This window comes from Vigna radiata, chromosome 6, assembly GCF_000741045.1.
Source record: "Vigna radiata var. radiata cultivar VC1973A chromosome 6, Vradiata_ver6, whole genome shotgun sequence".
In the NCBI taxonomy this organism is placed as follows: Eukaryota; Viridiplantae; Streptophyta; class Magnoliopsida; order Fabales; family Fabaceae; genus Vigna; species Vigna radiata.
Window position 1 is genome coordinate 16192273 of NC_028356.1, and position 56224 is coordinate 16248496.

Below are 56224 nucleotides of genomic sequence, written 5' to 3' on the forward strand. Positions count from 1 at the left end.
TGAGCAATTTCCACAATTTGCATATTGAAGGCTTAATACATTGCTAAATTATAATGTCATAATGGTAAGAAATCCTTTTAGACAACATGAATATTTTACCAACAACATAGCATTTGACAGAGTAACAATAATAACAGTTAAAGAAAAATAATACATGTAGTGTCACTGTTCATATATATCTACAGGAACTTTCATCAAGCAAAATCATCTTGAACTCTCAACTGACACCGATATTTCAAAAAACGAACCAAACTCTCGATTGTCACAATGTCCCTGAACACTTCACACAGATCAACAATAGTTTTGTATATTCAATCCTATCAAAGCCTAATCGAAGACAGACAGCCAACAGTATCATTCACTCAACGGAAAGTAAAAGAACCAGAAATCTTCAATTCTATCAAAGTCTAATCGAAAATCGTTCAAAAGAAATAAGAGAATTATTAATAATCAAATAAGTTCATCAATTACTGGATTTTACTATTCCTTGAAAACCTTAACCTAGGTTAGCCGCTGCAAACCTAGAAGATAGCAAAGAAACTTAACAGGATTCATTGTCCCTGTACAGATCACTTTTGCGAGCAATCACAAAATTCACAAAATAAACCGACAGAAAATGGAGAGCGAATAGGTATAAAACCTACAGCTGTTGCAGACAGGAATCAGAGGACAAAACTATTCGTCTGGCTGACTTCGCAGAAATTATGTTGTTTCGAATCGAAACCCTACGGATTAGGGTTTAAGAGGAATTCCAACTACTCAAACTGTAAGAGTAAACAATTTTGAGGAAGGCGAATATAACAAAAATGAATAAAAACTACGTTATATGTTTACTTTTATATATGTTAATCTTAATTTATACTCAGCTTGGTATCTATAATTTATTATTATAATATGATATTTTAACAAACTTTTCAGTAAGTGTGCACTCTCCAGTTTCAGTTTCCATTTCGAGCATAGTGCTGTGCTATAAACCAAAAGCCCTCATTTTCCTCATCGCATTAGAAAAATATGCAATCAGAGAGGCTCAACGACATGGTTTTCAAGTAAAAATAATAACAGAAAAAAAAATAAAATAACACATGTGGAATGCTGCTCGTGTATATCTACAGGAACTTTCCTGATGCAAAAATCATCTCGAACTCTCAACTGACACTGGAATTTCAAAAAACGAAACAAACTCTCGAATATTACAATGTCCCTGAACATTTCGCACAGATCAATCACGCTAGGCAAATAGTTTTGTATCTTGAATCCTATCATAGCCCAATCGAAGACAGCCAATAATATCATTCATCCAAAGGAAATAATATCAGAAATCTTCAATTCTATCAAAGTCTAACAGAAAAAAATAAACGACGGATGAAAAACTTACAGCTGTTGCAGACGGGAATCAAAGCTCGAAGCTACTCGTCTGGCTGACTTTGCAGAGATATTTTGTTGTCGTTCCGAACCGAAACCCTATGAATTAGGGTTTAAGAGAAATTGGAAAGACTCAGCAACATAACTGGGAAAACCACAGTAAGAGTAAACAATTTTCAGGAAGGGGAATGTAATAAAAATAAAGACTACGACGGCTGACTCTGTTGGCGGTGGAGGACGTCGGACCTGGTGACCGTCGGTGACACTAGCGGTGATTGGTGACGCTGACGGCGCTCATCTCGCGGTTAACGGCAGACAGTTTGGCAGAGGCGGTGGCTCACGCATGGAAGGAGAAATTAAACTATATTTTTCTCTTTAGATTTTTACTTTTCAGGAGAAATTAAACATTTTCAAAACCACATCTTTATTCGTGTAGGGTGTTAATACCTTCCCTACACGTAACCGACTCCCGAACCAGAATCTGGTTTTTTGTAGACCAAGCCTTATCCCTTTTACGGTTTTTCTATAGTTTTCCAAAATAAACTATAGTGGCGACTCCAAATTTTTTTTTTCAAAATCGTCTCTCTTTTTGGATCGTCGTCCCGTCGCGATTTCCGGTTGCGACACTATCCTTGTATATTTTCTCTTTTGCGATGATCACCTAATTGGTGTGAGCTTAGGGAGACAGTTGTTTCAGTTACTTCAGCGATATGTGATCGAGAGGATTTAGTAGAGAAGTCGGATGAATATACCAATGTAAATTTTTTTTTTCGTAGGTTTGTTTCTTATATTATTCAATTTATCATATATGTAATATTCATTTTAGTAGTATTTTACTATTAAAATTGGGATGTTACATCAGTTCAACATATGATCAGCTAAATATGCATTTCCAACATTTTTTTTTTTGCTTTAAGCAATAAAGAAAATAAAATAGGGAAGATTTATGGATTTCAATTATTTGGAACATATGGAACCATATGAATAGAATTGTATTTAAACAATGGAAATTGGATCCAGAGAAAATATTTACTTTTGGCAAAATTAAATGTTCGGGCATGGATGAAATACAAAGTCCCAACTGTCCACTTTTTTTAGGTTTAATCATTTTTTACATCCTTATTTATGTAGGGTTGTCTCAATTTGGTCCCTGTATTTCTAAACCTCTCGATTTGGTTCTTAATTTTGTAAATTTAACTCAATTGAGGGCTTGTCGTTAAGTTGGCTGGACGGTGTTAAGAATTTGCATGAATGGACTTGCTGACAAGGAAAATTTTAATGACATGGTAGTTTTTAATGACGTGGCAGTATGATGGAATTTATTTTATTTGAAGTTTTAAATAAAAGTTAATTATGGATCATGTTACCCCTCTCTCTCGTGCAACTGTTACCTCTCTCCTTCGGTGCCATGGATGAGTGTCATTAGCAGTTGCCTTCACTTCGAAAATCCCCTCTTCGATGGTTAATATGGAAACATCAAAGGTTCCATGGCCCCTTCGTCTTTCATGGCTTGCCTTTGCGAGTTTGTTGAAATAAGCAGGGACTGTAATAACAGTGTTCTTCACGAAATCATGGTGTTCTGCGGAGTCATAGTAACTTGGCTCTTGTCAGCGTTGGGAATTAGGGTTTTTTGGAATTTTTGGGGTTTTGAAATCTGTTCATGCAATTTTGGATTTTCTGAGTTGTTTTTCAATTATGGTTGGTTATTGTTTCTCATGGTACGATTTGGAGCTTAGGGATTTGAATGTTTCTGTGTGTCTCGTGATGTTGGGTCTGACGGTGGTAGAAAGAGTTTCCAATTTCGACAACCACCGGTGACGGTGAACTCGAGTCCACAACGGTGGATGCAAACGGTAAAGCTAGGATGTGAACAATAAATGGGACTGACCTTATTAACAAGATAATCTACAAGTGTGGTTGCATTGTCTTTTGTATTCTTTCTCGATTGAAGGAAATATTGAGAGCAAATTCTGCTGATACCTCAAGCATCCCCAAAATAGTTTTCACGCTGTCAAATACTGGTTCTTTGTCTTCCTACTTCCACAAAGGAACTTTTTTTAGCGAATCCCAGACAAAAAAAAAAAAAAACACAAATAAAATGAATGAACTAAAGAACAAACCATGAAAGAAAACATGCAATTCAAGAAAAGTTACAATTTTTTTTTTTTTACTTTTTAGCTACCTGCAAATCATGGTTGTAAGCATGAGGAAAACCATCTAAGCAAAAAGGGAAAAAAGCAGAAGCAGGCCAACAAGAAAATCATATTGTGGTGCCTTGAAATTAGAAAACTAAAAACCTTAGCAAAAAAAAAAACGACGCTTACTTGTTTGCAAAAAACTCACAAAATCATCACACTAACGGGGTTTCCTTCAAATCAACGCCAAAATCATTCGAATCACATTCTCAAAAACAGCTTTGGCATAAGGTTCGATTGGGGTTTTTGATACTCCTTTTTGGGTATTTTTGAGAATGAGTGTCAAGGTTCCGAAGTCAATGCTTTTGGAGGACCAGGAGTACTAGTTTTTGGAGAGCTAGGAGTGTTGGTTCCAGAATTTAGTGGGTGTTACTGGATTTATCACAATGGGGATTTTGGGAGACAAAACTTTAATTTAATTTTTTTATTTTTTTTATCCATGCAATAAATATAGTGTTATCAGTGACTTTTGATGTTTCCATATTGATCATCGAAGAAAGGATTTTCGAAGTAAAGACAACTGCTTGTGACACTCATCCATGGCACCGAAGGAGGAAGAGGTAACATTTGCACGAGAGAGGAGTAAGAGGAACCATAATTAACTTTTATTTAAAACTTAAAATAAAATAAATTTCATCACACTGCCACGTCATTAAAAATTACCACGTCATTAAAATTTTCCTTTCAGCAAGTCTATACATGCAAATTCTTAACACCGTCCAGCCAACTTAACGACAAACCTTCAATTGATTTAAATTTACAAAATTAAGAATCAAATCGAGAGGTTTAGAAATACAGAAATCAAATTGAGACAATCCTACATAAATAGGGATGTCGAAAATGATTAAACCTTTTTTTTATAATGATTGGAATATATATCCTATTGAGCGCGTCAAATAAGTAACATAGAAGCCTCTAAACAAAATATGATGTGGAGGAAACATGTGTTCTAAACCACTCAGACTGTTAAGTCTAGAGGTCTCATTAGTCTTATGTAGATAGTTTTACGGGAAAGTCCTTACTGAGGTGTAGTGTTCTACTGAATGCACAACACTTTGTTGTTTTAATTCTGAGTAATAGTGCTAGGGAGCAAAATGTTACACACATGCTTATTTGCTCAACATGAAGTTCTCAACATAGCCTATAAACAAATTTAAATCTAGCATTGGACTAATGAGATTGAATCAAATAACTGCCAGTGATTACCAATTTGAAAAAGTACCTACAAGTGAAAATTCTTAAAGAGATACTTTTAATTTAGTTACACTTTGAATATGTAAGGATCGTTGCTCACTTTTAAATTTTTTGCTATACACACTGTTAGCATGAAATTGGTTTATCTAGAACTTCAATGTAAAATCATGATTTTTTATATAAAGGTTGAGACATTCCTAAAATGTCTCTATATATTTATATTTTTTGTTGATAAAAAAAACATAACATAACAATAAACAATGAAGTAAAGTTTTCTATAATTTGCAAGAACTTGTGAATAACAAAAAAAATATAAAACATGAAGAAAACAAGAAAAACAAAAATATAAAAGTCTGATTTCTTGAACAAATTTTGAACCATAATTAAAAAATCATCAATCTAGAAAGTATGCAAATTCATAATAGTTTTTCCTCTTTTTTCTTTGTTTGGTACCATATTTTTTGTAATCAATCTCTTATAACATTCCGAGTCTTGTCCCTCTCTACTTAAAACTGAGTTTTACACATAAATTAGGAGAATTAATTCTAATGTTATCCTAGAATGAACATTATTTTACTATTTAAAAATCTCCATAATTTTAACTTTTGAATTACAAAAATATCTTATAAGAGATTGACATATAAGTATAAGTATGAAGCAGTAACGTTCTAACAAAGTTAACCAGTTCAACAATAATTTGTAGTATGTGAAAGAAGTAGATTTACTAGAAGCACGGTACATGATTCCTCCGGAACCTGCCATTAGTTGCTATGTCAACATTTCGTACACCTTCAAGGAACCATATATGACAGCCATTGAACATTAGTTAACGAGAATACTATCATTTGTTCCATTCTTACAATCACCGGCGGCTCAAACTTTTCATTGCATGTACAACAGAGGTTAGGCTGAAAGGCAGACCAAATCATTTTCCATCTGTGGCTCCCCTATCAACCTCACATTAGATTATTAATATGTGTGTGAATCGTGTAGCTTCTTGAAACAAATTAGAGGTTATCATAACATATATTATTGTAAACAAGTTTATTTTGTACACTACTATTATGTTATGATTAATCAAAACACATTCTTCGCTTTCTTATACTTTTAATATTTTTCCAACTTTTTTCACGATTTTCCTTTGATAGATGGGGATTCCTTTGAAAAGGCGCTTCATAAATGGTACACAATAATTTGAAAGATATTAAGCAGTTTAATTCATTATAAGTGTAAAATACCTTTGTATACATGGATAGAACCTCTCTATTTTGATCTATTTAGTTTTTTTTTTTTATTCTTGCTGTCAGAAACATCATTTAATAGTTTAATTTTGATGTTTTTATATTCTCAGCTATTTAGAAATCAACAATGTAGCTATATATAATAATAATCTAGAATTAAATGATGGTAAATAATTCTGTAAACCATCATTGTACTTTTATTAAATGATTTTTTATAACTAATCCTTTGAAGTTTAGATTAAACTAGATAGATGTCACAAGTCTGATCTGTTACAATTTAATGTTTATTAATTGTAATTATAACATCTTTCACTTCAGCTCATACTTTAAGTTGAAAAGAAAAAAAAAAAATAGAACATCAAATTGTAGATTAGATAACTGATGGCTGAAAAATCCTAAATGGGTCAAAACTCAAGTAAACTCCTTATTGCCGAACACAATGTCATCCTCTCTGTTTTTTTTTTTTTTTAACAGAAAAAGGAATAATATTTACAAACTATGCCAGTGCAAGTGATCCATATCATGAAAATATTGGCGAAGTGTCGTTTTTCATTTCTAATTCTAATTAGAAAACCCTCTACAGGCACTTCCAATAGAGACGGATGCTATATACAACAACCCAGCAAACAACTGCAATTGTTTGAAAACAAATTATATGGGAAACTAAATCTTGTCAAATGACTTTTTTGACCAGATATCTATTATTCTATCATCAGCAGCTGTAGATCCAACCAGCAGAAATAACCGGGAAGTCTACATATCTGTCAACTTCAATAATACTAAGAAACTATGATAGCATGGCTAAATTTCAACCCATCTTGTCTATTTTCCAGGTTCAATAAAATTGTATGTTCATCCATAACTTTTATGTCACAATGGCAATGAAGAAAACAGCAGTCCATGCCCAACTGAAAATCATAACGCAATCATAAGTAAACAGGGACGATCATTGAAGAAGACTATATTCGTATGAGAACCAAAAGAAAGCCTAGATTCTTCATGCATTAGCAAATTTTCCCGAAATCGACATTTGAAGATGTGATTTTGCATAATGCGACACAAAAATGTAATTGCTCCTAGAATATCAGTCTTTTAAAAAATGTCTTGCTTAATGATTAATTAATCGTGTGGTTATTCAAGGTCATATAGGACACAGAATGCATGTTTCAGCAGATATACTGTCATCAAATATCCAATATCATTCTATGTTTCTGGGAAACAGAAAGTGTAACAGATAAAGAACAAAAGGGACCAAACCAAGTAACAGTGGGTTGATATTACTTGAATTCAAGGTATTTATTCCCTGACAGGATATAGCTGAGTCTGAGATAAAATATAAAATTTTCAGGTAACAGTTTTTGTTAAGCAATAGCAAGGACTCTCTTAATTTTAGATATATAAAAGGACCGCATCACCGAGACAGAATTAGGAAGTTCTGAAAAGGCTCCAGTGCTTTTTTCATAACTTCTAGTAGGAGGAAGCATCATATTTTTCAAAGGAAATAAAATTAGGATTCTAGTAAGTCAGTAACTGATCGTAAATACCTCTAATCAAATGCGTAGGGATCATCAGCATAGGGATTAAGAGACCCTTCTGAAAACAAATCACCTATATTTGAAGGATTAGTATGTCCTCCTCCTTTGATGCTCTGCATTAATGATATGTAAAAGGAAAAATCATATATTACTACAGCATACCATGATATGTCACCATAAATAAAAGTAAGTACAAGGATCATTATTCTATCAGTTTGTTTTATATTCTTTTAGAAACAAAAGGGTGAAAATAAACTTTCATCACAAACCCTCCGTCCTTTTGCTTTTAGTTATACTATATCAGTAGAATTTGATGAACTAACTCCGATGTTGCAGAAAAACAATTGGACCTAGAGAAGCAAAAGATTCTTACACAGAACTAATTACAAATCTAGCAATTTACTGATAAAAGATTAATAGTTTCCATATTAGATAATCACCATGGAAAACACTAAAACTTATATAATAAAAACTAAAGTAAATATAAAAAAAAAAGAAAAAACTTTAAACTAACAAGAACATATTAGCTCTTAGCATTATCAATTCTGGTATCATCGGGATAGTGTAATAATGAAGATAAAGTGAATGTATGAATGTGATTATGTAAAAATTAATTGTGGTTAAGTTTTAGTTTGAAATAACTTAAGTTTTTTTGTATAACAACGTGTATGGATTTTTGCGAACAATATTGTTTAAGTACTTTAACTAAAAATTGATTTTGATTATGTACTTAGCAAAATGGATTTTAAAAGTTCACGTATATATTCAACTCTAATTAGCTACTTTGACACATACATTAAAAATAATTAAAATAGACTTTTAATTGTAATATTTTCTCATTTCATGTTAATATTAAAATTAAACATAAAATATATTCATAATATTTTAGAAAACTAAATAAGTTATGAGTAAAGAGATTCTTTTCAACCACTCCAAGAAATGCTTCTCCACAAGCTACCAATAGAGTTTTATTTTTTTAACCACGCCAATAAAAAGTGAAGGACGAAAGATAAGGGATGTATGTAGATATCACATCCTCCGCAATGAAGGGGATTCATCATGAGCTTACTACAAAACCAAACATATAATAAAATGTTCAAGTTTGATAACTTTGCTCCTTGATATTTTAAGGAAATAGAGCTAAGGGCAAGCTATGCATGACAAACTAATAAAAAAGAAGTTTTATCTGAGTTGGTTACCTTAACAACACTTCCAGGAGTATTTACTTTTGGTGTGTTTATCTTTCGATTTCTAGGATCCTGACAATAACAAGAGATTCCATATTAACAGAGACGTAAGAAGTCCGCACTCCGAAGCCATGAGATCTGGTGTGTTAGTGTTAAGCTCATGCGAGTAGTCATATTCACACACGCACACCCATATATATAGATGGTTAATAGAATTTAGAGAAAAACAAATACATGCCTCAAACATAACAGTACTTCTTGTTTTCCTTTTCTTTGTGATTGTTCTTCCGTTAGAAGTCTCAACTTCATATTCATGGCGAGTTACCTGCTAATTCAGTTAAGTAGCCAAGGTAATTGCCAAATATCATAAGTTATTTACTCTTACTATCTTTCCAGGTCACGAATGAAGATCCCTAAAATACTAATCTCTTGCTTAGTAATTGCTGCAAAATAAGCCTCCTCTTGGCCGTTAATTCATAGTAAGGAAAGTCACCTTTCTATGACGCTTAGGTATGCTCACTGCACTTCCTGTTTTAATGTTGTCCACTTTTGTCAACAACTTTGGCACTGGTGTTTGTGTTGCTTCAAAGTAAGGAGAGTCCTTGCAAAGTAATGAAAGACCAAGGATATTAGGTGACTTAGTGAGAACATAACAATAACCTATTATGAAGGAAGGAAAAAATAAAATTTATTTTCTAGAATTTCGATCTTACTAAGCCACGCTGCAGATTTCTTTTGCCACCACAAGAACTCCTTCTCTTAATTGATGAAATGGAGTAATCCTATCATGTAAAAAGCATTACGCTAATTTTGAGAATTCAACTGAAATTCATAACAAAGGTTGATGACATTCACTAGGCTAACGTATTCTAACACTTACCTACCAGATTACCATGATATTCATACGTTCATGTCTTTTCTCACGAATAGAATTGCTTTAGTATCTTAATCACTCATAAATTTTAGGAGAACTATTAAGAACATACGATATCAGAATAAAAATAAATAAATTGCAATTGGAATGGCCTTACACTCACGAAACCACTAAACAGTAAGTATGTTGGTACCTTCCATAATGTTCCTCTTTAAGAGAGTTAGGAGCTTGAAATGATGCATGATTGCAATAAAATATACCATAACCAAACCAATGTCTATAATCTAAAATCACCCACACATAATTTCTGCTCTAACTACATGAAGCCTTTAGAGCTTTGTCTTCTCTTCCCTTTCTGAAGTGCAAAATCATCAATAAAATCTTTTTAACTCCAATTTTAAAACATCTATTGATAGAGTATTAAGGGTGTATGAAAGAAGGAAGAGAAAATGAGAGGACGGTTAGGAGGTTAGAGGGTGGGAAAGGCAGTTAGACAATTAGATTAGACAATTAGTTCTGAAGGGGGAAAACCTTATAAAGAAGGTTGTATGTGTTGTAGAGGGTTGGTTAATTCTTTTGTATTCTTGGGTATAGATAGGATATCTTTTGATAGGCCTGAGAAGGATAAACAGGGGTGGATTGTATATGAGAGGAGAAATAAGAAGGCGGGTTAGATGGGTTAGATGTTAGCACTTAACATTCGCACAGTTAAGTGGATTTGAGGAGGTGTTAGTATAAATAGGAGTCATTTAGTTGGGAGATACACTTTTTGACAGTTAGTTGGTTGACAGGTTAAGTCCTGTGGAGGGGTTTAAGCCTCTTGTATCATTGCTACTTACTCAATTCTTTGTGAATAATACACGATACAATTCTTTTTCTCTGCTGTGTTTCCCTGTTGCGTGTGTGAGGAGTGTTCTTGATTAGGTTTTGCTATTGGAAACCTATCATCTTTTCCTGTGGAAGGAGAGTGCTCCCTAATGGTGTGGGTGTGTACATTGTTCATAGTTTTCAGAAGCAATACATAGAGTATTCTGTTAGGATATAGGATGATATAATAGATGGGTTTAGGAGTTAAGGGTCTGGAGGTGTGGTTGTAAAGGGGGAAGCGGTCAGAGTGGATATAAATAGAGTTCTTTTNCTGTGTAGGGGNATATCTGAGTATTTTGTGNTAGAGTCAAACATATTGTTTGCANAGAGGGGTTATGCCCTCATCCAGGGAGGTTATGCTCCCATTGTAAAATAGTTTTTCTTTCACGGTGAATAATACAGAAACTCATTCTTTACCCAATATTTCTATCTTTTTGATTGAGTTCTTGTTAGGTTCCAAACCCAGGAACCTAACAATTGGTCCGACCTGCTGGATCCTATTGTTGGGGGTGCTGCGACAGAGAGATGGAGAAAGTGACGGAGGCACGACTCGAAGCGATTGAAATAAAGGTGGAGGGATTGAAGGCGGAGTCTGCGGCGGTACGTCGAGATTTACAACAAATTATGAAGATTTTGGAAAAAAAAAAGGAAATCAAACGGAGAGTAGTTCGGATGATAGTACCGTGAATGATAATAGACATAGAGGGAATGGGGAGACCGAAGGTGGTGGAAGCGGTGAAAGAAGTGGAGAGCAAAAACCTTGGAGGAAGAGGGTTGAGTTACCAACCTTTGACGAAGACGAACCACTCAGTTGGCTCAATCGGGCAGAAAGGTTCTTTGATATTCAGAAGGTGAACGGTGACGAAGAAAAGGTAGAGCTGATTTATGTCAGTATGGAGGGAAGTGCAGCGTACTGGTTCAAAGTCTGGAAAGAGAAGGCCAAGAACCGTTCTTGGGAGGGCCTTAAGACCGCCTTGATCAACCGCTTTGGAGGAGGTTTCAAGGGCAAGGTGTTCGAGAGACTGGCGACATTGCGCCAAGAAGGAACGGTGGAGGAGTTCGTTCGCGAGTTTGAGACTTTGATGGGACAGACCAAGGGCGTACCTGAAGAACAGGTCTTGGACTATTTCCTCGCCGGATTACGCGAGGACATTAAGGAACTAGTGAGGATTCAAGATCCCCAAGAATTGATGATGGCAATGCGAGTCGCACGTGACGTGGAGGATGCGATGTTACGAGCGAGAGGGGGCAATGGGAATGGGTCCGAGATTAACCCATCTGGATCGCGATCGAAGGGGGTAGTGGTGCGATCAGAACCTACTAGACCCACGGTGAACCAGTCCGGAAGAGCGGAGAGTCTAGGGTCGGCGCGGAGCGAAGGAGTCATAACTCGTTCGACGGCAGAGGTGAGCACCATGGGGGGAGGAAACGACAACAGAGGCAGTATGGTGAGGAACCGTCCTTACCCAGAATTTCTGAAAAGACGGGGAGAAGGCCGCTGTTCCCGATGTGGGGAGCCTTTCGTTTCCGGTCACCGCTGTTCGGAGAGGAGTTTACATGTTATGCTTCTGGCGGAGGATGAAGAAGATGACGCATGTGCGTGCTCAGCGGAGGGGTTGATTCAGCCCAAAACTATGAAGTTACCCATAGGCAACACACCCCGTTATCATGTGAGCTTGGGGGAGGGGCAGAGAAAGATGACAAGGGCATGCTGTGAGAAGGTCGAAATCTTTCCGGCAGAGACGAAGGTCGAAGAAAGATACCATTTTTTCGAACTGGACAGTGTTGATATCATCCTAGGGGTTGACTGGTTAGTCAAGATGGGAGAGATGATGATAAATTGGAAAGAAGGGACCGTGGGGTATAATCTGGGGGGTAAGAAGATGATGAAACAAGATGACCCAGCTTTATCCCAATAGCTGGGTGAACCACAGGTTTTACTAAAGTTAACAGATGCTGAATCATGGGATTTTGTGTGGAATGTGGACGTAGTGGAGCAGGAGGCATGCAGTGAGTGGATTGGTGAGTGGACCGGTGAGTGGGTTGGTGAGTGGACGGGTGATTGGACTGGTGAGCTGACAGAGAGGCAAAAAGTGGGACTAAGAGCATTGCTGCAGACGCACTACCTTCTGTTCCGGGAGAGAGAAAATTTGACTCCACTTTGTGAGAAAGTGGAATTATGGTCAGTGTTGCAGACCCACTACCTTGGGTTCCAGCAAAGAGAAAATTTGCCACAAAACATCATTACAGAAAAAAAGTTTTGGAGTTGGAAGAAGAGAAAAAAATTGTTAACTAATGGATTCTCTTTAGGTGAAAACAAAATGATGAAGAAGAGCCAAGCGACCCAGTTTTTTTTCCAACCTTGAGGACAAGGTTGTTTGGAAGGGGGTGTAATGTTAGGATATAGGATGATATAATAGATGGGTTTAGGAGTTAAGGGTCTGGAGGTGTCGGTTGTAAAGGGGGAAGCGGTCAGAGTGGATATAAATAGAGTTCTTTTACTGTGTAGGGGAATATCTGAGTATTTTGTGGTAGAGTCAAACATATTGTTTGCAAAGAGGGGTTATGCCCTCATCCAAGGAGGTTATGCTCCCATTGTAAAATAGTTTTTCTTTCACGGTGAATAATACAGAAACTCATTCTTTCCCCAATATTTCTATCTTTTTGATTGAGTTCTTGTTAGGTTCCAAACCCAGGAACCTAACATATTCTTTCTTTCTTTTGTGCGTGTGAGTGCTACTTAGGGGGTTGATTGACTTCTTGACAAAAGAAGTCTATCAAGTTTGGTCTGACATGTTGGATTACAAAGGTTGCGAAGAGCGATGGAGGGTAAAATGAATGCTTCGGAGGGGAGAATAGATGGAAGACTGGATGCACTGGAAGGGTGTTTCGATGCTATGGAGACGACGATGGAAGAATTCAAAGTCCAGATGAGAGGGGTGCACCAAGAACTCCAAGAACTCGTGTGCGTACTGGGAAGGAGAACGAGGAACCAAGAGAGGAGCTCGGAGGGAATTCGTGATTTAGTGAACGAAGGTCGAGAGAGAAGAAAAGAGAGTTCGGAGGACGAAATGGAGGACGACAGAGGAATGTTTCAGAGGAGTTGGATGAAGCGAGTGGAATTACCCAAGTTCGAGGGCCTGGACATAATGGGCTAGATCTCGAAGGCAGAGAAATTCTTTAACCTCCAAAATATCTCAGAGATGGAGAAGATCAAGCTTGCGTATATTTGCATGGAAGGGGGGGCGAGTTACTGGTTTCGGTTTTGGAGGAAGAAAACCAAGAACCCTCCTTGGGAAGCTTTGACGGAGGCATTGTTGAGGAGGTTTGGTGGAAGGAACAGAGGGACAATCTTTGAGAAACTAGCCGCCATGAGATAAAGGGGGAAAGTGGAGGAGTATGTCCAAGAATTTGAAATCTAGTGGTGCAAGCAACGGGGTGACAGAAGAACAACTCTTGGACTATTTTTTCGTGGGTTTGCAAGGAGGCCTCAAGAAGCAGATCAGGCCCCATAATTTGAGGGACCTAGTAACGACCATGGAAGTGGCCTGCGATGTGGAGGAACCAGGGGTTATCCCTGGAACGAATGGCGGAACGAAAAGAAAAAGTGGCCAAACATGGGGAAGGTATCAGGGGAGCTCTGGGACAATTGCTAGAACTGAGACGTATAAGGGAAACCAGGATGGGCTGAGGGCCACGAGTGGGGGAAATGTGTCGAAGAAGGAGGGAACTACTAGCACGCTGAGTTCCAATGTGGGGAGTAATGCAGGAGGGGAGATGGGCAACCAGGGGTGAGGACTTTACCCTATCCCTAGTATGTAAAAGGGAGGGAGGACGGAAGATGCTTCCATTGTGGAGGGCCCTATAGCCCAGGGCACAGGTGTGCTAAGAGGAGTATGAGGTGATGATAATGGTGGAAGGGGATGAAGGAGAGGAAGATGAGAAAGGCAAGGAAGTGGAACAGAGGTGCATGGAGTTGCCTGTGTTCTAAGCAGGAGGTCTAACCTAGACCAACACCATGAAATTGCAAGGTTGGATATAGGGGAAGAAAATATTGGTCCTGATTGACAGTGGAGCAAGTCATAAAACTTCATCTCGATGAGGCTGTTGGAGGAATTGGGATTAGAAGTGGAAGAAACACCTCCTTATAAGGTGTTTTTGGGAGATGAGCAGAAGAAGGCTACACAAGGGTGCTGTAACGGGGTCCCTTTGACTTGGAAGAAGTGGAGATCAAGGAAAGATTCTATCTTTTTGAGTTAGAAGGAATGGACATTATATTAGGGTTGGCTTGGCTGGCAACTTCGGGTGAGATGAAGATTAACTGGGGAAAACTTACTATGAGATTCGACCGGGAGGAGGAGGAGGTGTTGATCAAGGGGGACCCGAATCTAACCTGAAAGTTAGTAACCCCAAAGGCGTTATTGAAGGAAACAAGGATATAGACCATGACACTGGTTTGGGGTCTGAGTTAGACTGAATTAGAAGAGGAGGAGAAGAGGCGGTTGACACATAGTCAGGAGAAGGGGCTGGAGCAGATTCTAGGAGAGTTTGATCAAATTTTCAGGGAACCCAGGGGTTGCCCCTGTTAGATTTGTAGACCACAAAATACTCATTAAAGAGGGCACTAAACCTGTCAATGTGAGGCCCTATCACTATTCAGACTTGATGAAGACAGAGATAGAAAAACAGTGGCAAGAATGCTAGAGTTGGGTATCATCAAACCCAACAACAGCCCATAGTCAAGCCTAATTATTCTAATGAATAAAAGGGATGGAAGTTTGAGGATTTCTATAGATTACAGGGCTCTCAACAGGGCTACAATACCAGAAAAATGTCCTATTCTTGTTATTGTGGAGTTGCTAGATGAACTCCAAGGTGTAGCCTATTTTTCAAAGGTGGACTTGAGAGCAGGGTATCACCAGATTAGGATGAGGGAGGAAGACATTCAAAAGATGGCCTTTAGGACTCACTAGAGTCACTACAAGTTCCTAGTGATGGCTTTTGGATTGTCAAATGCCCCTGCAACTTTTCAGTGTATGATAAACACCCTTTTGAGGCCTTTTTTGAGGAAATGTTTGTTGTTCTTCTTTGACGACATCTTGATCTATAGCAAAACGTAGGAGGAACATGAGCGACATCTCACACAGGTGCTGGAGAGGTTGGCTCAGCAACAACTCTTTGCAAACAAGAAAAAGTGAGTTTGGGAGAAGGCATATTAGGTATCTAGGTCATATGATCTCCGAGACAGGGGTGGAAATGGATGGAGAGAAGGTGTCAATGGTGGTGGAATGGCCTGAACCTAGAAACATCAAGGAGTTGAGGGGATTTTGGGGGCTTACAAGATACTACCAGAGGTTCATAAGAGACTATGCAAAAATGGCAAGGCCACTTACTGATATGTTGAAGAATGGAAAATTTGAGTGGTTAGAGTTAGGGGCAGCTGTTATGAGAGATCTAAAGGAGGCAGTGACCACAACACCGGTGCTTGCTTTACCGAACTTTTCACAAACATTCCATGTGGAATGCGATGCATCAAGGAAAGGAGTAAGGGTTGTTCTGCCCCGGAACAAAATGCCAATTGCCTATTTCAACAAGGCTTTGTCAAAATCATCTCTCACCAAATTCATTTATGAGAAAGAGTTGATGGCTTTAGCACTAGCCATACAACATTGTCGCCCTTACCTCTTGGGCTAGAGGTTTGTATTTTACATTGATCAGAGGAGTCTTAAGTATTTGCTGAATCAACGAATCACAACTCAGGATTAGTAGAATTGGCTAGCCAAGCTGCTGGGGTATGAATTTGATATCGTTTACCAGACCGAGGCGTCAAACAGAGTAGCAGATGGCCTATCTAGAAAAGGGGAGGAGATAGAGGAAGCCGACAAGAAATTTAAGATAATCACCAGGCCCTATTAGCAAGAGTTTCAAGAGGTGTTAGAGGAGGTAGAGGAGGATTGGAGTCTACAGAAGATCATTGGGGAAGTAAAAGTAGATCCAAATTCTCACCCCCACGTATACATTGGAGAATGGTAGGCTACATTACAAGGGGCGTTTAGTGCTCTCGGCTAAGTCAGAGTGGATTCCAACGTTGCTGGCAAACTTCCATATTACTACCACAGGGGGGCATTCGGGGGTGTACTGGATGTATAGGAGGATTGCTCAATCACTTTACTGGATTAGCATGAAGAAGACGGCGACCGATTTTGTGGCAGCCTGTTTAGTTTTCCAATAACACATATTTAGCGTCATCCTCGCAAGGTCTCCTTCAACCGCTGCCCATTCCTAAGGCCATATGGAAAGAAGTCAGCATGGATTTTATGGTGCGACTACCCAAGTCTCAGGGTTACGATGTTGTGTTAGTGGTGGTGGACAGGTTGAGTAAGTATGGTCATTTCATACCCATTAAGCAACCTTACACAACTAAATCCATAGCTGAAATCTTTGTGAGAGAGGTGGTCCGACTTTATGGAATACCAGTGTCGATTTTGAGTGATAGGGATCCAACATTCTTGAGTGTTTTTTGGAAAGAGCTGTTCAAATTGCAGGGAACGCAGCTCTACATGAGCATGGCTTACCACCCAGAATCGGATGGGCAAACCGAGGTGATCAACAAGATATTGGAGACATATTTACGTTACTTCAGTTCAGAACAGCCTAAGATGTGGAGCTCGGTTTTGCCCTAGGCGGAATACTGTTACAATACCAGTTACCAGAGGGCTATTAAATGTACCCCTTTTGAAATAGTATATGGGAGACATCTTCCTACTTTAACAAGGTTTATACCCGGGGAAACGGAGGTAGAAGCAATAGCCTAAGAATTGCAAACCAGAGATGAAACATTGAAGCAGTTGAGGTATCATCTGGCCAAGGCATGGGACCAGATTACTCAGTATGCGAACAAGAAAAGCAGGGCAGTTACTATAAAGGAAGGGGACTGGGTTTTCTTAAAGATCAGGCCTCATAGGCAAGCATCCATGCCTACGAGATTACATCCTAAGTTGTCTGCACATTACAATGGAAGGGGAGCTACTAGAAGAATAACAAGTGGAAAGGTCACTTTGTTGGCCATTAAAAGTGCTGCAAAGACATAGCAAGCAATAGCAGCAGGGGAAGTTGATACCTCAAGTGCTGGTTCAGTGGTAGGAAGGGGGCACAAGGGAGCCAGGTGTGAGGATGAGCTTACCATCAAAGAGCAATTCTCAGAATTCAACCTTGAGGACAAGGTTGATTTTGTGGAGGCAGCTAATGATAAAGTATTAAGGGTGTATTAAAGAAGGAAGAGAAAATGAGAGGGCAGTTAGGAGGTTAGAGAGTGGGAAAGATAGTTAGACAGTTGGTTTAAACAGTTAGTTTTGAAGGGGGGAAACCTTATAAACAAGGTTGTGTGTGTTGTACAGTGTTTGGTTAATTCTTTTGTATTCTTGGGTATAGACAGGATATCTTTTCCTGTGGAGGGAAAGTGCTCCCTAGTGGTGTGAGTGTGTACATTGTTCATACTTTTCAGAAGCAATATACAGAGTATTCTTTCTTTCTTTTGTTCATGTTAGTGCTACTCAGGGGGTTGATCGACTTCTTGACAAAAGAAGTCTATCAACTATCCTACGAGAAACTGTGCCAATCAAATCTATATAAAAGTGTGTCAGTAAGAGTCATTACAAAATAGTTATGCTTTATGTAACAAGATTATGCCGATTCTATAAGTGGTAATATTTCAATAAGAAAATGCATGTGAACCAACGGGTGTTTATTTCCATCAACCTGTGGTGCATCTAAGTTCACAATTCGCATGCTTGGGTTGAAAGAATATTAAGGAAGAAATTTTAGGTTAAATGTTATAGCAGGAATGTTTTCTCACTCCCAATTATGCCTACAGAAGGATAAATCTAATGCCAAACCAATGGTGTCCAAACATGAAAACTAACAAATATGGCATCTATTTGGACAGGGACACACAGAGAGAGACTGAAACACAAATCAACCTGTTTTGAATTCACTTCTTGGTCCTCTTTGGGTTTGTCACTCATCACTTTCCATTGCAACTGCAACAAAGCCCTTTGTCTGTCTTCCTGCAATATACCCCAAATAATATTAATAAAATTATGTGATGAAATAAATTTATTGTATAAAGTATTCCATACTTTGGATTTTTGAAGATGCAACTCCTCTTCTAGCTTCCGACATTCATCTTCAAGTTCACATCTCAATGCTTTAATCTGAGCTTCATGATCATTCCTCATAAAGATTGTTTTCTACATTAACGTATCAATAGGTGAAGAATTTTGTATACAAATCTTGGCTCTGACAAACGAGTGTGGGTGTGTGGTACCTCTCGCAGTTCATTTTCAGCTAGCAGTTGGGTACGCTTTAGCTGTTCATTGTGCTCAGATATGAGGCTTAGTTGCTTCTTGTCGTGCTCCTGCTGCATTTGATTAACCTGTAAATTGAGCAGGAAATCAAGTGACCGATTGCCTGGAATTTTTTCAACTTTAAATTAATCAAATTTCATAAAAGAGGAAAGTAATGATGCAACAACATTCCCAAAATTCACAAGAGATACATACCCGTTTAAATAAAGGCATAAGTTAGACCACTTTAAATTTTCACTAGAAAAACTTGATACCTTTACATAACAGATTTCACGTTACCATCACTACTATTATGGACCAATTATTTAAAAAGCAATGTTCTTATGTGAAGATACATGAATGATTTTGTTTTGAGTGAATATCCAAATTGGTCATCCAAAGTTGTCCCATTAGTCTTTGGAAGTAAAAAAGAAATTAAAAGAAGTACCTATGTTGTTGTGTCACTTTAGTTCCTAAATTTAACTTAATTTTACTTTAGTCCTTGAAAATTTGTTAAATTATCGTTTGGGTCACGAATGTTTGAAATTCGCCTCATAATTTTATGGATCAATTTAAGTATTCACCTATTGTACTTTATATATTTCACATTCCCCCGTTTGGCCTTTAAGTGTGGATAATGCCCGACTCCTCCTATGACCTACCTTAGGATGAAATTCAATTCAACCTTTAATAAGAAGGATAAGAATAGAAAAGATTCAACTCCAGACCCACTAAGTCGTAGAGACTTTCGTACCATGCCATGAACTAACTATCTGAAAAGCTTAATATATTGCATATCTAAATTATCAACCACATAATAACACTTAAAAAGAATTCAATTGTACGAGATAAAAGATCTTAATGAATAAAAGAAACAGTACATAAGCATTATATATAGACAACTCTATCCTAAAAGTAGCAATTACAAAGAGATATCAACTATCGTACTATATTTCACATGTAATGATTAGAATATCCTTTAGTAACTTAACAAGATATTTTCTCCTCATTCATAAGAAGCCGAAATGGGACATAACAAGTGGTGATAAAGTCACTATCTAACTTTTCTTCAATAACGTATCAGTTTATTTTCATGTGCTCGGTCCTATCATATTGGTCTAAATTATGAGAAATGGTAATAGCTTTATTTACTATGATAATAAAGAGTTATGGGATCTCCGCATGCAACTTTCATATAATATTTCTGAACCATAACAATTCACACATCATATATGTCAGCTTGAAATCAGTCTTTGCACTAGACTGAGCAACAACATTTTAGTTTTTACTTTTCCTAGTCATTAAATTTCTATCCAAGAACAAAATATCTTGAGATGAATCTCTTAATTGTAATAGGCCTTACATAATTTCCATCAGTATACACCTCAAATTTTAATTAATCATTCTTCTTGAATAACAATTCTCTTCCTGGACATGTCTTCAAATATTGAAGGATTTTGTTTACACTGTAAATGTCACTCCCTTGGATCATGCATAAACTGACTATGATTCGATTAGTTAATGATAAACTGACTATGATAAGTTGTCAGGTCTTACATTAGTTTATGTGATTAGTAAATGAGCTTCCCTACAAGTCTCTAATATTAGTCCTTATTCATAGTAGAAATACCTTTCTCACATCAAATTCTATGATGTTGTTCTAAGGGAGCTCTAGTGGTCTTTCAATCAATCTTACATGTTTATTTGAGAAAATCAAGAACATACTTTCTCTAAGAGATAAAAATGTATTTCTTTGAGTAAAATACTTCTATCCTAAGAAGTACTTTAATTTTCCTAAACCCTTTATCTTGAACTAAGTATCAAGCTTTTCTTTTGAATTTTGTTTCGCCTATTCATCACCCCCTACAACAATTATGTCATCCGCATTGATCAAGAGTCAAATAAGTTTCCCTTCTAAGGAGTTTTTGATGAACTATGGCCACCTACACTCTATCAATGCCCCATCATAACCTAAGTGAGTACACCAAACCAAGCATGACAGTTTACATACACAAGGCTTTCTTCAACATGCACACTTCATTCTCCTCTTTAATAGATATCAAACATGAAGAAATTTCATCTAGACTTCTTCTACATGTCCATGTAAGAAAGTCTTTTTCTCATCAAATTATTACAATTCCCAACCAAATTAAGTTGTTAATAAGAGAATGATTCTAACAACATTCATCTTTGTCATTTGAGTAAATGTCTTCTCATAATCAACACCATAAGTTTGAGTAGTCCCTTTAGAAACTAATACTGCTTTGTAGCAATCCTACATGTCATCAAATCTATACTTTACATTATAGATTTATATGCATCCTATTGCCATTTTATCTTGTGGTTTGTTAACAATCTCCTATGTCTAGTTCTTTTCTGATGCACTCATCTTCATTCGTGGTTGATAATAATAATGTGGTTACAAAAAGAGAAACGACATACTCATCTCTTCATTCATGGTTTGACAATAGTAATTTGGTTACAAAAAGAGAAACATATGATACTAAAATAGGTGAATGAGGAGTAATATTGTTTGTAGCACAAGGGTCTAGAACTCAAGAGTCCTAACATAAAGTTCTAGAAACATTAAAAGAGGAATTGGACCTCCAACTTAGTGGACTCGAGTTGACCTTTGGCCCTGACCTACTCGGCTTTGATATTTTGTATTGGGTCTACTTGACTTAACCATTTAGCCAAGGCCGATTGACATTTCTCGATCTTTGGCCTAGACAAACACATGTTGACCTTCGGCCTGAGCTGACTCTACTTACCCTTCAGCCAAGATTGACTCGTTTCGATTTTCCAACAGGGCTAACTCTGCTCGACTTTCAGACCTAGGTCGATTTGGCTTGACCATCATCTTGGGCTGACTCAACTCAATGGATGGCCTGAACCAACTCTACTTGACCTTAGACCAAAGCCTACTTGGTTCAACCTGATCCTCAATTGCCTTGGCTCGACTTAGATGCACTTTGATTTTGGATTTTCAAAATTCTAAACCATGATCAAATCTAAATCTGGTCCAAATCCATTTAAGTAGATTGGATTTAAAATCTAAAAATATGGATAAGGATTTGGGATAAATCCATTTAAATGGACTTAAAACAATATAAATTTTAGTTTATTATAAATTGGATCTAAAAATCTGAGTTTTTTGCCCACCCTTACCTTTAGTTTTGCCAAAGGAATGAGAGTCTTCTCCTTTCCATGTTACCTAAAGTAAGTCTGCTTGGTGCGACCAAATTTCTCGCAATGAATGAATTAACAATCTTCCTTAACTTTTGAGTTGAATTTCATGTTCCCAAGATTTGAGATCTCAGGTTTGGAAGCTTTCAAGAGAACATGGCAGCTTCATTAGTCAAGAGCTTATTCATCATGACCATGCGACAAGTTTCCTCACCCAAACAGTGTAGGGAAGAGGTTTTCTTTCCAAGAATTTGTATTCTAGTAGGGTCATATTTAAAATTCAAAACTAAACAAGAGAGGCAACATCTATGCTATTTTCAGACATCAAATTTTGATACTAGTCCAATTAAATCCATAGACCCTTTAGTATTCCAGTGTATTTTGCGACACAGAGGACACCCTATATAGGACTGAAGATCTTGTTTTCTAACTCATAACAAAACGTGTTATAATAAGAAATAAGTAATTTCAAGGTCTTCTAAATTTCACATGGACAGGAGTAAAACATATAATTTATGTAATCATGGATCCCCATAGCCAGATGATAATCTGAGTCAACTGTCCCAAACTATTGAATATGATAGAACTTGCCCTTGAATGTGCACCTAATAAATTAAGCCCAGTCGAAATAATTTCGACCATCAAAATAGATCATCATCAAGAAAATGTGAAAAATAAGCATTACTTAGTGGAATCGACATACCAAAGAAGTGATTCCTTAAAACCCTTTTTTTTTTAGAGAAAATTATGAACAATGCCCTTTACAAAGGAGAGATACGAAACCCGAGGCCGATGTTCTTAACAAGGACAGGTCTATAACAGTCATCTCAACGGTTAGAAAATGGGTGGTGTGTCAAACCCTCACACACTCAGAGAAGGGGAACAGGCATGTGGACGCGTGGCTGCTCCAATGGCGGCACAACTCCAGGAGCTGTCAGATCGGAGAATGGCGAATCCCTTGGTGTGGTTGTCGGTCAAGTTGGTGTCTATGGCAGTGGTAACGACGATGACGGTGACAATGACAATACTCATGAAACACAAACTAGGTGCACTTTAGACAAACCAGATAAACAAAATAAATAGGAGCACAAAATAACACCAAAAAGTTAAAATTGCAACTAAGACGGCAAAGGGAAAAGTACAGAAGTTTATATCCCAAGATCAGAAGTTGTAATACCAACTTTAAAAGAATTCAGCTATATGAGAGAAAAGATTTTATTGAATTGAATAAATGAAACAGCACATAAACGTCCATACATAGCGATTACAAAGAGATCTCTAGTATTTTACAATAGCACACTTGTGACGATTGCAATATCCTTTTGTAACTTAAATAAATATTTTCTCCGGACTCAACAATAAGTTTATTTTAAAAATGGATTTTTAACTAATTAGAACATAAAGTAATTAAAAGTGTAACTAAAGCCGAATCAGACCACTTAGAATCGCATGTAATAGAAAATGCTATGCCAGATTACTTCTAAGTAGCCAATAATTTAAAATTCAACACTTTTTCCTATGCTTACCAGCAACGTGTTTTCTTCCTGAATACGCATCAACTGCTGCCTTGATTCTTCGTTGCATTCTGCAATTTTTTTATCACATCTTCCCTCAATTTCGGCAATAGTTTTGTCTGTCTGAAGGTTAAAATTGGTTAGAAACAAGGTAATGGAAATAACATCTCAGATGCCAGGATATAATATCAAACCTTGTCCTTTTCCATATTCACAATTTCCATCTTCTCCAATTCATACTTCCTTTTAATGTCATTGATAGCCTGTTCAAATAATGAAGATTTCACGCGAAGTTAGGGCTCTATTTCTCCAGAACCAATAGTAGGTAGCCAGCTATATGTACAAGACCTGATCATTTCTCTGAGATATTTCTTTCAAATGCCTTGATAGTTCTAACTGTTTATTCTCTACCATTTGATCATATTGCTTCCTAGCTTCTGAAAGTTTGCTTTCAACAGCAGTCAACAATGATGTGTTCTGCAAAGTCATAAAAAAAAAAACTTAAATAATACACAAAAAACCAGTCAGGAACAGGCAATTTGCACTATATGTTTGCTCCAAAACCTCTGTGATTTGATCTTGTAGCTTCTTTTCCTGTTCCTTACAGTGTAAAACACACTGTTCTTTTTCCTCCAGGGCATTATGAAGCTGGATTACTTCTTGACCAAGAGAATCAGCATGCTTCTCTAGTTTTATTCTCTCCTTTTGCAAAGTATCTATTTCCTCTGATTTCTTCAATATCTCTGCCTGTAGTCTTTCGGTATTTTCTTTGCTTTCAGTCTCTAGTGCTGAAACCTTCAGCAGCAAGTCTTGCTGCAAAGCATTAGATACCTCAATAAAGAACTCGACAATATATGTCGATAGGAAATTAACTAAACCAGATTAACTTTCATACCACGTGGTTGTCTGATGATCTAGAACTTTCTAATAGAAGTTCAACTTTCTCTTCTAATTTGGAAATTAATACCTCTGCTTCTTTCTTTTTTGAGACTAAAGTCTCAGTTTCTGACACCAAACTTTGAATTCTCTCAGCAGCCAATCGAGAGTCCTCTGTAAGTTGGGCTACGGTAGATTCTTGAACTTTCCGAAGTTCATCCACAGTTTTGTTTAACTCGTAATTTTTCATTTGAGTTGCGTTCTTTTCTAATTCCAGGACTACAAATTTGTTATTTAGCTCACTATACTGGTATTGAGCATGTTTTGAGAAAGTTTCTCTCTCCTTCTGAACCAACTGGAAGCAAGAAGCATAGAGTAAATTCATTTCATCAAACTTGCTCAAAAGATTCAGGCTTTCTTTGTCTAAATTTGACAAATCTGCAGCCAAAGACTGAAGTGTTTCTTTAAGGTTTTCAATTTCCTGAAGTGACATCTCATGCTTTTCTGCAAGCCCAGCATTCAGCAATTGAAGATCACTCTTTTCTTTCTCCAATTTCTCTTGACTGGTTATGTGACGCATAATTTCATCTTCTTTAACTTTTAACTGAACGTGAACCTCTTCCAAAGTTGAGTTCAAATTCTCTGTAGCCAATCTACTAGATGCTAAGATTTCTTCTAAATTCCTTATCATATTATCTGCAAACAAAATGAATTTCCATACAACAATTCAAATCAGTAGCAAGTTAAGATACAGGATATCTAGTCTGTTGAGAATTATAAGGATTTAGGTACGAAAAGGAAACAAATTGAAACCTAATAACCTTGAAATTGCATGAATGTGATGTGACATGTGAAATAGGAAAAAGATTAGGAGAAATCTCCCTTATGTATCTTTGCATACACATGGGGTAATGTATTTATAATAATAAGAATGTGGGCTAAGCCCAAATACAAATGAATATGTAAAAATATCATAATAAACATAGGGACTATGTTTCCCTAATTAACATAAACACACAACTAATATCTAACATGATACAAAAGACAAAGTACTAGCCCATGTATAACGTGAGAAGAAAGCTACTCAGTTATCTCGAATGACACAATCTTCCATGACAAATCAAATAATGTTATTTTAAACATTCTCATCAGTATCTTCTCAGTCAAACAGAAACAGAACTTAGTTTTATATATTCATTTATCATTTTAGTTTGAAAAGCATTGGAAGGTTCCATCTTGACAGGCTATTAAGATATATAATATAGAAGCTGTTGAGTACACATTTTGCATTAAGTAATTAGTTACTTGGGGCCAGTGGTAGATCCAGATAACGTCTGATGTAGGGGTTGAAAGTAAATAAACTTTGACCAATAATTATGGATGTAACACAGGATATGAATAGATACGACATTGGACATGATATGACCTTACCTTAAATAAACATGCCCAAATGCTTTTTATTACCCTGACATACCACCACACCTTGGTTTGAAATGTGGTCAAATGAAAGATTATTACAAGTTCTACCATAAGAGTTGAAAAGGAACCTTAGATTAGCTACATAAGTGCCATATCATTTCCAAGAAATCAAGATCATTAAAGACGAGAGCCAAGAACAAATGCCAAATAAGATTAAAGAATAAACTATGCAAACCAAGAAGACAATTTATTGATACTTTTCAGTATGCGATTTTTCAATTTCAAAATCTGACCTAAATAACACACAACAAACAAAAGCAGATACATAAACTGAACAAATGACCCTCGAGGACCAAAATACGTTTAGTAATGACCCACCTCATCCGAAATCCTTTCAATATAATGCATCAATTCTACATCCCAAGAGATATAACATTATACATAGCCGGATATATACTAAACAATTGCAATTTGCAACATAATCCTCACCTTTCTCTTCTATAACATTGGCAACTCTGCAGTGTTCATCTCTGTGAAATTTCTCCTTTTCTTCTGAAGCAAATTTGAGCTTCTCTAGTTCGTTATCACCTATAATAGGGATAACCATATGTTACCTATGGGAGCATTATGGATATTAAATATCGGAACATCACAATTACAACATGTCAAACCAAGCTATGTTTCAATTCAATTTTTTTTTTACCGAAGTTTTAAACTGAAAAGAACTTACGGGTTCTAATTGTTTCCTGTGCAGAATCTAGCTTCAAAGACAAACCATCCATCTGTTTACTCAAGCTATCAAGAGTTTTTGAACTTGCTGACAGTTTATTTTCCAATGTCTCCTTATCTTTTTCGGCTATATCAGCAAGATGAACCAGTAGACTAGTTAAAAGAAAAATCAAATGAAAAAAATAAAAGATAAAAAAACAAAAAGTAAACAGAGGGAACTTGAATATTCATACCATCCTGAACCAGACCAGCCAACTTCTGTAAAGTTTCCGTAAGTTGATCACATAAAGTCTTAGTAGAAGAGAACTTAGACTCCAATCCCTTCCACAGTTTCTCATCTTCCTTCTGCTTGACCTGGAGTTTGGCATTTTCGTTTAAAGCATTCTGCAATTTTTCTTCCAATGCGCGCACACACTCCTGCGACTTCTTAAGCTTAGCATTCTGCCGAGGAACAGCAATAGAGTAACAACATCTCAATAAAACAACAAATACGAAATCCTAAGCATCATACACTTTAATTCACGTGCGTGCAATCCTCGCCTCACAGCGCAAGCTCAAAGGAAAGTATCATCATACCGCATTTTCAAGGTCAGTCTTCGCCGAAGCTTGCTCTTTCACCAATTTCTCTGCACATGAATAAATCGAAGAACCATGGTCACGTTACGATAAGAATTTCCAACATAATCTTTGTTCTCGAATAAGGAGGAAAATATACCGAAAAGAACATAATTGAAAGGAAATTGCGTTCAAAACCTGCGGTGAGCTTCAGGTTTGCAAAACTCCCCGAAGAAACGGTATCCACAGAAGGACGCGAAGATAATGGCTTGGAAGCTCCCGAAATGGAACCGTACAACGATTTGAATTGGTCCAGGCTCTTGGAGACTGGGAATGCTAGCTTCTTCTGCATAGCGAAGATCGAAATGGAACCCTAGAAAATGTGAGTGGAGTTTTCAAGCGTTTCTCTTGTCTGCCACACTGCGCTGCGCTGCAAGGGGCGGTTCTCTTCTCTGCCCGCTCAAAGGGACGTTTCAGTTGAGTGTGAAATTGAAATTTTGTTAGGCGCCACGGTGACGCAATATTTATACTCTCGTGTGAGCGGGATTTTTCTTCGTCGTAGACCGTTAACTTCCTTCCACACAAAAAGCTTTCTTTTTATTATTTTTACAGTAATTAAATTAAATATTTTTAATTTATAATTAATTGTGAAAAAACAATTATGGAAAGGAGTTTTTTTTAGTATCAAAAGAATTTTTTTTCCAAAATTACATAAATAAACTAGTTGTATTTAAAAGAACATAATTTATTAACTTTAAGTGTTTTTAAATTATGAACTTTTATGATAAAACAAAGCACAAATTCTTAAAAGAAAATCATTTTATAAATAAAAAATATTTAAAATATTTCTATTGTTTAACAAGAGTGTTTTTTCAAACTTAATTTGAGTTATTATCGTCATAAAATTGTGGTCATCTTCAATTATTTAAAACATGAAGTTGTAAATACATTCAATTACTAATATCCTGTTAAAAAACAAAAGTCAAATACGAACATATCTAATTATGTTAACATAAAATTGTGGTTACATGTATTTTTTATGCTAATATTTAATTTTTATGCATAAAGGAATTTATTTTGTATCATATGAGTATTATTGGCTACTTACGTCTAGATATGTTTGGTCCTTATAATATCATTCAACATTATGACGATTTCGTCGGGTACATGTCGGTCAAATGAAACTGACATATACAAAATATTGATTCGGTCAAATGAAACTAACATCTATAAAACATTGATTGAGTTGATTTAATATTAGCATAAAAAATACATACCATTTATTACTACTAGATACGATTCGATATACTTATTGGAATCTTAACACTAGAGAGAGCCAAAGCATACCCAATTTCCATGATACTTACCATTAAAAACTCCTAGATCTCGTGTGTTAGAGGAAGCATTACAAACGAACCTCATACCACCACCTAAAAAGTCTCAAATGTTGAGATTGTTGACAACACAAAACTCTATATCAAACTAGTTTTTGATGATGATAACACACTGCTTAATAACAGTACATAAGTTCCAATGTTACATGTTCAGCTGATATACTATACTGTTTTGAACAATGTTTTTTTTTAACATGTTTTGCTGATTTGCTTGTATGTTCCCTTGATTGATTATGTGCTACATGTTTGGAACATGCTTGTATTGAAATGTGTGATAAAATGATTTTGATTACTTCTGGATATTTATGAAGAAAAACTCACAAGCACTTTTATGAACTTATACTTGTTGTGACAAAGATCTAGTTCAGTCGAATACACTGGAAATGGATTCGACTAAGCTAAAATCTCAATACAGATTTTGTGAACATGTGCTTGATGAGATTTTGAGTTGAAAAAGATTTCAAAGTGTTTTTCACGTGTCAGTCGACATGGTGGAACATCTATTCGACCGTGTTGCTGTTATTTTTGGAATTCTGTTATGCCTACTTGCTCCAACGGCTATATTTTCAAAAGTTAGTTAGGATTGACTGACTGGGTCAACTGTAATGAATGTGCATTGAATTGGTTGGCTGAGGAGCCTCTATGTTGACTGTCTGTTATAATTGTTTTAATACAGTTGACTGGATTAGTAGGTTATTCGACTGAGAATGACATGAAAACTATAAATAGAACAGAACACGATTTGTTCTGTATGACTTTGTGATCTAACATTTTCATTGTCCTGTTTCAGAGTTATTTCTCAATTTTGGAAGCTCCAAGAATTCTCCAAGAAGATGGTGGTGATCTTTCTTGAGAGAGATTCAGATTGAGGAGTCAATTGCGCATATTGTTTGATCAACATCTACACAAAGAAGGTGTTTCTGGTTTGATCTTGAAGGCTTGGCATCCTGTGAAGACTGTTGTATTTGATTGAAGGCTTGGCAACCTGGGAAGTGTGTTGTGATAGGCTTGGCAACCTGTGAAGCGTGCTGTGATAGGCTTGGCATCCTGTGAAGAGTGCTGGTTACACGTTGAGGATTGTTCAGCGTAGGTTCAGATTGCAGAAGAGGGGATTCTTGCTGCAATTCTGGTTTTGTGTGTGCCACTATATTTGAGAGCATATATTGTTGTTTACTTGCTATTTCTTCTATGTTATAATTCTGTTTTTTTTGTGATGATGTAATCTTTATTTTCATAAATAAAATGATCTCTTAATTATATGCATAATTTGCTTAATTGAGGGGGAGATCATATTTAGGGGGAGCTCTTTACATTAATTTTTTTGCTTATGATAAAAAAGGGGGAGAAGAAAACTATAAGGGGAGAAGTATTTGATAATACAAATTGATACAGGTACTGCTAACTTTGTTGTTTTCTGTTAGCTTATATGTGTTGCAGGAAAGCCAAAGTTGCTTTTAAAATTGAATTTTTGATCATCATCAAAAAGGGGGAGATTGTTACCAATAAGGAGTATTGTAAATCTTGAAGAATTGTTTTGATGATGCTGCAAGAAGTGTTATTTAAAGAGGACATTAGAATTATTTAAAAAGCAACTTGTAGAAATTGGATGTAGTAGGAAAATCTTAAATAAATTGTAAACCTTGTATTTTTCACTGGAATAATCGATTATGGACAAGCAATAATCGATTATCACTTGAATTTTCTACTAGAATAATCGATTATCATGAAGCAATAATCGATTATCACAAGTCATTCAGGAATAATCGATTATCACTTCATATAATCGATTATCACTTTTTGAAAAACCTGTAACCGACTTGAATAATCGATTATCACTTACAATAATCGATTATTTATGGCAGTTGGGACCTGACCTTTGGCATTCACTGCAATTGGCTATATATTTGGCTTCTGTAAATTTCAGAGGCAACGTTTTTGAACTGATAGCTAAGTAGAACACTGTTTGTCAGAGGAAAGTTCTCAGAAGCTTTGCTCAAAGTTCCCTTGCTTGGTCTCGTGAATAGGAGAGGCTCGTGAATCGTTGGTCGATTGCCGGAGCAAGCTCTCTTCGAGTTAGCAAGGTGCTTTGCCTGGTCTCGTGAATAGGAGAAGCTCGCGAATCGTTGGTCGATTGTCGGAGCGGTTCTCTTCGAGTTGGCAGAGTGTTCTTCTTCCGGTTCGTTCGTCAAAGGAAGGTTTATTTATCTGTCTTTCATTCACTATAATTGTAATATGAGAAACATCTTTTTAGTGGAACTGTTAATCACTATTTATAGTGATTAACGACTGGACGTAGATTCTTCTGAATCGAACCAGTATAAAAATTACTTGTGTGATTATTCTATTCCCTATATTGTTTACAGTTTTACTCATATCAACTGTTCGATAAATTTTCTGAAAGAAAATTGTTTTTCGAAAAAGGACCAACTTCTTTTAAAAAGTGACTGAACACGCTTATATGCTACTCTTAGTTTTATTCCGCTGCGTTATACTCTTCGAATCATACCCCCCTGGTACCGACATGTGGCACCTTCCTAATGTCCTCAGAACTGTTCACTGTTTTGCGTCTTGATTTTGCCCAAGAGTGCAAAAGACTAAGTGTGGTTTATTTTGATGAGTCGATATTTTATTGATTTCACTTAGTTTATTATGCTAGAATTAATCAGGGAATTGTGCTTAATTGTCCGGTATGTTCCCGTTTTTCCTAATTATGCTTAATTTGACCGGAAATTCTAATTTTAATTAATTTGAATTTTCTGAGCTAATTATTTGCATTATTATTGCAAGAAAATTTTGGAGATACATTTTGGAGCATTAGGATGGAGGCAAAATAATTCAAGACTCTTCACTTGGACATTTCAAATTTTAATTAAATTATAACTTAGTTTTCTAGAAACTTTAATTAAGCTTATGTGCAATGAGCCCTTTTAGTGGCAAAAATGTAAAGGCCCAATTTTGTAGGACACATGGCCTAGGGTTTTATTTTTTTAGGGTGGACCCCACCCCTTTTTTTTAGACATATGGTCCTAGGGATTGTGACCAGCCGTCACTTAATTTGAAGAGATTTTGGAACAATGACGGTGATGGACTTTGGATAAACCTTGGGAACACTTGGCAATTTTTTTGTTTTGAATCAAAGAGGGCTCATTCTCGGCAGATTTTGCACTTGGCTGGAACGTTATTTTGGAGTGTGCTTTGAACCAAGGTGCAGTAGCCAACACTTGATTCATTTTGGTCTCAAGAAGTTGGGAGAATGCGCTGCAACAACTTTGATATTCTTCACGGTGCACTCATTTCTTTTCTTTGAATGGAATAGCAAGCAACTCATCTTCATTATAAGCAACAGAGATGGACGGTGATGTCCATATGCACTGTTGTCACAATAAAAATGGAGTCTTTGTTTTTATCTTCATGAACTAGAATTTCAGTTTTATATTTTATAAATTAGAATGTTGTTTTGCCTTTTCATTTATGTGCACACGGTCATTTGTATTTTCTTGGATTGAAGATTTAAATCATTGCAAGCTGCACACACTGCTGGGATTTTGGAGATCGCTTTTAATTGGAAAATTTGGATGCACCGTTGGTGTGACCGTGAGCTATGGAGGAGAGCTCGGTGATTTAATTTGGAAGAAAATAGCACGCTTATTTTAAGATTGACAAAAAAGAGGTGCAACTGCCACGTTCAGCATATGATTTAAATTCTTCATTCTCGGTCACGGTTTTCAAGTTTTGCCTCATTTCACTATTGTATTTAAAATGTTTAGTTCAACATTGCATCTTAAATGGGTTCACACACTTTTGCCTTGAATTTATATTCCAGCTGCACGGTAACTAATATTTTGGGAGAAAAGAATTCATTTTCATTTCTTTAGGAAGTTACGGTCAAGGGTGAATAGGTGGTGATTTTGTTTTGCAATTTTCAAGCTTTATTTAATTATGCATTTTATTTTTAGTTCAAGTGTTGCATTTTAATAGCTTTAATTATGTCTGGATATTTGTCTCTTGCAGTGTTAGGTTTGGCATTTTCTTTTACTTTAATGTTGTCTAGTATTTTTGGTCTTTTCACTTTAATTGTCATGATAGCTTAAATTAGTTTGGTTGGTCATTAGTGATATTCCTTTGCTTCCTTGAGATTTATCGGATTGTCTTTATGTTTATTCTGCTTTGCCTGACACTCAATGAAATCTGACTGTGTTCTTGCAACGGGTATACGCTTAGTTGCCTAGTTGGTGATCGCATCTTCGCTTAGTTGATCAATCTCTATAAAACACAGTGGATGGAATTTGTGCATTGCATTCGCTTAGTCTGTAATTTTGAAGACCGAATTAGCCTTCGCTTAGTTGGTTGATTCGTTTCGGATTTGGATTAGAGTAGTGTGTACTTGTCGTTGATCTGGGATAGGAAGCATAGTAATTGAGTTAATGACCAACCGTTTTCAGTCTGTCTTGGAAACCATTTTTAGATCTGTGTTTGCATTTCTGTCTGCTTCAGTGTTTTGATTTTATTCATCCGCATTCACCACAAACCTTTCATAAAACCCCCCCCCACTTTGTGTTTACCTAGTTCTCGAACCACAGTTTGGTCCTTGAGAAACGACCTAGGAGTCACTTCCTAGTCTATACTGCATTCTTTTATGCACATTAAATTTTGCATGGGGTGCGACACCCATCAAAATTTTGGCGTCATTGCTTGGATGATTTCTTGAGTATTTGTTTTCCTTGACTCTGTGTGGGATTCTGTCCACTTTCTTTCATTGTCCAGGTTTCTTGAGAATTGTGCAACTCTGTGTTTGTCCTTGTGAGTCGTAGTTTTCTGTATGTTGAGTCTGTCACCTCCCTGATGTCCTCTGAGTTGTTTCTTGATTTGCGTCTTGATTTTGTCAAGGAGTGCAAAAGACTAAGTGTGGTCTATTTTGATGAGTTGATATTTTCTTGACTGTATTTAGTTTATTGCACTTAAATAAATTAGGGAATTGTGTTTAATTGTCCGTTATTTCCCCGTTTTTCCTAATTCTGCTTAATTTGGTCGGAAATTCGTATTTTCACTAATATGAATTTTCTGAGCTGATTAATTGCATTTTTGGTTGCAGGGAAATTTTGGGAAACATCATTTGGAGCATTAGGATGGTGGCGTGCACATTAAAGACTCAACATTTAGTCATTTCAATTTTAATTAAGTTGTAACTTAGTTTTCTAGAAACTTTAATTCGGATTTTGTGCATTGGGTCCTTTTTTTGGCAAATTTGTAGAAGCCCAATGTTGTGGGACACTTGGCAAAAACCTTAGGGTTTCTTTAGTGGTGGACCCCACCATTTTAGGGCAATGTTCGGTCATGAAAGTGTGGAGACCGTCCACACACATTTCTAAGACTCCTTACTTTCATTTTGCATGGTCTTCATGAACTCTCTCTTGGGAGCTTGTAGGGTTTCGGTTTTTTGAGCTATGGAATGACCAAGAATGCATTTTTCTTCTTCTCTTGCTTGCAACTTTACTTATTCTTGCTTAAGGGAAGGGAGATCTATCACTCTTCTTCATGCATTTTCCATTTGAATATTGAAAGCTTGAGCTTGGAGGTGGTTCTTTGCATTTTCATGGTGGTTTTTCTTTAGTTTGAATGAAGAGCTACTTCCGTTTTCCTTCTCCTTTGCTGCAGTACTCACGGTTTTCCATTTAGTTTTCTTGGTTGAATCATGAAAATGAAGTTCTTGATGGGTTTTGGAGTTTAGGAAGCTTGAGTTGGTGTATGGGTGTTTGAGGTTTGGACCATTTTCTTCTTGTGCTTTTGTTTGATGGTTGGAAGCAATATTTTGAGCTGGAACATTGTGTTTCTTGATGAGGGATGGACGGTTTTGGAAGGGGTCTAGGGATTCCATTTTGTTTTTAGCAAAAGTTTGAAGAAAAGTGAGTGTTGGGTTGGTTTGTAGTAGTAGAACTTGGCTTTGTTGATCTTGTATTGCTTTGCAAATGGAACCTTGGTTTTNTTAGTGCATTCACGNTCAAGATANGTGAAGAAAAGGTTTTGAAAGTTTGTCTTGGTGGAGAAACCGAAAAGGAGCAATGGAATGGAGAGAGAAGGTGCATTTAATTTTTTACCACTTTTGGGCCAACACATGAGATGCTTATTTTCACTCAAAGAATGTTCCATTTTGAGCTTTGTCTCTAGCTTGTATTCTGCCAAGAATTGCACATGAGAATGGAGGTTTATGGTGTTTATTTTCATTTGACTTTGCTTACATGGCACATTGGGTAAAGCACTCAAGGTATCTTTCAATAGCACTTTGGTTTTTGGAGCACATTTTACACAAAGGGTGAAGGTGGTTCGACAATTTGTGCCTTAGTGTGTTGGAGTCCGAATTTTTGCTGCATGAAAGAGAGAATGTCACGGTTTTATGGTGTGTGGAAGGCACATGTTTATTGTCTTGGAGAATGATGCACATGGGACAAGAAGTCAACACATTTTGTGCCTTATTGAAGGTGGAATTTAAAGTTTGACTTGGTGGAGCATAACTCACGGCCAAGAGGTTTCCTTAGGCCATTTGGACTTTTAATTTATTTGTTAATTGCACCTTGGTTCACGTAAATTACTAGAAGCAAAATAGGCTTGTTAATTTCTCTTGTTTTCACTTAGTTTAATTAGTAGGTTGAGTTGTTTTTATGTGTTTGAGTTAGTGTTGCATTTAATTATTTTTAACTACGTTAGATAATTTGTTTGTAAAAGTGTTGATGTCCAGTAATTGTGGTATGATTGTCATGGTAGCTTAAATTAATTTAGTTGGTCATTAGCTATATTGTAATGTTTCCCTGAGATTTCTGTACTGTAACTATGTTTGCTATTCTGACCTTTGTTAATGTGATATCTGTATTTTCACCTGCAATTGGGTATACGCTTAGTTGCCCAATTGGTGTGACGTGTTCGCTTAGTTGACGAAACTACATGGTGCAAATCAGATTTGACATCGACACTGCGTTTGCTTAGTTCGCTTTTATGAAAATAGGATTAACCGTCGCTTAGTCGGTTAACTCTGTTAGATTAGAGGTTTGAGTAACGACTTTGTTTTGTTGATCTGTGACTGGAAACATTGTAATTAAGTTAATGACCAATCGTTTCCATTCTGTTTTTGAAACCATTTTTATATTTGTGTTTAATTATCTGTTTATGTCAGCGTTTTTGATTTAATCCATCTGCATTGACAAACTTTTGACAACCCTCCCCCCCACTTCGTGTCTGACCTAATTCTCGAACCACATTTGGTCCTTGAGAGACGACCTAGGAGTCACTTCCTAGTCTATACTGCATTCTTTTATGCATATTAAATTTTGCATGGGATGCAACACTCATTAATGAGCCTAGTCTAAAATGGCCAAAAATGGCCCAAAACCTAAATTTGCCAAAAAAAAAAACCTAAAAACGAAATTACAAATGAATTTAAACTACAATGGTGATGTGGATGGACAAAAATGATGTGGCAAATGACGTGGCCTCTCCTTGATGTCCCAAAATAATATTCCAAAAATTTCCCTACAATTAATAATGAAAAAAATTAGCTTTAGATAATTCAAATTAATTAAAATAAGAATTTCTGGTTAAATTAAGCACAATTAGCAAAATTGGGGAAATAATGGACATTCAAGCACAATTCCCTAATTAAATCTAGTACAATAAACCTAGTGAAGTCGAGAAAATATTGATTCATCAGGCGTGATGACAAAGGAGTCTCATGTGCTGGGTACCATATGTATGATGACCACAGAGAAGGTCAAAAAGACTAGGACAAGCAAGAAAAGAAGGAAAAGTCAGCCCAGCGTGAAATAACTTAGGGTGAAAACACAAGACTTAGAGCCAAAACCCTAAACAAACACAACCTAGAATGAGAATCCCCAAACATAGAAAAACATAGGAAAACACTTAGGTCTTAGGAAATAGAAAAACATCTAGGCTAAAACACTCAAGCGCATGGCTAAATGATATTCTGCCTAAAGCATCCAAGAGAGATTAAGTTAAACGCTTAATGCTTACAATACCTAGAATAGATTTTTAACTTCTCTCGAAAATAAAATAGGTCGACACTCTGACAAAACATATTAAAAGACTTAATGTAAGAGAAAGTTTAAGCTAGCTAGACGTTATTTGTCTAAAAAGAGACAAAAGCTAAAGAAGCATTTACTTCTATATCTACTTTTCTTATTAAATTCGCTTTAATATCAATGTCATGCAACTTTCTAAATTACTCAAAACTCGATTCCTCGACGAAGAGAGCCTATTACCAATTACTAGTTTACCATTCCTAGTCTCCCTAGTAATTTCCAACACATTAAGTACAGAAGCTTAAAGAAATTGACCGTCCTACTCCTATTCCTAGGCAGTATTTCATAATCAAGAGAATTCTTATCAGTTTTAGACTTCTCCGTATGTTCCCGTATCGACAAAATCAAATATCATGACACCGAATGAGTAAAACAATGTAAGCATTAATAGCAGAAAAGAAAACCCAAACAATTGATGGTACAAGCATATGAATAAAATAAGAATTTCAATATAAGAGAGTTTCAAAAAGATTACATTGTTCCCCAACAACAAAGGGTTTAGTTCACCATAGACATGGTGAAACTAGATGGAATTAATGGAAAAGATGAAAGAGTAAACCCTAGAATTGATAAATTGGAGCCTTAGAATCCAAGAAACTGCCTCTAAGGAGTGTAGAAGGTGCTCTGAAGTCTTCCTCTTCCAAAAGATTACCCCAAGGGTCGAACTGGGTCTATTTATAACATAGAAAAGTAACAGAATTTTGGCTCAGGCCCATCATTTAGGCGCTTAGCGCTCATTTGACCGCTCAATGGTAGCCCCTATAATCGCAGGACGCTCAACGGTGGAACCTGACGCTCTACGTTGGGTTTCAGAATCGTAGGACGCTCAGCGTCACCGCTCAGGCGTGAAATAGTGGCTTCCTCCTCGAAGTTGGCGCTTAGTGTTGGAATTGGCGCTGAGCGGTGGACCTTACTCTTCTTTTGTTTTTTTTCTCATCCTTTCTTGAGTCTAAGTTCTCCATTCTTCACTTCCATCCTTTAATTCTTGTCAAATCCTGCCAAAACAATGTAAAAACAAGCATAATATATCTAAAACCACTTTTGACTCTCTTAAAACCAAACTAAAGTGTTTTACATGATTCTAAGCTCATTCTAAGCCATAAAGGGTGTGTTTGATATCAAATATAAATATAAAAATAACGGTTTTTAGACTGTTATCATATCTACGCTTGGTATCTTCAAAGAAAAGAACTTAATTGTAAAATTCTACCTAACGGTATGAAATCAAAAGCATTTTGTTGTTCTAAGCAACGTTCAAAAACAACAAAAGTGATAAGAAAAGTCATTTCTGTTGCATGCACAGTTTACTCTAATTTTGCAGATAAATTATTCTACAAGCATCCACGGTGCTATAGATCAAATATCAAATTGTGGATATTAGAGACAAAAGAAATATTCACAAAATGTTCCTTACTTGAAGCAAAGTGTAAAAAGATCATACAACCTACTTCAAGCAAAGGATTGAAAAAACATACCTTCTCTGACAAAGTTGACTTACCCAACGGCTGTTGTGAAAAGAAGAAAGAGAAAACACAAGTATCAAGGCTATAATATACAAACTCAGTGTAATGGACAAATATCCATGAAGCCTATAAATAGAAGATCTCTCAAGAACAAAATCAAGAGGATAAATTAAGAAAATATCTTAAGAAAGAATAACTTACAACGCTATATGCATCCTGAAAAGACGAAGAGAAAGAGCTCATGTAAAAGAATATATCTGAGATGAAGAAAAGAGAAGAGAAGAGGAAAAAAGAAAGAGATACTTTCAAGCTTCATTATCATATTGCTTACTATTGTAAGAGAGAAAAGAGAAATACCTGTGAGTGTTTAGATTGCTTTGTATTGTATTCAAATCCTCTTAATGAGAGGTATAGTCTGAACTACTTGTAAGAAATTGTTGATTAATTTTCTAAAGAGAATTAAAACACTCACAACTGAACTCGGTTGAGTTGAGGAATCTTGGCAAGGTATTTAAGTACCAGGAGTGGTTCAAATACTCAAAGGAAATTTCAATAGGTTGTTGGCTACCAGGAATGGTGTGAATATTCAAAGGAAATCTGGGTAGGATGCTGAATATTAGAAGTGATGTTAATACTCTAAGGAAATTTCGATGAGGTAGTTGAGTATTAGGAGTGGTGCTAATACTCATTTGTAATCGTGTGAAGATTATAGTGGAACCCTCTACGGAGGAAACCGGATGTAGCTTAGTTGGAGCAAACCAGTATAAAATCTCTTGTTCAATTATCTCTTCTCTTATCTAAACGATCCTTTTGTGAAAATCTTTAGTTGCGATGTATTTCCAAACACAAGAATATTTTGTTCAATTATATCTTCTTTTATCTTTAACTATTGATAGGGGGAGCCATGTAGCTGAACCCATATCTCAGATTATGTTTTTGATGATCAAAACTTAAATTTTTTATAAGTTTTTTTCACATCCAATTGGCAAAATGTTGCTTGATTATATTTATGCATGTGCTTGAAATATCTGTATGAATAAAACATTTACACTGATTATATAATCTGCTAGATTCATTAGATATCAATATATGTTGAACTGTGGGAAAACAACAAGTCTTAATCGATTAGATTTTAGGTATAATCGATTAAAACTCGTGGTTATGCCTGCATATGTTTACTGAGTGCAGTGATGTGTTTTGAATGAAAAAGTTTTCATAATTTGCTTAAGTATGATACTTAACCGATTATGCTATTTCTCTGATCGGTTAAAATGTGTGTTGATTGAAAACTTGTTTCTTGTTAAGTCATAACTGTCATAACAGTCATATTTTTAAATGTTATGACTTGCATTAGTTGCTTAATCAGTTATGCGCTCCAAGTAATCTGTTAAATGTTGAAATGTAAATCTGGTATAGTAGAATGAATTGCCTGACCGATTACATTAGTTAGATGATCGATTAAAATGCGTCTGTACTGATATTTCCATAAATAGATGCATTGCTCTTTGTTTTCAACAACTTTTCTACACATAACTTTCATATCTGACATTGTTTGTTGAGATTTATTATAGGAGTTTCTTACTTCCTTAAAGAATCAAGAATTCATACATTTGGATAATTCACCAAGATTCTTTGAAGAATTGAAGAGCTTACATTGGTTGATCACTTTTTGCGCATTCAAGGTGTATTGTACTAGATCAATTTTCATTTTGCAATCAAGTGATTGTGGTTCACTATTGCTGCGGCCAGGAAAAAGGACTTAGAGGAGTTCTTGTGACTTAAAGTGGTGTATCTCTAACGGTGTACAAAAAGAGGATTGTTCTTTCTAGGTGTATTGACTATATGTGATTTGGAGTTGTGAGGAGAGTACATCGAGAAGGTAGTCTCTGTATTTTGCTTGTAGAAGTTGATCATTATAGTGGATTCCTTTCAATCTAAGGTTGATTGAAAGAAGGCTAGATGTAGGCAAGTTGGCGAACCAGTATATATCGTCGTGTGAATTCTCTCTTTCTCTTTACTCTTCCATTGCTTTTTATTCTTTATTAATTGCATTCGAAGAAAGATCAAAAGATTTAAAACAGGTTATGAAAGAAATTATTTTTACAAGGGAAACCAATTCACCCCCCTCTTGGTCGAGAAACTTGGCCAATCCTTTTCTACATAAACGATCCTCTTGTGAAAACCTACAGTTGCGAGGTATTTCCAAACACAAGAATCTTCCAAGCTAAACGAGTTATTTCATGAAGGAAGTTCTTAACAAAAAGCTATAGTATATATATTTTGAATTGCACGCTCAAAGCTGCTATTGTAAAATCCTACTAAGACGAGCCTACTATTATTAAAGGAAGATTTCAAGAGCTCGATAACGTGTTATATCAGAAGGGTTGAATTTTTTTTTTCCGTTAACACTATTTAACATCCCTCCCGCCTTCTAGTGTTTTTTAGGTACTTTAATTGGTATCAAAGCTAACCTCGCGGGGTAAGTTCTTAGCAGGACTCAAGGAAATGATCCTGAAAAATGGAAAACGTCAAGTGCAACAATGTTGAATCTCATCACATCTACAACAGCACAAACTTAAGAATTAATGCAAATCCAAACTACATATCAAAAATTAAATCAGAATATCTCATATATCTTACAGATGACAACAAATACGAAATAAATTTCTTTGAATTAGAATATGTCACAGATACATGCAATGAAGTTCTAGCAAAGTGTGCAACATTGGCCAAAATATGCCACATTCTGAAAATACAAGCTAAGGAAATTTCAAAAGGAAATGATGATCTTTACAAACAGCTTGCACTATCTAAACAGGACATAAAGAGGCTTGAACCAAGCATCAACACATTAGAGAATGAACTGCTTATATAAAGTGATAACTCCCAAAATTTCCCCATTTTTGTTTGTTAGTAATATGATTTTAGGCTATTTTAGTTTTTAATTCTTTAAAAATAATATAGTTTAGAGTAATTAGGATAAAAAATAGGTTTTTGTAAAAATAGTATTAATTTTTCCTTTTTAGTTAAATAAAATAGGTTTTTAAATGAATAAGTATTTTTTCCTTTTTAGTAAAAATATTCAGAAAAATAAATAAAACTTATTTTTGCTTTTGTAGGCTTTTATTTCATCTTTTTGCTATTTAACCCCTCTTCATTTCATTAATTTTTGCAGATCAGCCCCTGGTCAAAAGGGGATAAAAATTGGTCAAAATAAGAATTGGGCTGATGATGTTGGGCAATGGCTGTTTGGGCTGAAGTATATGTTGGATTGTTTAATGAAACACAGCGTTTCATGCTGCTGCTGGCCAAAGCTAAGGGGATCCTTCTCAAAGCTTCATTTGTGCAAAAGAGGGCTCGATCAGAAGAGGGGTTTTCTCCCAATTCCTTCACCCATGAGCTAGGGTTCACCAAGCAGAGAGAAGAAGGTGATGCAATAAAGAAAAAGTGTGTTCCATGGATCAAATTGGAAGCTCCAAGGCCTAAAAGGAAGCCAGCCCAGATGATTGATCAAGCTGGAAGTTGATCAAGAGCACGTGCTAAGCTGGAACGGTTGAAGAATCTGGTCATAGTCAGTTGAAGATGGTTCACGAAGCTTCCGTAGTCAGTTACCGGTTCCTTCCCTTTTCCCCTTCTCTTTCTTTTTCTGTTTCAGACTTTTCCTATATAAAGGGAGTCTTGTAATATACAATGTACGTGCACTGGGTGACATACAATGTACTTAGAGTAGATAATGATGGGTGATAGACATCACTTGTAGGGTTTATACTGTGATTCAGTTTTCCAATCTATTGCTCTAGTTTAGATTTAATCGCTTTCGTAGAAGTAGATATGCTCTCGGCTTCACTGGATTTCTTGGGGAGGATCACTAGGTGACAAACTTTGAACTCTCTAGGATTTCTGGTATCTGTATTTTTGATTTCCAGTTCTTAATAAAAGTTTCTCTTGAACTCTCTGGGATTTCTGGTATCTGTATTTTGGATTTCCAGTTCTTAATAAAAGTTGCTCTTTCAAATTTCAGTTTCAATTTACATTTCTGTTTGCACTTTTAAATTTCCAGTTGCATTGATTTCATCTTGATCTTTTATGATTGTAGTACTTGCATGATTTAGAGTATCATTTTAGGGATTTTGGATTTTGTTAGACTTGGTTTTATTGCTTTATTTTAGTCTTGATTCAATCTGTTTCAATATTTTCTTTTCCATTTGAGATTTATTTTCACACTTTGCAATAGAACTTGTCTTTGATAGAATTAGGATTCTTCAATTACGCATTTCATTTTCTGCATACACATTTTCATTTCTTATTTTGATTTTTAGAATTTTAGATGATATGCATTTTATTAGGTTTTGATATTTTCTTTTCTTTGAATACATAGTTATACTATATTGAAATAAATAAAAGATTTACTGTTTAGTGTAGATTTATGCATTAGTCTCATGCATCCATTCATTTCTAATCACTACTTCCACATTTCTTTTCTGCATTTGTATTCCAGAATAAAGCATTTAGTTTCTTTACTTGTTTCACATGCATATGATCTTTAGTTTCTTCAATTGTCCATATTTAGGTTCAAAAGTTTAATTTCTTAACATTAATCATTTAGATAGATACAAACATGCATTGCATTATCTTTTAGTTTCTTTCTTTAGATTTCATTTTATATTTTTTCCCTACCTAGTTTTTTAGAAAATAAATAAATAAATAAGCTTTCAATTCTACGATTCTAGCTTAATAAGTACCAAGTCCTTGGATTAGACCCTAGGTTACCCTTATACTACATTAGTGGGGAATTTAAGTTTGTTGACTTTTCTGCGACCAAAAGCCTTTTAACATCAAGAAAAGAAAGAGATAAGTCAATACAAGAACATAAAACATTTTTCAAGAATACTACCATTGTCTGAAATAACAAACAATCCAGTCTTCTCATACAAATGAACAATGAAATAGTAGAGGAGCTGTAGAAAAGGCATGGTGAAAATCGAGGACTTAAAAAGCTTATCAGAAAGGGCAAAACCACATCTCCTCAAAGGATCTCAAGGACATCGAAAGAGAAGCAAGTCACACCATAAAGTCAAAAGAAGGTGTTCCTGATCTCATATTTCATTCATGCAACAAGTTTCTAGCTAAGTCAACTCACAAGAAAAAAAACACAAGGCTAAGTAGATACCAAAAGTTCAAATTCTCAAACTCTCTTATGTGCTGGATGATCGGGTGAAGACCCCTATTTAAGACCAGGAGAATGCTAGCGGTACACAATCGACAAAGGGTATACATCCTTAAGCAAGACAAGCCAGACAAAGGATACAATCACTAAAATAAAAGGACAACAAAACAAAGACAAAAATCAAGGAAGAAAAAGGTACGTCTACTAATACCATGATGAAAATAGACTATAAGTGTAAATACTTTTATGTTTGCATTGCATATATATATATATATATATATATATATATATATATATATATATATATATATATATATATATATATATATATATATATATATATATATATNATATATATATATATATATATATATATATATATATATATATATATATATATATATATATATATATATATATATATATATATATATATATATCTTAATTTGCATGTCTATGTCTTATGAATGTATGTTAAATATATTGAGTCAACTGAGCGTTTCAAAGCATATGTTAAGATATTCATCTGCATCTATGAAACATTGAGAACAGTGTTATAAAAACTCCTACCTGAACTTACAAAGCTCTAGGAAAGTCAATTGTTTAGTGTTAACACTCCGGCAAGTGTACCGAATCGTATCAAGTAATAATAAAACGGTAAGTCCGAGTATCGTTTCCCTAGAGACTCTTAGGCCTAAACGTTCATGTGATGTTTTAACATCATAAGACTTGAGTAAACAATAATTTGAGTTTTAAATGCAAAACTGAAAATAAACATGCATGTGAGAATTGATCAATTGACAGTTGAATGATATGGATGAATGGTGTTGTTGGGGTTTACGGTTTCATCCTAATCCACTCTCTAATATCTACTATTCTTACTAAATTCGACTTCTTTATCAATGTTCATGCCACTTTCTAAAATCCCTTCTGATCAATATCTTGATGTATAGAGTCTACTCCTAATTACTAGTTTACTATGTCTAGTTTCCGTAGCAATTATTCATACATTACATTTGCACAGAAGCTTTAGGAAATTGATCCTCCTATTCCTATGTCTAGCTAATATTGCTATCAAGAGAATTCCCTCATGTTTAGACCTAACTATACGTGTCCATATAGAAAGAATCAAAGATTATGCTATTGAATAATGTCTTAAACAAAGCATGCAAATATAATGGAGGAAAAACTCAAACAATTGATAAATAAAGCATATGAATAAAGTAAGAATTTCAATACAAGAGAGTTTCAAATAGGATTACATTGTTCCCCAACAACAAAGGAGTTTAGTTCACCATAGTCATGGTGAAACTAGATGAATTGAATGGAAAATATGGAAAAGATAACCCTAGAATCGATAGATCAGAGCTTCTACATCCAAAATCTGCCTCCAAGGTGTGTAGAATGTGTTTCTGCGTCCTTTTTGCCAAAAGATCCCTGCTTTGGTTCGTGCAAATTTATTTATAACTTAAAAAAATAACTAAAATTTAGCCCAGGCCCATAAGTACACCGCCCGACGGTGAGTTGCACCGCCTGACGGTAGGCACGACACTTTGTATCACCCCTCAATGTTGCCGCTTGGGCGTCCTCCAAAGAGTCCACTGAAGAGTCCACCACCCGCGATGGGTTGCACTGCCCGGTGGCATGTGTGGTTCTCATCTCACCCCTTAGTGGTGCCCCTTAAGAGTGTGGCAGAGACTGTAGTGAAGGTCACACCGCCCGGCAGTGGCTGCGATTCTTGTTCTCTTCACTATTCCAGCTTCTTTTGCATCCAACACTTTTCTTCCTTCACTTCCTTCATCAAACTCCTGATAAAACATGCCAAAACAAGGGAAAACCAAGCAGAAAACCCACTTTGACTCTCTTCTTCTCTATATTAAGCAATTTGCATGATTTCAAGCTAATTCTAAGTCATAAAGGGTGCCTTTTAGTATCATTTTTAAGTATGAAAATAACGGTTTTTGAACCGTTATCATTTAGGATGGAAGAATCAAATGTGATTGGTTACTATCAATTTAAGTCAAACGTCTCCCTCACTAGATTTGACCACAACCAATCCCAAAACAACCATCATCCTTTGTCTCTCTTTATCTCAATCCAACAAACCTACATCTTAGTTTAGCGTACAATATTCATTAAATGCAAGTAATAATGAATCACACGCTCAAAATTCCAAACAAAAACAACATTGTGACATTGCCCTCTCCCATCACAACCATCAAAACAAAAACCCTTTGCATACCCTAGACACTTCAAAACCCTAGCTCTTCGTTTTCCTCAAGCCATCCCCAACCTAAACCCTAAAACCTTTGCCACTCTAAGGCCTTGTTCACTTGAGTGAATTTGAGGGAGAATGATTAAGTGGATTTGAAAGGATTTGAAGGTAAAAGAAAGTGGATTTGGAAGTAAATTTTTTTAATCTGTCACATAAATTAAATTTTACACTAATTATCACGAACTTTACTTCCAAATCCAGTCTCGTTTACTTCCAAATTCACTCAAATAAACAACAATAAAAATTATCTTTAAATCCTCTCAAATTCATTCAATCACTCTCCCTCAAATTCACTCAAGTAAACAACACCTAAAAGAAAACCTTGAAGAAAAACATGAAAAATCAACCGGAAGAGATCATGTCATTTGAAAAAGTCTACTCAAACGCTAGAAAGGCATCGACCATACCTACTCTGATGGAAAAAGGAATTGGAATCTTTGTTGAATTGAGAATGTATGGCTTCGACATTCTGCAATACGCACACAAGTGTGGCATTCATCAATTCTTTGAATGGAACACTTCTATTTTGCCTGAGTTAATTTATCAATTCTGAACAAATTTAGAACTTGAATGTAAAGAGAAAATCGTCACGAAGGTTCTAGGAAAAAAAGTAACGATCAACATTCAAACGATAGCTGAAGCCACCGATTGCCCTAGATTGGACAACTGTTACTATGACAGCTGGATGAAACGTTTACAGAAGAGAACAAAGTAGAAAAACTTCTATGCGGCGAAAACTTCAAACTAGAATATGTCGAGGTAGAACCAATCTACAATAGTCTGACCTCTCATGCGAAAGTGTTGCGCATGTTTGTTCCAAGACCTTCCTTCACAAGAATAGTTCACATGACCACATTGCTGAACTGGGAAGGTTTTCCATCTATCATTTGCTCACTGGTACTGCCTTCAATTTGCCACATTTGATTTATATGTTAATATAATGGGATGCATTATAGGACTGCAATTTGAATGCTTATGGACCTATTATCCCTGTATGATATCAAGGATAATGCAACATCAAGGAATCGTATCTCATTTGTTGTCACAAACCACATCAATTCAAATCAGAAATGCCATCTTAGTAAATGATGCGATAGCAAGAAAGTCATAAGTTCAATGTTGGTAACCTCAGGCAAATGCAACTGAAGGTGAGAAAGCTCAGAAAAATTCCTCCCCCTCGAATCAAAACATCTTGGTAAATAAAGGGACAACAAAGTTGCAGCTCCCCATCAAAACATCCAACAGAAAGAAGGTCTTTTAATGAGATGCTTTAACAGAAGTCTGAGTGAATTTGAAAGAAATCTCAAAATCCACGAGGTCTTAAGAGACTACCAAGGAAAAAGACAAATCAGAGAGCACGAAGCGCAAGTCGCTACTGCTCAGTGGTCTCCTAATTCGTCTATAGAAATTGTATCCAGTTCTCCTTCACTTTCCCTTTTAGAGTAGGGAAAGACAACAATTCTGGTGACAACAAAAAGATAAACGCTTGAAGAAGAATCAGACTCCAATGACAAAATTGTTTTAGAACAACTAAGAAGACATGCAAAGAGAGGAGCACAAAGTCGACCCGCAATATCACTACCACCAGCAAAGAGGGAAAAACTAGTGATCAAACATCCTACAAAAATTGTGTCTAGTGTACCTACGTTAGGTCAAGATAGAGCTAAATTGCAAATCGTTCCATTTGAAACCTTCACTCAACCCTCTCATGAATCGATGCTTGAGAAGTATATCATGGAAGGATCTAAAATTGCTATTGATATCGATTGAAAAACTGTTACTTTTATACTTAATTTTGATACTTAATGTACTATTTTTGACTTAGAAACTTGTTTGGACTCGTGATTTTTCTTTAGTTTTGTGAATAAGAGAGTTGAGGTTATACTTGATGATTTTATTACTAAATTTCCTTGATTTTGTAGGTTTTTGGAATGATTGGAAAGAAGGGTTGAACTATCAAGGAGTTGCACTGCAGAAAAGTCATCTCTTTCTAGGGTTTCTATCTCTTCCATTCCATTGTACACCTAGTTTCTCCATGACGATGGAGAACTAATCTTATTTGTTGCTAGGGAAAGATATAACATCTAAACTCTCTCGTATTTGAATTGATTCTTTTTATTAATTATTAGAGTTTTTCCTCCATTATATTTTCATGCTTTGTTTAAGACATTATTCAATAGTGTGATCTTTGATTCTATCTTTATGGACACATATGGGTAGATCTAGACATGAGAGAATTCTTTCGGGAGCAATATTACCTAGACATAGGGATAGGAGGACCGATTGCCTTTAAGCTTCCGTGCGAATGTAACGCATGAACAATTGCTAGGGAGTCAAGAAATTGTAAACTAGTAATTAGGAGTAGGCTCTTTTCACCAAGACATTGGGATTATGGTAAATTAGAATGTGACATTAACATTAATGAAGAAGATGAATTCGTTTATGCATAAGAGTGATTAGGTGAAATCTAAACCCTAACAACATATTCATCTCATATTATCAACATCATCCATTCACTTTTGTGTTTAGCTTCAATTGATCAAATTGCATTCATGTTTATTTTTCTGCACTTTGCATTCAAAAAACCCAAAATATTGTTCTTGTAGTCTTGATTGGTTAAGCAAAAGCACAACTGTTTAGTGTCGTGAGTCTCTTGGGAAAACGATACTTGGTCTTATCGTGGAGAAATCTATAGATGTCAAGACTCTGACAAGTGTACCGAATCGTATTAAGTAATATAATTGGTAAGACCAAGTATCATTTTCCCTAGAGACTCACGGCCTAAACAGTCATGTGATTTGTTGATTAATTAAGACTTGAAAACAAAATTATTACGTTTAAAATACATAAAATAAACATGAATGCAAGTGTTTGATCAATTGACTAAAAGAATGCAAAGTTGAATGGTTGATAAAATATGAGATGATTATAATGTTGGGGTTTCCGATTTGTCCTATCCACTCTCATGTATTTATGAATTTGTCTTCTTCATTAATGTTAATGTCACTCTCTAAAATACTTAAAACCTGATGTCTCGGTGAAGAAAGCCTATCCTTAATTACGAGTTCATAGAATCTTTCGAATCCCTAATAATTAATTCTGAAGCTCAAGAGTGTATATACAACCAACCCTCATATTCCTATGTTTGGGTAATACTACCTTTGGGAGAATTTCCCCAGTTCTAGATTTCTCCGTATTTGTCAATATCGACAAAATCAATAATCATGCGATTGAATGAGTTAAACAATGCAAGCATAGAATACAGAGGAAAAACCCTAACAATTAATGAAGTAAAGCATATATATTATAAATCAATTCAATACATGAGAGTTTCAAAGGATTACATCGTTTCTCCAATAACAATGGAAGTTTAGTTCACCATAAACATGGTGAAACTAGATGAAATAATGAAAATAATGAAAGATAAAACCCTAAACGTTAAAGATCTGAGCTTCCGCAAAATCTTTCTGTCAAAGGATACCCTCCATGGGTCGTCCAAATCCTTATATAGTTCATAAAAATTAGCAGAAAACAGGCCCAAGCCCACACTGTTGACGCTCAGCGCCCCAAAAGGGCGCCCAACGGTATATGCGGCACTTAAATGGCACTCAGTGGTGGCGCTCAGGCGCGAGACAGGAGCAATTGGTGCTCAGTGGTGACGCTCAGGTGCAAGGCAGAAGAACTTGAGGCTCAACAGTGGTGCTCAAGCGCGAGACAGAAGAAAATTGCACTCAGCGGCCTAAAAGGGCGCTTAGGCGCCATCTGCGATTCTTCTTTGTGCTACTTCTCCATCTTTTCCTTAATCTAACTCCTTGCTACTTCAACTTCTTCATCCAAATGATTTCAAAAGAATAACAATCATTCACCAAAAAAACTCTAGAGTTCAAAACCTCACATATAGGCTAATTGAACATTCCACATACTCCAGATACACATCCTGCTTAGTATCATAATCACAATCATAACATCATGCATTTGTTCACACATATTGTGAGAAACCACCTGCATATCAGCAATCTAGTGCACAATTTCAACATCAATCAATATCAATAAATATCAAAGCATTATCAAGCAATATTCATCACACCCAAATAATTATCAAACCATCGCATCAGATATAGGTTTCAAAAAACGTTCAACTTCTTCTCCCAAATAATGCTTGAGACATTGACCATTCACCACCCAACTTCTCTATGGTTCATTAGCAGCTGGATCTACTAATTCAATTGCTCCATGAGGATGCACATTCTTTACTATGAATGACCCTGACCACTTTGACTTCAACTTTCCAGTAAACAACTTCAAACGTGAATTAAATAATAATAGTTGCTGCCTTGGATTAAAAACCTTCTTTATCATCTTCCTACCATGATAAAACTTTACCATTTCTTTATAATTCCTGGATGAATCATATGCATGCAACTGCATCTCTTCAAGCTCCAGCATCTGCCTTCTATGTTTACTCTTAGTATCATAGGGATCAAAATTCAAAAGTTTTAGAGCACACAAAGCTTTATGCTCCATCTCCACTAGCAGATGACATGCTTTCCCTTAGACTAACTAAAAAGGTGATAAACCCATAGATGTCTTCATTGTCGTTCTATACGCCCAAAGAGCATCATCCAGTTTTTGTGACCAATCCTTCCTTGATGAAGCAATGGTTTTCTCCAAGATCCTCTTTATCACCCTGTTAGACACCTCAGCTTGCCCACTATGGATGATAAGGTGCAACCACCTTATGTCTCACACCATAGTGTTTGAGTACCTTTGCAAGCTGAAAGTTACAAAAATGAGATCCTTCATTACTAATAAGTACCCTGGGAGTTCCAAAACGTGAGGAAATTTGCCTCTTCAGAAATTTAATCACAGTGCTAGCATCATTCTTGGGACAAGCCAGGGCTTCCACCCATTTACTCACATAATCCACAACCACCAATATATATTCATTATTGAAAGATAGTGGAAAAGTTCCAACAAAATCAATACCCCAACAATCAAAGACTTCAAGCTCTAAAATGCCTTGTACTGACATCTCATGGCGTCTTGAAATAGCACTAGTCCTTCGACATTTGTCACAATTTTTGGCATGGTTATGAGTAGCTTTAAACAGGGTAGGCCAATAAAATCCTGACCGGAGAACTTTTATTGTTGTTCTCTCTCCATTGAAATTTCTCCCATAAGGTGAATCATGGCAGTGCTAGAAAATTCCTTCTACTTCTTCCTTTGTCACACATCGCCTCAAAAGATTATCTGCTCCAATTTTGAACAAGTGAGGATCATCCCAAATAAATTGTTTTGCATCATTCAAAAACTTCTTCCTTTGTTTCCAATTCAAATCTTTCGGGATTACTCCTTCAGCTTTAAAATTAGTCATGTCAACAAACCATGGCCTTTGTTGAATATACAAGAGTGTCTCGTCTGAAAAGGACTCCTAGATTTCTTTTTCCTTACTTGTAACCTCACCATTAACTAACTGAGATAGGTGGTCAACAATAAGATTTTTTCTCCCCTTCTTATCACAGATTTCCAAATAAATTTCATGTAGTAAAAGCACCCATCTAATCAAACGTGGCTTAGAATCCGGCTTTGTTAAAAAATACTTTATAGTCGCATGATACGTGTAGATGATCACCTTAGACCCAATAAGATAAGGTCTAAATTTCTCCAAGGCATAAACTATAGCCAAGAATTCCTTCTCAGTAGTGGCAGAATTCAATGAGCTTAATTCAAAACCTTGCTAGCATAATATATAGTGTGAAATACCTTCTCTCTTCTCTAGCAAAGCACAACAGCTATGGCATAATCACTAGCATCACACATTAGTTCAAAATTTTGATTCCAATATGGAGCTACAAGCACAAGGGCCGAAACCAATTTGTTCTTGAAGATGTCAAAAGCCTTTAAGCATTTTGATAACAGTTTAAAACACCATTATTTGTGACATGATTTTGATACTAAAAACACCCTTTTTCACTAGAAACTTGCTTGGACTCATTCTTTTTGAATAAATTGTGTGAATAAGAGAGTTGAGGTTGATTTCAATGATTTTATGACTAATCCCCTTGTTTTGACAGAGATTGAGGAAATACTAGAAGAAGAGATGAAAGAGCAAGAAAAGGAAGCTCAGAAGCGGTCAAAAAGGCACTAGAAGGAGAGAAAACATGCAGCTCGGGCATCCAGAAGCGCAGGAAATTAACGTCTGCCGCCAGGGCGACGCTGCTTCGTAGCCTGGGCGTCCAAATCTGATGCCCAAGCCCAACATGACTCTCAAATCTCGCCTGGGTGGCCTCCTTGCGACGCCTGAGCGTGAATTCACTTGGATCGGGCCCTGTTTCTGCTCTGTTTTGATTCTTTTGGATCAGATCTCGTTCTGACACACCTCTAACACTATTTAAAGGACCTTGCGGCTTTAGGTTTTGAACCCCTGGCAGAGAAGAGCATATCAATACACTTTTAGCCTATTCTTAATCTTCTATTCTCATTCTTTCTTCCATTGTTCATAAAGTTCCCCCATGTCTATGGGGAAGTAATTTCCATTTGTTGTTGGGGAATGATGTAACCTTGTAAACTCTCATGTATTTGAATTGTTTCTTAATTTCATATGCTTTTTCATTAATTGTTAGAGTAATTCATCTGTTTTATTCTTGCTTATACAATAGCATTATTTATGAATTGCATGAGTGCCGGGAGGTTCCTTTCAATTCAGGTTTTTGTTGAATTACTCCTAAGGGTTATATTTCTCAAGGATGAGGGTATGAGTCTTAGTCGTCTTAACCTCTTGATCTTCATATCTTTTTACCAGGAATGCTAGGAATTGTATGAATTGGTAATTAGGGACAGGCTTATTTACCGAGGGATCGGGTTTAAGTGATTTAGTGAGGGACATTAGCATTAAGACATAAAAGAAGAATTCTTATATACATGAGAGGGAACTTGGTGAAATCTAACCCCAACAACATACCCATCTCATATAAATCAACATCCATTCATCTTTGTGCTCTTTTGCCATTGATCAACTTTATTTTATTTTATTATTTTTTGCCAAACCCAATGATCTCTTTTTATTTTTAAGTCTTAATTAATCTTGTTTTCACACAATTGTTCAGCGTCGAGAGTCCTCTAGGATACGATACTATGTCTTACCATTTTATATTACTTGTGCAACTCGGTACACTTGCCGATTTGCCCCAACACATTTGTCATTCATCACAAAGGGTGCGTCTTTAACAAGCAAGTTACTCAAAGGTTTAGCAATCTTCAAGAAGTCTTTAATAAATCTTCTATAAAACCCAACATGGTCCAAAAAGCTTCTGATTCCTTTCACATTTGTCGGTGGTGGAAGTTTCTCAATGACCTCCACTTTGGCTTTATCCACTTCAATCCCTATGGTAGAGATCTCATGACCCAAAACAATTCCTTTAGTTACCATAAAATGACATTTCTCCCAATTAAGCACATGGTTTGTTTGGACGCATCTCTTGAGCATAATATCCAGGTTCGCCAAACACTTTTGGAAGGAATCTCCAAAAACTGAAAATCATCCATGAAGACTTCTATGTACTTTTTCTATAAGATCCGCAAAGATTGCAATACACCTCTAGAACGTGGCTAGAGCATTACATAACCCAAATGGCATTTTTCTGTACGCGAATACACCAAATGGACACATGAATACCGTTTTCTCCTTGTCTTTTTGATCTACCATAATTTGATTGCATCCAGATTATCCATCTAGAAAACAATAAAAAGCCTGACCTGCCAATCTTTCCAGTATCTCATCCATAAAAGGAAGGGGAAATGATACTTCCTAGTAGCCTTATTCAATTTCCTATAATCAATACACATTCGCCACCCAGTAACTGTCCTAGTAGGAATGAGCTCATTCTTCTTATTTTGAATTTTCGTCATCCCACCTTTCTTTGGCACTACCTGTATTGGACTTACCCATTCACTGCCGGAGATCAGATATATAATGTCAGCTTCCAGAAGCTTCAACACTTCTTTTCTAACCACCTCCTTCATCATAGGATTTAGCCTTCTCTGTGGTTGAGTAATTGGTCTATAGTCATCCTCCATAAATATTTTATGCATGCAGTAAGTTGGGGCTTATACCTTTGAGATCCGAGATTGACCACCCAATAGCTCCTTTGTTGGCTTTCAAGACTTCTACCAACTTTTCTTCTTCTTTAGAAGATAAAGAATTATTAATGATGACTGGCTTCCCTTCATCTTCTTCTAGGAAAACATACTTTAAATGTGATGGTAACACTTTTAACTCCAACTTCTTCTCTTTGACTTCCTCCTTGGCATCAATCTCCTCAAAATTTGCCTCATCCATTGGGATTTCCTTTAACGCCTCCAAATCTGTCAAACACTAATCAATTAATTTCTCTTCCTCTTCATTCAAATCTTCACATGCATCAATGAGAGTTTTTTCTAACGGAGAAGCACAACACACTTTCTTCTCTTGCACCATACAAACTTCGTCAAGTATATCAAATTGGAAACATGCTTTATCATCCTTAGGGTGTGACATGGATTTAAACATCAAAATTCACTTCTTTATCTTGCACTCTTACATTAAGGTTGCCATTCTCCACATCAATTAAAGCCCTAGAAGTTTTCATGAATGGTCTCCCAAAAATGAGAGGCACATCTCCATTCTTCTCCATCTCCATCACCACAAAATCCACCGAAAATAAAAATTTGCCCACTTTCACCAACACATCTTCAACCACCCCATAAGGATATTTAAGCGACCTCTCTGCCAATTGAAGCGTCATTCTAGTAGGCTTGAGATCCAAGCCTTCAATCCTTTTGAACATAGAAAGCGACATTAGATTAATGCTAGCTCCCAAATCAATCAATGCTCTTCCAACTTCCAAATCTCCTATGGTATATGGAATAATGAAGCTTCTTGGATCTTTAAGCTTAGGAGGTAATACTTTTTGCATGATTGCACTGCAATTTCCTTGCACTTCAATGGTCTCCTTTTCAATGTACTTTCTTTTCTTCATGAGGAGCTCCTTCAAAAACTTTGCATACGAAGGAATTTGTTGCAATACTTCAGAGAAAGGTATGGTGATCTCCAGTTTCTTAAAAATTTCCATGAACCGCTCAAGCTGTTTTTCTTTCTCCTTCCTTAAATAAGTCTTTGGATAAGGAAGGGATTTTTCAACATCTTTTTCTTTTTTTTCTCTCATTTACCTCTTCTTTCTTTTCTTCTCTCTCAATTCTCTCTTTTTCTTTTTTCTCACTTTCTTCTTCTTCCCTTTTCTTTTTCCGCTCTCTTCTTTCTCACTCACATTTTCTTTCTCTTTTCTTTCTATTTTTCTCTCATCTAACACTTTGCCACTTCTAGTAACAATGGTCTTACACTCTTCCCTAAGATTACCTTATGCGTTCCTCTCAAAACCCTCCATCTTGTTGACTAATTGCCAAATATGCATCTCTATACTTTTAAACGTAGCCTTCACACTCTTACCAAAAGATAAGCTCATTTTCATGAATTGGTAGAAGGTTTCCTCAAGCTTCGTGGTCTTCTCATATGGAGTAGGTTGTTGCTGCCATTGAACCAGTGAAACATTTTGTATTTCTCATGGCAATAGAGAAAGCTTCTTTGTCACTTCTTTCAACTGTTGAGTGATAATTTTATGTTGCTCGAACAAGAGATCCTCAGATCAAAGTTGTAGAACTCCCTTCTGTTGAGATGGAGCTCCTATTCACTATGCATCTCGTTATCATTGGTAGCCATATTGTCAATCAACTCATAAGCTTCCTTTGGAGTCTTACACTTGATATTACCTCCAGTTAAGGCATTTAGCATTAGTTTCGTCTGAGAGCCAAGACCTCCAAGGAAAAGAATGACTATTGTTGCTTTATCAAATCCATGTGTGGGCGTCTTCCCTAGAAATCCTTTGTATCTATCCCACGTTTGACCTAGAGTTTCTTCCACTTATTGCCTGAAAGAAGAAGTTTCTTGCTTACCCTTGTTGATTTTAGACTGTGGGAAGTACTTGTTCAGAAACTTTGAAACCACAGCTTCCCAGTCAGTAAAGCTATCCTCCGGGAAAGAATTCAACAATAGCTTAGCATTGTTTCCCAATGAGAAAGGAAACAAACTAAGCTTTATAGTGTCATCCGACACACCATTGATCTTCATAGTGTTGCAAATATCGTTGAATGTAGTCAGATGCTCATATGGACTTTCATGAGACAGTCCATTGAATTGGTTGCTCTTCACCAATTATATCAACGCCGGTTTCACCTCCATGTTTGCAGCATTAACCCTCGGCCTTGTAATGCTATTAAAGTGATGAGGGCTGATGAGTGCATATTTATGTCCACATTTACGCTTTAAAATTCAAACTTTTGATGAAATTCTTGTGCTTAAATGATTGATTTAATATGAATTTATGACGATTGGATTTATTGGGTTTGGGAACTAAAGATGCTTAAAATGTGATTCTTAGTTGTATAAATTNTTTTGGATGTTCTAATGTTTATTTGTGCAGCTGAAGTTAAAATTTTATTCATTTAAAGCATGAAATTGAATGGTCAAAGATGGTTCAATCTGGTCAACTCAAAGCTCTTATGCAATTTTGAAAAGAAAGATATGACTAAAGTGCAATTAGAGGAAAATTTTGGACTTATGTNNNAATAAAATAAAAAGGGTTGAAATGTAATTTTGGACAAGTTTAAATCTTCTAGATATTTTAAAAGATATTTTGGAGAAAATATATCTTAAGATATTTTACTT

At 36.0% G+C, this 56224-nt stretch overlaps 2 protein-coding genes across 3 annotated transcripts; both read right to left on the minus strand.

The window, feature by feature from the left end:
* Nucleotides 1-6399: 6399 nt before the first annotated feature.
* LOC106764072 (synaptonemal complex protein 1) lies at nt 6400-27625 on the minus strand. 2 transcript variants are annotated; one of them, XM_014648288.2, is made up of 19 exons: nt 27278-27625; nt 27101-27150; nt 26758-26965; nt 26526-26651; nt 26285-26383; nt 24396-25072; nt 24065-24313; nt 23849-23977; nt 23695-23763; nt 23513-23623; nt 18782-18889; nt 18594-18704; nt 18435-18521; nt 9428-9496; nt 9208-9315; nt 8953-9039; nt 8727-8786; nt 7537-7640; nt 6400-6900 (listed from the first exon to the last, which is right to left on the minus strand). In XM_014648288.2, exons 1-18 carry the CDS (start codon nt 27429-27431, stop codon nt 7539-7541), a joined length of 2604 nt encoding a protein of 867 aa, XP_014503774.1. In that variant the 5' UTR covers nt 27432-27625; the 3' UTR covers nt 6400-6900; nt 7537-7538. The 2 variants fall into 2 exon arrangements, with proteins under 2 accessions (XP_014503774.1, XP_022637869.1); XM_022782148.1 differs by having other exon boundaries at nt 8953-9042.
* Nucleotides 27626-54005: 26380 nt separating this feature from the next.
* Nucleotides 54006-54575, minus strand: LOC106763499. Its single transcript, XM_014647683.1, has one exon. It carries the CDS (start codon nt 54573-54575, stop codon nt 54006-54008), a length of 570 nt encoding a protein of 189 aa, XP_014503169.1.
* Between the last annotated feature and the right edge of the window lie 1649 nt (nt 54576-56224).

What these genes read in the sequence shown, in the direction of transcription:
- LOC106763499 (XM_014647683.1), bottom strand. Translation starts at nt 54,575, where the DNA reads ATGGAAATTTTTAAGAAACTGGAGATCACCATACCTTTCTCTGAAGTA.
- LOC106764072 (XM_022782148.1), bottom strand. Translation starts at nt 27,431, where the DNA reads ATGCAGAAGAAGCTAGCATTCCCAGTCTCCAAGAGCCTGGACCAATTC. An exon ending in AAACCTGAAGCTCACCGCAG is followed by an intron (nt 27,151 to 27,277) that starts GTTTTGAACGCA and finishes ATTCATGTGCAG; the next exon opens with AGAAATTGGTGAAAGAGCAA. An exon ending in GGCTGGTCTGGTTCAGGATG is followed by an intron (nt 26,652 to 26,757) that starts GTATGAATATTC and finishes TTGCTGATATAG; the next exon opens with CCGAAAAAGATAAGGAGACA.